This window comes from Carcharodon carcharias, chromosome 6, assembly GCF_017639515.1.
Source record: "Carcharodon carcharias isolate sCarCar2 chromosome 6, sCarCar2.pri, whole genome shotgun sequence".
In the NCBI taxonomy this organism is placed as follows: Eukaryota; Metazoa; Chordata; class Chondrichthyes; order Lamniformes; family Lamnidae; genus Carcharodon; species Carcharodon carcharias.
Genome location: NC_054472.1, coordinates 58,890,631 through 58,962,719, shown reverse-complemented (window position 1 = coordinate 58,962,719; position 72,089 = coordinate 58,890,631). Strand labels below are relative to the sequence as shown.

Below are 72,089 nucleotides of genomic sequence, written 5' to 3'. Positions count from 1 at the left end.
GACCCTGGCCAGCGCTGCATGTTACTGTGTACTCACCATCGAGTTCCCCTCAAAATGCAGGCCGCCAATTGCACGCCTTTTATTTGCTGTTGTGAAACATGTCAGTGTACTTTCCTACTGACGTGGATGGACAATCCAGTCGGGGGTGACGATTCTGGTGGGCTAGCCTGATAATGATATGCTGATGTATTACAATGAGGTTCCCAATGTCTGATGGTGGAAAATGCAGGCCACCATTGGTGGGCTGACAGACGTTCGTGAACTGGTGTCACGCCGTTGTGAAGCCGATTGCACCATATTGTCCACTCATGCTACCGATCATGGTGGGCAGGGAAAATTCTGCCCTATGTATTGATTATTGAAAAGTGAACACAGTAACAAAGGCAGATTCATACCCTATCCATGATTGGAGAACTGTATCAAGAAAGTGGGACAGCCAACGTTTATTACAAAAATTGACTTGCTGCGAACACTTGGAAAGGCCCCCTTATCGAAACTGGCAAAAGAGATATCAGTTTTTGTGACACCAGATGGTCTATATCAATGCAAATTAATGCCCTTTGGTATGAAAAATGCACCAGCAACATTTCAGAGACTAACGAGCAAAGTGATTGAGGGACTGACTAATTGTGCTGTTTATATTGAAGTCAAACATGGGAAGAACATTTATAACATCGAAAGGAACTGTTTGATTGACTGCAAGAAGCCAATTTGGTTGTAAATTTTGCTAAAACTGATTTTGCGAAAGCGTAAGTTATATATTTAGGCCACACTGTTGGACATGGACAAGTGGTCCCATAAGATGCAAAGGTAAAAGCTATAGTAGAATACCCAGTGCCTACAACAAAAAGGGAAGTCTTGAGATTTCTATGCATGAGTGGATTTTATTGGAAATTCATGCCAAATTTCAGCAGCGTAGTTGCTCCACTGACAGGGTTGTTAAAAAAGCACAGAAAATTCCAATGGACACAGAAGTGTCAGAATGCATTCAACAGCTTGAAGGCTGTATAAACTACTACACCTGTTCTTTCAGCACCTGATTATACAAAGCAGTTTAAGTTGGCTATTGATGCCAGTGATGTGGGTGTTGGTGCTGTGTTGCTACAAGAAGATGAACTGGGAATTGAGAAGCTGGTAGGATATTTCTCACAGAAACTGGATGTACATCAGAAGAAATATTCAACTAAAGAGAAAGGGACTTTAAGTTTGGTGTTAGCTTTGCAGCATTTTGAAGTCTATGTAGCAAACAATTCTTCAGAGGCGTTTACATATACTAGCCACAATCCTTTGAAGTTTCTGGAGAAGTTTCAAAACAAAAACACCAGACTATTTTGGTGGAGTTTATTATTGCAATCATTCAATTTACAAATTATACATGTAGTTGGACAAGAAAATTTAATTGCAGATGCGCTGCCAAGAGTTTAAAAATCAGAAGAACTTGGATATTTGCAAATGGAGAATGGACAGGAATGAACTCTATTGTTACAACAGACTTGCATATATTTTCATATAGTGTAATGGCTTTGTTTGTATAGCTATATGTAGTAAGGAATACAAAATGGGTTGAGAAAATGAAGCCATCTTTTTGAAATGATGATGGTTCATTTTTTTCAAGGATGGAGGTGTGAGAATGAACTTTTTAAAAATATTTTTGTGTTATCCTGTGAATAAGGCTGTGTGTCTGTGTCTGTGTCTGTGTGAGTAAATTATGTGATTAAGCTGCGGAAAAATTACTAGAGACAGGTTGTCTAAGAGGTTTAAGACATGAAAAGATAGAGGCATTAGGTATGCATTTGTAATGAGATGTTATGGTGGGTTTTAGGTACAAGTAAATAGGTTGGATCTAACTTTTGCATTTTAGATAAATTGAGAATTCATTTAAATATCAAAGGAAAGTGACAAGAAACATTTTTGCATTTTATAGGGATTCCATGGGTAAACAGGAGAGGGTATATTACATTTTATTGACCCAAAAGAAGAGACAAAATAGAAACATGAAAGATTTAATATTTGCAAGGCTTTGAGTTTCAAAGAGGTGTGAGAATAATGGAACCTAAGGTGAAAGAGGGGAAAAAAGGTATTTTAGAGTTACTGTGGAGAACCTAGGTATTGGCTGTTGGCTTTGTGAAGAAGATCTCCTTGAAACAGCTCTAAGTTGGGAGAAGATGCAGTTTTAATCAGCCTAACCAATCAAGCCAGAGAAGCCTTAGGCTGCAAAAAGCAGTCTTGTTCTGAAGTCTTGGATTTCTACAGCACAGTGGAAGAGAGTTTAAGAGGTCATGTGGCATGCCTTTATTAAAGCTTAGCAGCTTGCTTGAGTAATATTACTGGATTTTTATAGTTAAATATCTATAAGGGAGTGTTGCCTAAGAAGTATTATTTGTGCATCTGACCAAGTGGGGAGTCTTTTGGGGGATGTTTTGTGAGACTAATTTTAACTGTGTAACTGTAATCTTGTGTGCTTAAATTTTCTTTTCTTCTTGCTAATAAAACTTTTAATTTTTAAAATCCCAAAAGTGTCACTGGACTTCTTGCTGCGGAGATCAGTATGTTTTCTTCTCATTTTCAGAACACGAAGAAAAGGGTATGGCCTGTAAGTCAGGTTTCCCTCTGGGATTTGGTTTGCGAAGCAATTAACATCTGCTGTGGCTCATAACAGGAGTATGAACAGAAGTTTGTTGTTTTTATAAGAGATTAACCACAAAGAGATTTAAAGCTTTGATGTTTTCATTATTTTTTTACACTATCAATTCTGTGTAGTTGGAACTGAATTAGTTTTTTCAAAGTTTATTATTTTCATCTCCACACAGCTCATGAAGTCTGCCCATTGTGGATACTGGGGTGAGTTAGCATTGAGTTGGCATGGGGTATGAGGGGCAATGAGGGGTGTGTGGAGGGCATGAATTGACATTAAGTTGGCATGGCGTATAAGGGGCCATGGGAGGTGGGGAGGGGGCATGATTTGGCGTTGAGTTATGAGGGGCCACTGGGGGAGGGGGGGATGTTGTTGGGAATGTGAGAGGTAAGGGCTAGTGAACCAGCCTGACTTCGCAGTCACTCGCTCCATGTCCACCTAGCACCTGCTTCTGGACCCCACTTCATCCCACACCCACCCCACCCTTCCCCCCCACCCACTCCATAGAGCAAAAATCTTGTAATTTGGGGCATATTTTACTGAGGCAGGTCTGGCGAGCCTGGAAATTCCGCAAGCTTCTTCTCTTCCAATTTCCTCTAGATTTTTCTTCCCTTATCTTCCATCTGAAAGCAATGATTCAAGCTAATGTACTGTTGAACAAACACTTGCAGCCTTTTCCAACTGGCTCTGTTTGCCTGTGAATCTTGTCCATGGGTATCAACTAGGGGCCATCACAGCCATCACGTGCTGAATCTGACATTTGGACAAGCACTCTGTGACAGGGACCACTCAAAAGGGATCAGTATGAGGACACTTGACCACATTTTTTTCCTTTTCCATCCTGGGTTAGCAATGCAAATTGTAACATTCTTTACTTGTCCACAATTGACATATTGGCATGCACCAAGGTTCAAGCATGGGATCTTCTAGTTTGAAAGGTTTAGCAACAATCCATACAGTAGAAACCAACCAGACTCATGAAGGAGGGCTTAGAATTTAGTGCAAGAATGTAATAGTTTCAATTCATTTTCTTCAATCAGATTTCCACTTTTTTTTCTTTTGCTGCATAATATCCAACAGCTAACAGGACCCTTGCAAACTGCAGACAGAGTCTGGTACACAGAAGACTGTTGCTAAGGACTGGGTCTGTGTGACTGTCAGCAGGGGAACTCCAAAGCAGATAATGATTTCCTTTCCTCAGCAGTTGAAGTCATAAACAAACTGAAAAATAGAGTCTATTTGTTACCCATCCATTAAACATGGTCCTGTTAATATAATTACAAGCAAAAGTGGAAAACGTTTAAATCAGTATTTGAAAATTCTTTGGGGAAATCAAGAACTTCCACAAAGGTCATGATGCAGAGTGTCACGAGGCCAGGAAATTTATTAGAGAAATGAAGCAAGATTAATGAAATAAGGGGAACAATTATATAACATGCGAACAGATGAATTAAGAGCAGGAGTAGACCATTCAGCCCCTTGAGTCTGCTCTGCCATTTGATAAGCTCATGGTTGATCTGATTGTGGCCTCAACTCCACTTTCCTGTCTACTCCCTATACCCTTTGACTGCCTTGTCAGTGAAAAATTTATCCAATTCAGCCTTAAAAATATTCAATGACCCTACCTACACTGCTCACTGGGGAAGAGAATTCTACATATCAACAACCTTTTCAGTGAAAAGAAATTCTCCTCATCGCCTTCTGAAATGGGAAACCTCTTATTTTCAAATGGTGTCCTCTAGTTCTAGTCTCTCCTGTTAGAGGAAACATCCTCTCAGCCTCTACCCCATCAAGTGCCCTCAATAAGATCACCTCTCATTCTTCTAAACTCCAATGGATACAGTCCCAACTTGTCCACCCTTTCCTCATAAGATAATCTCCTCATCCCAGGAATCAGTCAAGTGAACCTTCTCTGAACTGTTTCTAATGCAATTATATCCTTTCTTACGTAAGAAGAACAAAACTGTACACAATGGTCTCAACAACACCCCGTACAACTGTAGCAAAACTTTCTTACTTTTATATTCCTTTCCCCTAGCTATAAATGACAACATTCCATGTGCCTTCCTAATCACTTGCTGTTCCTGGATACTAACTTTATGTGATTCATGTACCAGGACACCCAGATCCCTCTGTACCACAGGGTTCTGCAATCCCTCTCCATTTAAATGATATACTGTTCTTCTATTCTTCTGGCCAAAGTGGTCAAGTTCATATTTTCCCACATTATTCTCCATCTACCAAATTTTTGCCCACTCACTTAACTTATTTATATCCCTTTGCAGACATCTTATGCCCTCTTCACACCTTACCATCCTACCTATCTTTGTGTCATCAGTAAATTTAGCAGCCATACATTTGGTCGCTTCATCCAAGTCATTGATATAGATTGTAAATAGCTGTGACCCATCATTGATCCATGTGGCACCCCACTAGTTGCCAGATGGAGACAAGATGGATTATGTTTATTGACTCATATCCATGGACATTTTATAGGCCTACAAACATAACCCATGCCTACTCTCAGCAGATGTGGGATAACTGGACAGAAAAAGATCAAGCTCAATGGAATGCCTGAGGCATCCCAGGAATATCTCCAGGCATGTCCCACAATGCTGGGGACAGATGTGTGCCAACCACCCTGGATCAAACTTTTCAGGGTAAATTAGATAAGACGGATACCTCTCACACCCAGATTCTAAACCACATTAAGACACTCCCATCACAACTCTGCCTGAATTCTGCATATCCCTGGGAGCCAGAATTTCTAATTTATAGAGCTGGATTTTCAATCTAGATCGGGAACTGTCAGAAAAATCATTCCACAAACTCATTCTACAGATTACCTTGACCAATTTGATTAGTCCAGTCTATATGAAGATTAAAGTCACCTGTTACAGACAGGAGGTGGTTTAATTTAAACAGTTCTGATTTCTCCTCTCACCACGTGTCCATAAGCAGAAAGATATTTTAATTTGCTTTCCCCTTTATAAGCAGTGGTGGTTTTGGTGTGATCCAATTACTTTTTTATTTGCTCGTGGGATGTGGGCATCACTGGCTAAGCCAGCATTTATTGCCCATCCCTAATGGCCCTTGAGAACTGAGTGCCTTTCAAAGGGCATTTAAAAGTCAGCCACATTGCTGTGGGTCCAGAGTCACCTGTAGGCCCAAGCAGGTAAGGATGGCAGATTTCCTTCCCTAAAAGACATTAGTGAACCAGATGGGTTTTTATGACAATCAGCATTGATTTCATGGTCACCATCCAGATTTTTATTGAATTCAAATTTCACCATCTGCCATGGTGGGATTCGAACCCAGGTCCCCAGAGCATTACCCTGGATTACTAGTCTAATGACAATACCACTTTGCCTTTTCTGTGAGGCTGCTTGTAGATGTGGTAAAATGGCAGATTGAGCTTTGCAGTTCCACAAGACAATATTACTGGTTCCACAAGCTAGGTCCACGTCACATGACTCCCACCTCTCCACTCTGGCTTTGACAGAGGGCTCATATCTCTTTGTCTGGGTCCCCAAGATTGCTAAATGTTCCAACCGTTAAAATTTGAAAGGAAGGTTGCTGGATCCTTTGTCCTGGCAGATGTATAGGCTCGGGTTGGCTATCCTGGCTTATGAAATGCAAATGACCTTTGTATAGTTCTCTTTGAATTTTGTCTCTGCAGCCCACAGGGGTTGTCAGTATCTCTTCAGAGATAATGAGGTGCAACCTTCTGTGATACTGCCATGGGTAGCTCCTTTTGTTGAGGGTCACAGACAGGCATAGCTTCAACAATTTTGAAAAGGTATTTGTCTAGTTTTTAAATTTTAGAAATTAGCCATGAGGATATCTATATGTATATATTTTATAAACTTATATATAGTGAGAGGTCTTAGTTCCCTGACATACCCAAAATGATTTCATTGCTTTTGTTACAAGCTCCAATTATTTGTTTAATGCTCTATCCTATTGTTAGGTGCCCATAAACTACTCTCACTAGTGTTCTCTGACTCTTGTTATTCCTAATCTCCACCCATACTGAATCTTCTTCCTGATCTTCTGAGCCAAGATTTTTTCTCACCACTATCCTTATGTCATCATTTGCCATCAGGGCTACTCCTCCTGGTCGGTTGATGCCTTGATAGCTACATGGGTACAATAAATAATCCCCCACCTGAGGCAATCCATCGATGGCGGCTAACCCCAATGCCCTCTATGCCTGTATTGTCCCATCTGTCTCAAAATGCATATATTCTCTCACCTTCAGAAATAGGGCATTGTGACCTGCTTGATGGCATGATGAACTGTCATCTGTGAGATGCCACCCAAATCTGCAGCTGATCCCTGGAATGATCTAGATGCATAAAAATTCAGGATGATGGTGATCTTGATGGCTTCAGGTAAGGGACTGGCATAGGGGCCACAAAGCATCAGGTTATTGTGGATCAGAGCACAAATATCTGAGACCAACAGTCTGTCATTTGCAGGTAACTGACTCTTGATTACACTTAAAGTCTTGGGTAGCACCTTCTTCCCCTTGCTGCTCTTTGTTGTGCTCTTCTGGCCTCCTCCTAGTCAGTAGGATTCATCTGCTGAAGCTCCTCCTCACAATCTTTTCAATGCTCCTTTCTCAACTCCCTCAACTGGTGCTTGTTCATTCACCAGGGCCTCCCCTACCTATCTCTGATGCCCAAGTGATGCCAGAAGCCTCACATCCCTCACAAGAGTTTGATCATTCAATGCTCACAAACGCAAGCCTCTCAGCATCAACGATGGCAACTCAGTGCCACTGCTCAGCAACCGAGTATTAATCTCCATTTATTAAATATGTTGACCATTGCAGCCATTGGCACTCATGACTTCCTGCAATGGTTCACAACTGCTGCTCCCTGACATGTCCCAGACATTCAATTTTTCCCGTGCACCCTGATTGAAAATTTAAAATTAGCTGCTCCAAAGCATTTTATCCAGCTTAGTGGCCTCTTTCAGCCCTCTCCTTGAAAATTATGGGCAGAATCTTCGGCTCAGCGAGCGGGGATGGGGCCTGCTTGCCGAGGCGTAAAATAACACGCGGTGACATCAGGCGTGCGTCCTGACGTCATTGCGCATCATTCAGATTTTCAGTTCAACGGGCGCGCAGCCGACTTGAATGTGTGCCCGCCGAACTGTCAAAGGCCTATTAAGGTCATTTAAATATCAATTGAAACAATTAACTGAGCTGCCCATCCAACCTTAAGGTTGGCGGGCAGGCAAAGAACCCAGGAGGCCTTCGCATTTATCATGAAACCTCACCCACAGGTGGGATGAGGTTTCATGAAGGTTTTTAAAGTCTTGTAAAAATTTTTAATAAAATTAATAGACATGTCCCAGCTCATGTAACAGTTTCACATGAGGGGACATGTCTTAAATTTTTTTCCTTTATTAAATTTTTTTGGACTTAAACTAATCTCCCTGGGGTAGCTCCATGTCTCAGGGATATTTCTGAACTCTTTCATGTGCATTCGCAAAAGAGCACAGGCCTCGACTCTACCTCCTCCCTCCATCCGCACAGGGAGTGCTCAGTGCTTCCGGGTGCGCATCACACTGGCCGGGCCTTAATTGGCCCACTCACATAAAATGGCAGTGCCTAGCCGATCACGGACAGCGATTGGCTGTGCGCACGCCCGCGCCCACTCCTGCCCAACACCCCCCCCCCCCCCACAACAGGGTGAAAATTCTCCCCCGTGTCACATTCTTGAGGCGTCGGGATCCAGTGGTATTTTCCTTGAACGCTATTTTCAAATCATGCCTGCTCCCGAACTCATCCCCATGGGCAATTGTGTTGAAAAGTTCTGACCCATAGCTAAGCTTTACCTTAAATTTACAGTGGTGAATAAAAATGAAAATATTATTTTCTATGGTATGTATCATAGCTGTTCCACAAGTTACAATTTTTAAAGAAATATATAAAACCACAATAATTGCAAATCAGAATTTTTGCAAAACTATTATAGGTGTCACATCAAGAAAAAAAGTGCTTGGTATTTACAGGGATATCATTGCAAAATTCTTCATCTTTACTATTTCTTTGAAGAAAAATTTGTCCTCAATTATTGTGATATTGTAGTCATTATTTTAACTGGGCAAACAAAAAAATAACAATTAAAATAATTTGCCAGGCTAAACGAATGCTGGACGGATCCCAAATACAGATTACTCTCTATTTTTGATACACTACCTCAATGAATAACATCTCTCTAATGCTTCGCTTTACAGGCTTACAGTCATCTTATAAGGTTCTTCTAAATTATTGATATTCATCAATTGCAGAAAAGATCAAGCAAACAAACCAGTATTTATCTAATCTAGGTGTTACTATCATACAGCAAAATGATTTAAATACTTCAGCCTAGGTCACTGTCATGTATTCCACCCTTCCTGATATTGTCACAATATATTCTTCAGATATATGTTATTGAAGACTCCACCATAAATCTAATTTTCTTATAATTGGCATATAAGTGACTGAATAACCAGAGACAAGAAAACTTCAATTCCTTGGTAACATTGATGCATTTCCCTCCCCACCTCGAATCCATAAACGTTTTATTTTGCCCTTTTCTGTCGTAACACAACATTTGTGGTCTATCACCCTTGCACAATGCAGCTCTTCTAATTCAAAAGCATCGTATGCACTCTAAATTTCATGGGCTGAATTTTCCCCCCCTGTAGGGGGCGAAGTTGAAGGGCACACGCGCACGCACAGGCACATTTCCGATCAGTGCCCCCGATTGGGAGTGTGGTGCCATTTTACTTGGGCGGGCCTTAATTGGCCCTATGCGCTTCCTGTGCAGGCAGGAGGGGGGGGAATGTCAAAATCGAGAGTGTGCTCTTTCACGCATGCACACGAAAGAGCACACTCATCTCCCTGAGGCTAAGTGCAGCCTCAGGGAGACAATGTTAATTGAGTTGGAATATGTCCATAATTTTTACAAAAACTTTACTGAAATTTTTAAAAACCTACATGAAACCTTATCCTGCCCGTGAGTGAGGTTTCATGCTTTTTCAAATTTGCGCCGGGGCTCCTGGCCTGCCCGCCAACCTTAAGGTTGGACGGGCAGGTCCTTTAATTACTTAACTGACTCTGTCAATGGCCTCAATTGGCCGTTGACAGGTCGGCGGGCGCACAGCTGATTTCGCTGTGCCCCCGCCTATCTGAAAATTTAAATGGGGCGTGGTGATGTCAGGAATTCTGCCCAACCTCACCGTGCGTCATTTTACGTGTTGGCAAGCGGGCCCTGCCCCCGCTTGCTGACGTGTAAAATCCTGCCCCATGAATCAGGATTTTGGTTGAATGATTAGCTAAACTTGCTTCATTGAAAAAAAAACACCCTTTTAACTGCAACCCTCCAAAATATCAAAATATTTGGTTGCGTTGGAACATTCAGATTGCATTAATTGCACCTTGTCTAGTTGTATGCAGCTCTCTAGCTGAGGTCTAATTGGCATTTTATACAGTTCTAGCTTAACCTCTCTTACTCTTATATTACAGGCCTTGGTCAAAAAAGGGAAGTGTTCCATATGCCACCTGACCACCTTATCAACCTGTGCTGCAACCTCTAGGTATCTTGTGGACATTTATTGTCTATTCTCTTGCCTTGTTTGGCCTCCCCAAATGCATTACCTTACACTTCTCTGAATTAAATTTAAGTTGTGTTAATTGCACACCTAGGGAAGAATCTTACCTCCTTTGAAAATATTCTTCCATCAGGAACAAATGCTGGTTCTGTCTCCAATGGACTGCGAGACCCACCCTGTCTGATTTTTCTGGAGGCGACCAATTAAGAGGCCACCTCCAGGACCCCTATCCAATTAAGGATGGCAGGCAGATTCCTAAGGCTGCAGGCCCAATCAGAGGCCTCAAAACGCAAGCGTCCTCAGAAGTATACAGACAATATCAAACCTCATGAGGACTGAAGCTGGAAACTCCTCAGGGTGAAGGGGAAATGCTTCTGGAGGAATCATTTAGGCCATGGCTGCAACTTTTCCTACCCGCGGCCCAGCAATTGGGGCATGGAACTTCCTTCACGAAAGGATGCCTTCATGGAGCTGTTGGGCTCATCACCCAGTGGGAAGCTGGTCCAACCCCCCTCACTAGCCTACTAATTGATAAACTTTTGGCTACCCGCCATTGCCAGGTGGGTAGCAACTGCTGATGGTGACCCATCTCCAGCAACATAGCCTGCAGGTGGGAGTATGAGGCCTCAACCTGACCTTCATTTCCATTTTGCTCTGGTCTCATCTTCAAGCACCCATCCACCAGACAGGGAAGGTTCAGCCCATAATTACCATTTTAATTTCACTGCTGCTTTTTCTATCTCCTTTGGACTTTCTCCACCATTGAGCTCTTGGTATCTGACAATAAGCTTTCTTCTCTTTGCTTTATCCTACTCTGTATGCTCTTTGACATTGGGGGGAGAGCAGGGGTAGATTTGTGAGTCTCACCTTTTCCTCTGTGGGAATATATTTGTTCTGAACCCTCTTTATGTCCTCTACGAATTCCTCCCATTGCTCTGATACTGATCTAACTTTAAGTACAGGTTTCCAGTTCACTTTTCCTGGAACCTATATCAGCTTAGTAAAATTATCCTTTCCCTAATTTAACATTTTTATCTTGGTCTATCTTTATCCTTTTGCATGACTATGCTAAAGCTAACTGAATTATGATTACTACTACCAAAATGTTCTCCCACTGATACCCTTTCCACTTGGCCAGATTCATTGCTTACAATTAAATTCAAACTGTCCTTTCTCTTGCTGGATTTGCTGTTTATTGACTCCTGAATGCATTTTAAGAATTCTGTGTCCTCTTTTATAATGAATTTATTCCTGTTAATATTTGGGTAGTTTAAATCTCCTACTAATACAGATCTTCAGTTTCTGCACTTATCAACAACGTGCCTACGTATTTGCAGGAGTGGAGTGTCAAATTTTGAGGCGCTGGAGTTCTAAAACGAGTTATTCCATATCATTTCTAAATCTACTGTTATGTTGTTTTCCTATGTATTAATCATTTGAGTCCCCATAAGTCAGTAAAACTCTGCTTTTCAAGTGCAAAATATTAGTGCCAGTAGGCGCTAGGCATTTTATTTCAAACCATGTGGTTTTTAAATTCATTTTTACGGGCGTCACTGGCTAGGCCAGCATTTATTACCCATACCTAATTGCCCTTGAGGAGGTGGTGGTGCACTTTCGTCTTGAACCACTGCAGTCCATGTGGTGTGGGTACACCCACAGTGCTGTTAGGGAGGGAGTTCCAGGATTTTGACCCAGTGACAGTGAAGGAATGGCAATACATTTCCAATTCAGAATAGTGAGTAGCTTTGGAGGGGAGCTTCCAGGTAGTGGTGTTCCCAAGTCTCTGCTGCCCTTGTCCTTCTAGATAGTAATAGTTGTGGGTTTGGAAGGTGCTGCCTAAGGAGCCTTGGTGAGTTTCTGCAGTGCATCTTGTGGATGGTACACACTGCTGCCACTGTTTGTTGGTGGTAGAGGGAGTGAATGTTTGTGAAAGCCAATCAAACGGGCTGCTTTGTCCTGAACGGTGTCAAGCTTCTTGAGTGTTGTTGGAGCTGCACTCATCCAGGCAAGCGGACAGTATTCCATCACACTCCTGACTTGTACCATGTAGGTGGTGGACAGGCTTTGGGGAGTCAGGGGGTGAGTTATTCACTGCAGGATTCATAGCCTTGACTTGCTCTTATAGCCACAGTATTTATATGGTTAGTCTAGTTCAGTTTCTGGTCAATGGTAACCCCCAGGATGTTGATAGTGGGGCATTCAGCGATGGTAATGCCATTGAATGTCAAGGGGCGATGGTGAGATTCTCTCTTGTTCGAGATGGTCATTGCCTGGCACTTGTGTGACATGAATGTTACTTGCCAATTGTCAGCCCAAGCCTGGATATTGTCCAGGTCTTGCTGCATTTGGAAATGAACTGCTTCAGAATCTGAGGAGTCGCAAATGGTGCTAAACATTGTACAATCATCAGCAAATATCCCCACTTCTGACATTATGATGGTTAGGCCTGAGGAACTCCTGCAATGATGTCCTGGAACTGAGATGATTGACCTCCAACAACCATGAAACATCTTCCTTTGTATTAGGTATGACTCCAAACAGTGGAGAGTTTTCCCCTGATTACCACTGACTCTAGTTTTGCTAGGGCTCCTTGATATCACACTCGGTCAAATGCTGCCTTGATGTCAAAGGCAGTCACTCTCACTCAGCTCTTGAGTTCAGCTCTTTGGTCCATGTTTGAACCAAGGCTGCAATGAGGCCAAAAGCTGATTGACCCTGGTGGAACCCAAACTGAGTGTCAGTGAGCAGGTTATTGCACTATTGATGACATGTCCCATCACTTTACAGATGATGGAGAGTAGACTGATAGGACGGTAATTGGCCAGATTGGATTTGTCCTGCTTTTTGTGTACAGGACACACCTAGACAATTTTCCACATTGCTGGGTATATACCAATATTGTAGCTGTACTGGAACAGCTTGGCCAGGGGCGCAGCAAGTTCTGGAGCACAAGTCTTCAGTACTATTGTCGGAATATTTTCAGGCCCATGGCCTTTGCAGAATCCAGTGCCTTCAGCTGTTTCTTGATATCATGTGGAATGAATCGAATTGGCTGAAGACTGACATCTGTGATGCTGGGGACCCATGGAGTCTTTAGCATATCTAGAATTTCATTATTCAATAGTCTAATTATTTAATTCAAGCCTATTAAAAATATGAATTACAGAAATCTTACTTATCAAAATGATGCTTACCCAGAAACCTTTGATTATACCCTTGACAACTGGTTAGTGGCAGTGAAAAGATGCAAGGAGGTCAGCATATAGAGTGAAAGCCAAAGGAGAGAGGGATCCTCATATTAAAGTGGTCTTAGATAAAATGGCAGTGACATATTTGTTTGTAGAGCCTCTTCCACTGCAAAGTGGCTTAGCTCCCAAGTCATAACATCAGGGAACAGGTCCACACCATGGGGGCTCAGTTCTTGAGTATGCTGGGCCAATTACTTCTAACATCTGGGTCCAAAACCAAGAAGATCTGAGGATCAATATCAAGCCTGTTATTCAATTTCAGCCAGGTGGAGAAGAGAGGAGTCACAACTGGCTTCACAGCCCTGGTCTCAGAGGGAGGAATTGGCCACCCTTTACGGTCTTTGGCAACTTGAATGTCCCGGGTGGATTAAGTTGGAGCAATCTGAAGCCTGGGATGTAAGAATCCATCCGCAGCACTCAGCCACTTCGGATTTGGGATTAAACCTGACAACATCACTCTGAGAGGCCACAAGAGTTTGGAATGGGGAAGGGTCCTACAATTACAATACTAAGGCAACCTTCTGTAATTGGGGTTGAACAGGAGTGCGTTGTTAAAGATGCTGTGTCCGTGGTGGAGTGGGTGCTTGATTCCGACATTAGCTTCCAAAAACTTCTGCTCTCCAATGCAGATTTATCCCAAGCAAAACCCCCCCAAAAGCAAAAATTATTTAGGAAATGTCCTCCCATTCCTTAATTCAGAAATTCTCCAAGTGTCCGGAGAAGCCTGAACTAGTGTCACAGGGAAATGGTCATTTATTTCTTCTGTTTGACTTGCCTGGGGTCATGGTATAACTCCTGAATAGGATAGCTGGCTGAAATTGAATATAAGATGGAAACAAAGACAGGAATCTAAGTAATCATTCTGAAAATGTTCAGTATTAAAGAGGACAGTTATAGAACTTGGGTTTCATCACAGAAGACCAACTCGAGAGAGCTTCAGTTGAAAGAAAGAGGAACTTTGCCATTGACAGCAAGGACAGTAACACAGAACCAACAGAATTGCTTTAAACATATATATGAAATTACTTACTGAATGTGTTAAAAGATGCCAAATCTCCCAAGCACCTTGATTCCCAAATGCCAACCACCAACACCTCGAATTACCCATCCTTTAAACTGTTCGTGTTTGACTGCAGGCATTGAGTCGATTGATTGAGCTGAAGTTATACGGGATACAGGCATAACTTCAGCCTCTGGCTGTGCATGCTCTCTGCCCAGTATGGAACAGATAACGAAGAGTTATATCTTGACATTTTACCCAAGCATCTTTCAATCACCTCAGGGAACTGTGCAAATTGGTTGCACATCCCATGGCATGTGGGCATCACTGGCTAGGCCAGCATTCATTATCCATCTCTAATTGTTCAGAGGACAGTTAAGAGTCAGCCACATTGTTGTGGGTCTGGATCACATGTAGGCTAGGCCTGACCAGGTAAGGACAGCAGGTTTCCTTCCCTAAAGGGAATTAGTAAACCAGATGGGTTGTCACAACAATCAACAATGGTTTTATGGTCACCAGGTTTTTTATTGAATTCAAATTCCACCATCTGCCATGGCGGAATGCAAACCCGGGTCCCCGGAGCACTACTCTGGGCCTCTGGATTTTTAGTCTAGCGACAATACAACTCACACCATTATCTACCCCTCTTCTCAATAGAAATCGGGGAACTTTGATGAACGGTGCATACAGGAAGAACACGGTGCTGCAGTCATTGCCGTGGTCAAGGTTCCTGATTTTGTAGTTCTCATAAGAAGAATCACAGAATGTGATGTCCAAAACAATAGGAACATGCCCAGAATCCTTGTACTAGTAACTGAGTTAATGGGAGGAAAGATCTTGTAACAGTCTCTATCATGAGGGACTAAGTATTTGACAAACTAATGAGACTAAAGGCAGACAAGTTGCCAGAGCCTGATGGCTTGCATCCAAGGGTTTTAAAGGAAATGGCAGCAGGGATAGTGGAGGCATTAGTTGAAACATTCCAGAACTCACTGGATTCAGGGAGGGTTGCAGTGGATTGGAAAACTGTTAATGTGACGCCTCTGTTCAAGAAGGGAGGGAGACAAAAAGCAGGAAACTATAGGCCAGTCAGCCTAATATCTGCAGTTGGGAAATTGCTTAACACAATCAAACAAAGTCAGCATGGTTTTGTGAAAGGGAAATCATGTTTGACAAATTTGCTAGAGTTCTTTGAAGATATAAGAAGCAGAGTTGATAAAGGGGAACCAGTAGATGTAGTGTATTTGGATTTCCAGAAAGCATTTGATAAGGTGCTACATTAAAGGTTATTGCACAAGATAGGAGCTCATGATATTGGGGGTAATGTATTGGCATGGATTGAGGATTGGTTAACACACAGAAAACAGAATCAGGATTAATGGGTCTTTTTCAGGTTGGAAAGGGGTAACTAGTGGAGTGCCACAAGGATCAGTCGTAGAGCCTCAATTATTTACTATCTATATTAATGACAAGGAGGAGGGAGCAGAGTGTAATGTATCCAAATTTGCTGATGATACAAAAATAGGTGGGAGGGCATGTTGCAATGAGGACATAAGGAATCTGCAAGGGGATATAGTTAGGTTGAGGGAGTGGGCAAAAACCTGGCAGATGGAGTTTAATGTAGGAAAGTGTGAGGTCATGCACTTTGGTAGGAAGAATCACAATGCAAACTATTATTTAAATGGAGAGAGACTCCAAAAAAGTGCAGCTCAGAGGGATCTGGGTGTTATTGTGCATGAAACACAAAAAGTTAGCATTTGGTGCAAGTAACCAAGAAGGCAAATAGAATTTTGGCCAGTATTGCTCGGGGGCTGGAATTTAAAAATAGGGAAGTCTTGTTACAACTGTACAGGGTGTTGGTGAGGCTGCACCTGGAATACTGCATACAGTTTTGGTCCCCATATTTAAGAAAGGATATATTGGCATTGGAGACAGTTCAAAAGAGATTCACTAGGCCGATTCCTGGGAAAAAGGGGTTAACATATCAAAAATGGCTAAACAGGTTAGGCCTTTATTCATTAGAGTTTAGAAGAATGAAAGGTGATCTTCTTGAAACATACAAGATTCTGAGGGGGCTTGACAGGGTAGATGTTGAGAAGATGTTTCCACGAGTGGGGGAATCTTGAATTAGGGGACATCGTTACAGAATAAGGGGACACTCATTTAAAATTGAGATGCGAAGCAATTTCTTCTCTCAGAGGTAGTGAATGCCTGGAATTCTCTAGCCGGGAGAGTTCTGGAGGCTAGATCACTGAAAGTATTTAAAGAGGAGGTAGATAGATTTTTGAAATATCGGGGAATTGAGGGCTATGAGGAACTGGCACGAAAGAGCAGTTGAGGCCTGGGGCAGATCATCCATGATATTATCGAATGGCGGGGCAGGCTTGAGGGGCCGAATGGCCTACTCCTGCTCCTATTTCTTATGGTCCAAGTTTGATGAAACTAACCCAGGGAATAGTCAGGGTTAAAGTGACTTAAATAGTAGGCACTGGTGCTCCAGTGTGCTCCGGCAACAGTACACCCCTGTAAATTTGCACCTCGTCTTCTCTAGGTTTTTGAGGTTGGAGGAGAGAGTTCATGGTCCGAAGTTGTTGAACTCAGAAGGCTGTACAGTACCTAATCGGAAGATGAGGTGCTATTCCTCCTGTTTGCATTGAGCTTCACTGGAACATTGCAGCAGGCCAAGGACAGACATGTGGGCATGAGAGCAGGATGGGGTGTTGAAACAGCAAGTGACAGGAAGGTCTGGGTCATGCTTGCAGACAGACCAAAGGTGTTCTGCAAAGCAGTCACCCAGTCTGCGTTTGGTCTCTCCCATATGGAGGAGACCGCATAGGGAGCAGCGAATGCAGTAGGCCAAATTGAGCGAAGTGCAAGTGAAGCACTGCTTCACTTGAAAGGAGTATTTTGGCCCTTGGACAGTGAGGAATGGGGAAGTAAAGGGGCAGGTGTTGCACCTTCTGCGATTGCATGGGAAGGTGCCGTGGGAGGGGGCTGAGGTATTGGGGGTGATGGAGGAGTGGACCAGGGTGTCCCTGAGGGAACGTTCCTTATGGAATGCCGACAGGGGTGGGTTGGGGGTGAAGGGAAGATGTGTCTGGTGGTGGCATCATGCTGGAGTTGGTGGAAATGGCAGAGGATGATCCTTTGAATGCTGGTGGGGTGAAAAGTGAGGGCAAGGGGGACCCTATCATGGTTCTGGGGGGTGGAGGGAGAAGAAAGTGTGAGGGCAGAGGCGTGGGAGATGGGACGTACATGGTTAAGGGCCCTGTCAACCACTGTGGGTGGGAAACCTTGGTTAAGGTAAAAGGAAGAAATGTCAGAACCACTGTTTTGTAATGCGGCATCATCGGAACAGATGTGACGTAGACGAAGGAACTGAGAGAATCGAATGGAGTCCATACAGGAAACAAGGTGTGAGGAAATGTAGTCGAGGTAGCCATAGGCTTGTAATGAATATTGGTGCACAGTCTATCAACTGAAATTGGGACAGAGAGGTGAAGGAAGGGAAGGGAAGTGTCAGAGATGGACCATGTGAAAGTGATGGAGGGATGGAAATTAGAAGCAAAATTGATAAATTTTTCCAGGTCCAGAAGAGAGCACGAAGCAGCACCGAAAACAGTCTTCGATGAACCAAGAAAAGAGTTGTGGGAGGGGGCCCGAGTAGGACTGGAACAAGGAATGTTCCACATACCCATAAAGAGACAGGCATAACTGGGGCCCGTGCGGGAACCCATAGCCACACTTTTTACTTGGAGGAAGTGAGGTGTTTAAGTAGAAATTGTTCAGTGAGAGAACAAGTTCAGCCAGACGGAGGAGAGTGGTGGTAGATGGGGATTGTTCGGGCCTCTGTTCAAGGAAGAAGTGGAGAGCCCTCATCATCTTGGTGGGGAATGGAAGTGTAGGGGGATTGGACACCCATGGTGAAGAGGAGGCGGTTAGAGTCAGGGAACTGGAAATTGTTATAATGTAGGGCATCAGAGGAATCACAGATGTAGGTGGGAAGGGACTGAACAAGGAGATAGAGAACGGAGTCAAGATAGGAAGAAATGAGTTCTGTGGGACAGGAACAGGCTGACATGATCGGTCTGCCGGGACAGTCCTGTTTGTGAATTTTGGGAAGGAGGTAGAGGCGGGCTGTCCAAGGTTGGGAGACTATGAGGTTGGAAGCTGTAGAGGTAAGATCGCCAAAGGAGATGAGGTCAGTAACAGTCCTGGAAACAATGGCTTGATGTTCGGTGGGGGGTCATGGTCCAGGGGGAGGTAAGAGGAAGTGTCTGAGAGTTGGCACTCAGCCTCTGCGAGGTAGAGGTCAGTATGCCAGACAACAACAGCACCACCCTTGTCAGCAGGTTTGATAACGAAGTCAGGGTTGGGCCTGAGAGAACAGAGTGAGGCAAGTTCAGAAGGAGACAGGTTAGAGTGGGGTAGAGGAGCAGAGAAATTGAGACAGCTGATTTCTCACCGACAGTTCTCAATGAAAAGATCAAGAACAGTTAAGAGGCCAGAGGGAGGGGTCCAGGTGGAGGGAGAATATTGGAGGTGGGTGAAAGGATCCGTTGAACGGGGAGAAGACTCCTGCCCAAAGAAGTGAGCATGGAGATGAAGACGGTGGAAGAAGAGTTCAGTATCGTGCCAAGCCCGGAATTCATTGAGGTGAGGACATAAGGGTTGAAACTGAGTTCTTTGCTGAGCACTGAACGTTTAGCACCAGAGAGGGCAAGGTCAGGGGGTTTGGTGAATACACGGCAGGGGCTGGGATTAGAAGACAGGATGGGGTCAGAAGGAAGGAAGGGGTGGAGGGTCCTGGATGGGCGTGGGAATCAATGAGTTGTTGGAGCTTGCGTTCCTTAGTACCTGAAAGAAAGAGACAAAGTTTCTTGTTAAGGTGTCAGATGAAATGAAGGAGAAAATGAAACTGGGGGTAAGGACAGCTTTGAGATAGCATGAGTTGGTGCTGTTGAGGGAAAGGTCGAGTGTGTTCATATGTTGGCACATGGCACTGAGTGCGGACCTCAGGATGCACTGAGAAAAGCAGTCTGAGGAGTGTTGTATGTCCTGGAGATACCTGAAATCCCGAATGGATTTGAAACATGAGGGATAGAACTTCAGTTGGAATCCACGTGGGGTAAATTGGAGATGGAGACAGTCACTGAGGAAGGAAATATGACTGTGGAAGCCAGTTTTAGTAAACACCTAGTCAAACACCAGGAGGGAAATGGAAAGCAATGAAGGTAAATGGCCTCATTTGATACTCCTCACAGCTGTGATTGTTTCTTTAACCAATATTGTGCCCTCTCCTTTGTTTTCCCCCTGTAACCTGTCTAAAATCTGCCACCTGGATTCCATCCCTCTTTCTACCTATTTCATTGATATGAATAAAGGCCATAATCTACCCTAGTTTGTATAGCTAAAGGCGAGGCGGACGCGCTTTATTTGCTAAGCACCACTTAGCTGTCGCCTTTCACTCACGCAGCTCTCGCGAGACTGCTGCGGAGGCGCATGCTCAGGCGCCCCCCGCCACCCACAACCCCGTCTGTGCGCAGGCGCGGTCTGGTGCTCTGCACGCAGGCGTGGTTTCAGGCGGTCCCGTCTGTGCGCGTGCGCAGGCGCAGTCCGGGGCTTTATGCGCAGGCACGAGCTCAGGCAGTCTGTCTGTGCGCAGGTGCGGGCTGCAGCTTTGGCCGTTTCACACTTGCGTGTGTGTCAATGAGTTGCTGTCCGAGCTCCTTCCTGTGGATTGGGAAACTGGCATGAGGTCGGGTTGTGAGTATTGAAACGAATAACGTTTCAACATCGAGACGGTATTTTGATCTAAGCATCAAGCAGATTTGTGCTGCGGCCGGCCTCTGGGTTTGTTTATCATGGCTGAAGGAATGACATTTAGACAGATGTCAACATTATTTATTTTTTCAGAAGTTCCACGATTTGCGAGTATTATGAAGTAAATGAGTTCGTGTGGCATTTGTCGGCGAGAGTAATTCTGTTGGTATCAACCAACCAAAGGTTTGGATTTTTTTTTAAAGTGGTACTTGCATTAAACGCGACAGACAGTACTTTTCTTACGCTGTGATGAACTGGTGAAAGAGTTCACTCCGTGCAGCTGAGGTTCTTCTCTGTGTTCTGTGCAAGATTTGTGCAGGAGCTGAACACATATGTTAGGGTTGCAAATCCAGCATTAACCGCCCTGTAATGAAAATTCTTCAAAGCTGCAACTTTTGTAAGTTGTTAAACATAGAGAAACAAGATAATGTCTGTATGTTCCCTTTACTAAAAGGTGAAATGCACCTTTTTTCTCTGCCTCGGGGTGCAGGTAGGTCATACTCCTTTAGTTACTGGCTAAGGAGCAGCATTTGCAATAGCCCAGGGTCAGCTAAACAACCCACATAATCTTGGAGGAATTGTATTGTGCACCAGGAATTGCATATGAAATACTGGCATAGCCTTCTAATAGACCCTATCAGCTCAGATCAGCATTAAACTATGTCACCGATGCCACCATTTTAAGCGTAGGTAGCCTGAAGCAATTGCAGCCATGTGTTTCTGACCCGGTTTCTCAGGCGATGATAAACCTCCTGAGGAATGCTTGTTGTTTGCCTTCCATGCACAGCATATCTGAAGCAAGTATGTGCTTGGCATCTGCTGTCTCTTACCTTTTTCTTTTGAGTGTCTAAAATCCCTTGTGTTTAATTTCCCAGGCAGCACATTAATTATAGCTCATAGAACAATGACTTGCTTTTCAGCATATGTCAGACCACTCTGAATTACCTAGAAGCAGGTACATGAAAATAGTTGAAAGGCAATTAGATTTTTTTAAACATTTAACGATCTTTTATCTGAGAGGAGATACTGCTGTTTGTTTAAATGAAATTAGTCAGAATTAAAACACTAATCAAGATTGTGATTAGTTTTTGGCATCAGTATACTTTCTTGACATAAAAAAACATTTACTTTACGGGGTGGATATGGACAAGTAAAAATTAAAGGAATAAGTGTTTTTTTTAGGAGGCTTCTGAAGAGATAGGGCACATAGTGTTGGAAGAAAATCCCAAAGGGGAGTGACATAAGTTTTTAAAATTCATTTGTGGGATATGGGCGTCCAATTAGTGCCCATCCCTAACACAAAAACAGAATTACCTGGAAAAACTCAGCAGGTCTGGCAGCATTGGCAGAGAAGAAAAGAGTTGACGTTTCGAGTCGTCATGACCCTTCAACAGAACTAGGTGAATCCAAGGAAGGGGTGAAATATAAGCTGGTTTAAGGTGTGTGTACAAGCAAGCAGTGATAGGAGCAGATCATCAAAAGATGTCACAGACAAAAGAACACAGGTGTTGAAGTTGGTGATATTATCTAAACGAATGTGCTAATTAAGAATGGATGGTAGGGCACTCAAGGTATAGCTCTAGTGGGGGTGGGGGGAGCATAAAAGATTTAAAAATAATGGAAATAGGTGGGAAAAGAAAAATCTATATAATTTATTGGAAAAAACAAAAGGAAGGGGGAAGAAACAGAAAGGGGGTGGGGATGGAGGAAGGAGTTCAAGACCTAAAGTTGTTGAACTCAATATTCAGTCTGGAAGGCTGTAAAGTGCCTAGTCGGAAGGTGAGGTGCTGTTCCTGCAGTTTGCGTTGGGCTTCACTGGAACAATGCAGCAAGCCAAGGACAGACATGTGGGCAAGAGAGCAGGGTGGAGTGTTAAAATGGCAAGCGACAGGGAGGTTTGGGTCTCTTGCTCTCTTCTCTACCCCCACCCAGCTACCCCCCCCCCCACCCCACACACACACACACACACACACACACACACACCTTAAACCAGCTTATATTTCATTTTTCACCCCTTCCTTGGATTCACCTAGTTCTGTTGAAGGGTCATGAGGACTCGAAACGTCAACTCTTCTTTTCCGCCGATGCTGCCAGACCTGCTGAGTTTTTCCAGGTAATTCTGTTTTTGTTTTGGATTTCCAGCATCTGCAGTTTTTTGTTTTTATCTCAGTGCCCATCCCTAGTTTCCCTTGAGAAGATGGTGGTGAGCCGCCTTCTTGAGCCACTGCAGTCCCTGTGGTGTAGGTACACCCACAGTGCTGTTAGGGAGCCAGTGACAGTGAAAGGACGGTGATATATTTCCAAATCAGGATGGTGAGTGGCTTGGAAGGGAACTTCCCCATGGTGTTCCCATGTATCTGCTGCCCTCATCCTTCTAAGTGGTAGTGGTCATGGGTTTGGAAGGTGCTGCCTAAGGAGCCTTGGTGAGTTTCTGCAGTGCATCTTGTAGACGGTACACATCGTTGTCACTGTGTGTTGATGGTGGAGGTAATGAATGTTTGTGGATGAGGTACCAATCAAGTGGGCTGCTTTGTCCTGGATGGTGTCAAGCTTCTTCAGTGTTGTTGGAGCTGCACTCATCCAGGCAAGTGGGGAGTATTCCACCACACTCCTGACTGGTGCCTTGTAGATGGTGGACAGGATTTAGGGAGTCAGGAGGTGAGTTATTCGCACAGGGTCCCTAGCCTCTGTCCAGTTAAGTTTCTGGTTAATCGTAACCCCAGGCTGTTGATGGCGGGGGATTCAGCGATGGTAATGCCATCGAAGGTCAAGGGGCGATGGTTAGATTCTCTTTTGTTGAAGATGGTTATTGCCTGGTACTTTTGTGGCATGAAGTTACTTACCACTTGTCCACCCAAGCCTGATATTGTCCAGGTCTTGCTGCATTTGGACATGGACTGCTTCAGTAGCTGAGGAGTCGCGAATGGTGCTGAACATTGTGCAGTCATCAGTGAACATCCCCACTTCAGACCTTATGATAGAAGGCAGGTCATTGATGAAGCACCTGAAGATGGTCGGGCCTAGAACACTGGATAAGCACAGCTGCTCTTTCAAAGAGGCAGTATAGGCCTGATGAGCTGAATGTTTTTTTTTTCAGTGCTGTAAGTTTCTCTGATTCTACAAACAAAATTCTTCACAGTTGGGTATAAGGTGGACTTCAGTGCAGCTTACGCACGCAATCATTTGACAGTAAGATGTGTGCATATGTAATATGTGTGTGTGCACATGCCACAATAGAGTGCCTTACATCCAGCTTTGCTGTAAACACAAAGATTGATAAAATGGGAGCATAAAATTGCAAGGAGACTGATTAATTTCGTGGGCGAAATGGCGCCAAATGAATTTTAATGCATGTAATTCTGAGGTTTTCCATTTTGGACCAAAAAACATGGACACGAGTATTGTTTAAATGATGTAAAGCTGGGAACAATGGAGATCCAAAGACATTTAGAGCTCCATTTACTCATCGCTAGGTTAAAGTAGGTGCAAGGAATAATCAAAAATTTCAGGGGAGGAAGTTTTGCAACTACACAAAGCACTGGTTTGGCCACAACTGAAGTACTGTGTGCACTTCTGGGCACTGCACATCAGAAAGGATAAATTGGCCTTGGAAGGAGTACAGCACAGATTTACCAGAATGTTAGTGGAACTCCCAGGAGTTAGATTATAAGATGAGAATTGCATAAACCATGCCTGTATTTCATAGGAGTTAGAAGGATAAATGATCATTTGATAGTTTTAAGATTGTGATGAAGAGAGACTTTTTCTGCTGGCGGCAGAGTCTGGGGCAAGTGACATAGGCTAGGATTTTTCCCCTCGGCGATTTGGGGGCAGGGACCGCTCGCCGAGGGGAAAATGACGGTCGGGAGGAATCCCCGACATCATCCCCGTCTGTTTAAGTTTTTAGGAAGGCGGGCAGACAGTGAAATCAGCTGTCTGCCCGCCAACTTGTCAATGCCAATTGAGATTATTGACAGGCTAATTGAAGTAATTAAAGACCTGCCTGTCCAACCTTAAGGCTGGCGGGCAGGCCAGGAGCCCCAGCGAGCTTCTGATAATACGTGAAACCTCATTCACCGGCGGGATGATGTTTCATGTCCATTTTGTAAAAAAGTAATAAAGTTTGTGTTTTTTATTAACATGTCCCATCTCGTGTGACATTGTCACATGAGGGGGACATGTTAATTTTTTAATGTTTCTATTTTTACACTTACCTGTCACGAATCTCCCTGAGGCAGGACTTTGCCTCAGGGAGAAGTGCGCTCTTTTGTGTGCATGCACGAAAGAGCGCACTTTGACTGATGGGGAATCCGCCCCCACCCACCCACCCCGGAACAGAAAGCACATAGCAGTTCCTGTCGGGGATGCTGCTGGGCCAGCCTTATCCGGCCCGCCCACTCAAAATGGCGGCGAGCTCCATTTCAGTGGCGGGGGTCAGCTGGCCCCCAGCTGATGGGGTCCGCACGCCATCCGAGGACAAAATTCTGCCCTTAATTTTAAAATCTACAGATAGATTAGACACGTCAGATTGGCAAAGGTTGCCTGGAAGATGAGCTCATAGAGAGTTTTGAGTTTTGCAAGCACAGGCTGATTAGGTATGGTCTGTACTTGCCTGTCACATACAGCGGAAGGAAGATGCTGTTTGATACAATCTGTCAGCCTTTGGGACTTATAGCCTACATACCTAGCATCACCTGTTCCTTAAATTTTTGAGATAGATTCAGGGTAATCTATCTCAAAAATCTGAGCACCAGATGAAGTTAGTTGTTTCAGACTGCTGCTATGTAGTGGCAACATGAGTGATATTCACCACTAACAGGAAGCTGCTGTCAAACCAAAAAGACATTGTGCCTGTCACACACATGAGTAATGTATATGAATTTCAGTGCCAGTGTGATGCTAGGTATGTGGGCCTTACGTCCCAAAGGTTGGCAGATGGTATCAAACAACATCTTCCTTCCACTGTGCGCAATAGCAAGGTACAGATCATATCCAGCCAGCCTCAAAACACAAGTGTCCAACATTAGATGTGATTCTGCAATTAGACAACATTTGCTAAATAATCCTCAGTGTGCTAAAAATTACGCTGACAACCAATTTAAGATGGTCAGTCAGGCTCGCAGTGTGGTGCATTTGCGTGTACTGGAAGCTACATACATTAATACACAGGGCCCTGATATTTGCAGGCAGAAAGAACATGTAGGCACGATGCGCACATTTCAGCTAAACAAAATAAGTGATAGTCATTCACTGGTTCATTCCCCAGGGCAATGCTGTCTGGTTTAAAATTTCAAACAATGCTTTGCAGTTAACCATCAGTCACCATTAACTGGTGCTTTCACTATGGCAACGCCTCTACCAATCAGTATCCACTTGCCAACCAATCAGCATTTTCTTCTACAGTATATAGCTGTTGCTTCCCCTGACATAGGCGTTCTTGCGATTGTCCTGATGAGTGCAAAACGAAAAGCTTCAACAAAATGTATTTTTTGACAATGCTCATCTTATAGCCTTAAAAGGAGTGGATGCTGAAATAGGAGATGCATTGCTGATAATTTTCCAAAATTCCCTAGATTCTGGAAAGGTCCCATCAAATTGGAAAATAGCGAATATAAAACTCCTCTATTCAAGAAAGGAAAGAAACAAAAAGCAGGAATCTACAGGCCAGCTAGCCCAACCTCGGTCATTGGGAAAATGCTGGAATCTATTATTAAGGAGGTTATAGCAGGGTATTTAGAAAATCTTAATACAAACCAGTCAGAGTCAACATGGTTTTGTGAAAGGGAAATTGTGTTTGACTAACTTATTAGAGTTCTTTGTGGAAATAACAAGTAACATGGATAAAGGGGAAGATGTAGATTTGGTGTTCTTGGATTTCCAAAAGGTATTTGAAAGGTGCCACATCAAATATTACTGCACAAAATAAGAGCTCATGGAGTAGGGAGTAATATTAGCCTGGATAGAGGATAGTTTAGCTAACAGGAAGCAGAGAGTAGGGATAAATGGGTCATTTTCATGTTGGCAAACTGTTGCTAGCGGAGTGCCACAGGGATGAGTGCTGGGGCCTCAACTATTTCAATTTCTGTCAAGGACTTGGATGAAGGGACTGAATGTATGGTTGCTAAATTTTCTAATGCTGCAAATATAGACAGGAGAGAGGTTGTGAAGGGGGCTTAAGGAGTCCAAAAAGGGATATAGATAGGTTAAATGAGTAGGGAAAAAATTTGGCAGATGGAGTATAATGTGGGAAAATGTGAAGTTGTCCACTTTGGCCAGAAGAATAGAAAAGCAGCATATTATTTAAATGGAAAGATATTGCAGAGGAATCTGGATGTCCTGGTACATGAATTACAAAAACTTAGTATCTAGGAACAGCAAGTGATTAGGAAGATACATGGAATGTTGTCATTTATTGCTGGGGAATGGAATATAAAAGTACGTAAGTTTTGTTACAGTTGTACATTACATTGGTGAGACCACTTCCGGAGCACTGTGTACAGTTTTGGTCTCCTCGCTTAAGAAATGTTTTGCATCTATTAGAAGCAATTCTGAGAGGATTCACTCCACTGACCCCTGGGATGAAAGGCTTATCTTGTGAGGAAAAGTTGGGCAGGTTGAGTCTGTATCCTTTGGCGTTTAGAAGAATGAGAGGTTATTTTATTGAAATATACCAAGACCTTGAGGACACTTGACATGGTGGATGGCTAGAGGAAGTTTCCTCTTGTGGGAGAGACTAGAACTAAGTGACATAGTTTAAAAATAAGGGGTCTCCCATTGAAGACGAAGATGAGAAGAAATCTTTCCTTCAAAGGGTTGTTGGTCTATGGAATAATTTTTCCCAGACAGCAGTGGAGATGGGGTCATTGAATATTTTTAAGGCTGAGTTAGAGAGATTCTTGAGTAACAGAGTGAAAGGTTATAGGGGATAGATAAGAAATTAGAGTTGAGGTCACAGTCAGATCAGCTATCATCGTATCAAATGGCAGGGCAGGCTTGAGGTGCCAAATGGCCTACTCTAGCTTCTAATCCACATGTTCATAAAATCAGAGCCAGGCCAATCAGGGCAGAAGTTAGAAAACACTTTTTTTTCAAAAAAAGGTGGTAGAAATGTAGAACAGCCTCTCTCAAAAAGCAGTAAATGCTAACTGAATTAATAATTTTAAATCTGAGCAATAGATTTTAGTTAGCCAAGGGTATAAAAGGTTATATAGCCAAAGCTGGTAGATTGAGTTAAGATACAGTTCATATATCTGTATGTGTACCACCACCTTGAAAATAAGAAAACATACTATTAAAATGTTGGGTTTTTTTTAACTCTAGCAAGCTATTGGTCGAGTATCCTTTATCCAAAACCCTCGGGGCAGATTGCATTTTGGATTTCAGATAATTTAGGTTTTCAGATACTGCATATAGACCTAGGCCTAGTTACATAGCAAGGGCCGAAGCCTAGGCTAGCTATAGTCTTAAGTAAGTAAAATGACTGGAAAAGTAAGATAGACCACTGAATAATAAATAGAGGGTACCTGTAATAAGTTCCTACCTGTGGCGCTATCTGCGATCCTGCTTGTGGGAGAGGGTTTGCGAGGTAAACAGCACAGACAAACAATTAGACTTGCCGTGCTAAAGGTCGGGTGCAGTTGGTGAGATTCATGTCGGCTTGGGTCAGAGACTTCCCATGCTAAAGGCCGTATTCAGTCAGTGAGGTTTATGTCAGCTTGGGTCACAGAATTCCCACGCTAAAGGTCAAAGAGGTTCAAAAAAAGTGCGATTTTTGGATATGTTCAGTTTTCACATTTACGAATAAAGGACAACTGACATCTTATGCTATAAGAGCCTTCATTTTTCAGTAAAATCCTGTTTCTTTTATCATCTGAAATAGATAGGTCCTTGCATTGTAAATCTTAATGCAGACAAACATTTATGTCACCAAATACACAAATTTACAGTTCATTGAGTCAGTAAAAGTAGACCTTGATCACGCAGGCAGCAGCTGGAAGGCTGCCATATGTGGTTAACAAACGGGAATGAAATAGCATTTACGTATATGGCTAATAAGCCTCAAGGGATGGTTTTGTGATGCAACTGCATCTGGTATCATTACAAATATTGAGTGAGTCTCTATTAGTTAATGGCATCATCTGAACCTCCTGAGTGTTACAGCTTTGATTCTGACAAAGTGGAATTATATCAAAAAGCTTTTATGCATTATCAATCGCTAAACAAATTAATACAGACATTTTATGCAATGCATGCAAATAGCTTTTTTAATTTCTTTACCATGATGTCATCATTTGAAACGTTCCTGTCTTCTTGTTTGTGCAAAATCCTTGCTGCCAGAATTTCATAACATTGACGTGTCAGAAGAAAGGGAGTCATGGCAACGCCCCCAGTGCCTGGTGCTGGGGTGCCTGGAGCATTTTCTGGACCCCAGGCCCAGGCTGGACGTGAAGTTAATACAGCTTCCCTCTGTCGAATTGGCCAAGAGACGGTGCAAGACATTGTTTCAAGAACAATGGAGATCTTCCAGCTACTGAGGAATATGCAGGTCAGTGACTGTCATTTACCTATGTTGTATCATTGCAGTAAGCGCTGTGAATGGAACAGAATTCTAAAACACAGCAGACAGCCTGGAGTGCCCATGGTAATTTGATTGAGTAATGAACAGTAATACCTTACAGCTTCATGTACCTATGCTGTAGCTGACAGCAAATTACATGAATTCAAGACTAGAAACATTGTAAGTTTTTGCTACAAATGACAATTATTCAAGGTTTGTTTCAAAGGTTCCATTACTGTTGAAGCACAAATTCTATAATAAGATCATCTTTCATATTCATTCTAAATAACACCTAATAAGAGGCTTTGGTATGAGTAAATGGTATAGATTGTATGTTCTGTAATATTTTGATAATCTACACTATACTGATGTGAAAATATTTATCAAAAGTGACATATAACTTAACTTTAAAATTGGATAACAGTGATGACAGCTTTATTTATAGAGCACCTTTAACATAAAATGTCACAGGGTGCTTCACAGGCACATTATGCAACAGAATATGACACCAAGCTACATAAGATATTAGGACAGATGACCAAAAGCTTGACCAAAGAGCATTCTAAAGGAGGAGAGTGGGGTAAAGAGACCTAGAGGTTTAGGAAGGAATTCCAGAGCTTAGGGGCCCAGGCAACTAAAAACATGGCCGCCACTGGTGGATTGATTAATATCTGGGATGTTTAAAGCCAGATTGGAGGAATACAGTGAATTTTTTTAAAAATTCTTACATGGGATGTGAGCGTCCCAGTAAGGCCAGTATTTGTTGCCCACCCCTAATTGTCCTTGAGAAGGTGGTGGTGAGCCACCACCTTGAACTGCTGCAGTCTTGGATGGTGTGGGGCTGGAGAAGATTAGAGATAGGGAGGGGGTGAGGCCATAGAGGGATTTCAAAATAAGGATGAGGATTTTTAAATTGAGGCATTGCTTCACCAGGAGCCAGTATTGGGCAGTGAGCACAGAGGTACTTGGCGAATGGAACTTGGAGCTGTATTTTACACTCCGCTGGTGGGTTTGAAGTCAGGGGGGCTCATAAAATCTAGCGAGTGGCCTTCCTGCTCCTGACCTGTATAAAATTTTGAAGGCATTGAGTGGCCTGCCCGCCCTTGGGCCTGTTGAGGCCTTTGTGGCCAATAAATGATCACTTAAGTGCCTCAGCCTGCCCCTGCCACTATTTTACCTGCCACAGTGGGAAGCCCCCAACTTAGTTTTAGCTGCACACTTTCATGTCAGGCAAGGAGTGGGGTGGAGAGAACCTCCTTAGTGAGCCTCTTGTACCTATCAGAGGCACACCCCAGCGCTGTTTCCCCACTCCTGCCACCTTCATGAACACCCTTTACCCTCCATTCCCCTTGGGGAGTTAATGGGAATCTAGGAAGAGACAAACTTTGAACAAATATTTTGCATCTGTTTTCATGGTAGATGACACTAAAAGCATCCCAACAACAGTAGAAAATCAGGAGGCAAAGGGGAGAAGGGAACTTAAAACTATCACTAGAGAAAAATTGCTGGGCAACTTATTGGAACTAAAAGCTGACAAGTCGCCTCAACTGATGTGCTGCATCCTAGGGTTTAAAAGAAGCGATAGTAGATGCATTGGTTGCAATCTTCCAAAACTCCCTAGATTCTGGAAAGGTTTGGGAAACTGCAAATGTAATGCCCCTATTTAAAAAAGGAGGGGGACAGAATGCAGGAAGCAATAGGCCAGTTAACCTAACATCATTGGAAAAATGCTGTAATCCATTATTAAAGAAGGAATTGGATTAAGGAAGGAAAATAATAGTACAATCAAGCAGAGTCAACATTGTTTTATGATGGGGAAATCCTGTTTGACAAAATTATTAAAATTATTTGAGATGCAATAAGCGAAATAGATAAAGGAGAACATGTAGCTGTATAGCGTATTTGGATTTCCAAAAGCTATTCGATAAAGTGCCACATAAAAGGTAATTGCACTGGATAAGAGCTCATGGTGATTAGGATAATATATTAGCATGGATAGAGGATTGACTAATGAACAGGAAACAAGGAGTCAGGATAAATCGGTCATTTTCAGGTTGGCAAACCATAATTAGAGGAGTGCCACAGGGAACAGTGATGGGGCGTCAACTACTTACAATATATATTATTGACTTGAATGAAGGAACTGAGTGTATCGTAGCCAAATTTGCTGCTGATACAGAAATAGATAGGAAAAGCAAGTTGTGAGGAGGACAGAATCTGCAAAAGGATATAGATAGGTTAAATGAGTGGGCAAAAATTAGGCAGATGCAGTATAATGTAGGAAAATGTGAGATCATCCATTTTGTTATGAAGAATATAAGTGCTGAGTATTATATGGAGAGAGACTGCAGAATGCTGCAGTGCAGAAGAGTCTGGGTGTCCTCGTACATGAAACACAAAAAGCTAGCAAGTAGGTACTGAAAATAATTAGAAAGGCAAATGGAATGTTAGGCTTGCATGGGTTGGAATATAAAAGTAGGGAGGTCTTGCTGTAACTGTATAAGACATTGGTGAGAGCACACCTGGAGCACTGTATAGCATTTGGCCTTCTTTTGTAAGGAGGATTGGAGGCAGTTCAGAGAAGGCTCACCAGGTTGATCCCTGGGATAAATGGTTAAAAACAAAAAACTGCGGATGCTGGAAATCCAAAACAAAAACAGAATTACCTGGAAAAACTCAGCAGGTCCGGCAGCATCGGCGGAGAAGAAAAGAGTTGACGTTTCGAGTCCTCATGACCCTTCGACAGAACTGTTCTGTTGAAGGGTCATGAGGACTCGAAACGTCAACTCTTTTCTTCTCCGCCGATGCTGCCGGACCTGCTGAGTTTTTCCAGGTAATTCTGTTTTTGTTTTGGATTTCCAGCATCCACAGTTTTTTGTTTTTATCTCTGTGTGACTGCCACTGCTCTTCAAGAAATGCCTACCTCCTTGAAGAAGTTCTGTTCGTCTCTGGGATAAATGGGTCTGTCTTATAAGGAAACATTGAGTAACAGGAGTCTATACTCGTTGGAGTTTAGAAGAATGAGAGGTGATCTATTGAAACATATGATTCTGAGGGGTCTTGACAAAGCAGATGCTAAGAGGATGTTTCCCCCCCATGGAAGAATCTTGAACTAAGGGCATAGTTTCAGAATAAGGGGTTGCCTTTTTAAGATGGAGATGAGGAATTTCTTTAGGGTCGTGAATCTTTGGAATCCTCTACGCCAGAGAGCTGTGGAGGCTGGGCCATTGAATATGTTTAAGGCTGAGATGGACAGGTTCTAGAACTATAATGGAATCAAGGGTTATGGGGAACAGGTAGGTTAGTGGAGTTGAGGCCAAGATCTGATCAGCCATGATCTTAGTCAATAGTGGAGCAGGCTCAAGTAGCCAAATGGCCTATTCCTGCTCCTATTTCATATGTTCTTTATAAAAATTTGAATAACTATACTGTGTGTATAGTGCAGGGATATTGTGCTGTGAGACCTGCAGTATTTTATGTCCATTAATTTTAATTATGCGTGAATTAATAAAATCTTTTCTTTATTGCCAACATAAGTACTTTATGCCCAGATTGATTTTACATGAACTCTTTTTTATACAAATGCAGGCACTGGAACACAGGGTTAGAACTCAAAGCCAGGCAGTGAAGGATAGAACTGGAGCCCAGACTTTATCCACTTACAATTTTATTAGTTTTTGTTTACAGAGACACATTACATATCTGCATCTCCAACCCTACAACCACAGTTCTGGCAGCTCCTATATATGTGAGCACAGGGGTGAATCCTCCTGTTAATACCCACTACCTGAATACAATTTAAACACCCAATTAATATACCAATAACACAGGTCTTAAAGAAACGATGAGGTACAGCTGTCTAACTGAAAAATGTTTGCTATAAAAGTTTTCATATGTAGTGTTAGATTTTTGCCACTAGGGTGAGTTGAACTACAGGATATAATCTGCAATTTCTGTTATTTTGAGTATATTTAAATCACAACATTTCCTGTCACGTTTTGCAGAAATGGTTCCATTTACCATTGGTTAGGGTGTAGTAGGTGTATTGTGGATGTTTCTCTTGTGTTCTTTTAATTGCAATTTTTTATTAATTTTTGTAGGCTGAAATCTGTATTGGTTCCACTTGAATAATATTAAGAACTATTGTCAGTAAAACAGCTGGAGCTGGCACAAAAACCTCCAATGCCTGTGGACTTTACAATTAACAATCCAGGGTCTTGCTGCAGTAACATAAACAATCAAGCAACATGGCACTGAAATCGGTATAAGCCACTTTTTTGGCCCCTGAACTTTCTCACATATGTTGAAGAAATTGCTTCTGAAATCCCAAACTTTTCATATCAAAAAAGACCCATGGGCCATGATATTGCTTTGTGGGTGCCTGCATAATCAGTCAGCTGGCTCTTTTGCCCTGGGAGCTGCTTTATTTAAATATCTTATGATGGAGGGAGCCCTTGCTGTTTCTATAACTGGCACTTGACGAGGAAAAAATAAGTATATTTAAGAGCCTTAAAACTATAGCTAACTCTTGTGCATAAATGTATAATCTCTATCATCAATCCTCAGTGGCTGAATTCTTTTCCACTCAATAAAAACTATGAATGCTTTAAGCAGTTTTTATAAAACTTCATGATTTCCTTTGAACACTGGATTCCTTTGAGAGTACACAACCTGGAAACTGCCTATAATTCTTATCATTTGAAAACACATGTCATCTAACAACTTTAAAAACATTAATCTCCATGTGATTGAAAACAGCTTTCCTGGAATCCATACAGCTCTTTTGCAGTAGTAAGTGATCTATTCTTGTTTTATTTGTTGCTCAGTAACAACAATTACCTTCAGGGCCTTTCACTAAGTGCACTATGTGCCTTCCACGTGCCAGTTGGGTCCTTCAGCCAATTATGCTGGAAACCACACACATGATCACTTTTGCATCAATTGAAATGGATTGCAAGTTCCAGAGAATTTCCATCCAATTCTTATGGGCTAGAATAGGTTCTCTTTCACCTCACTGAAATCAACGCTTTCCAGTCTAATGCATAAACTCCTTTTCTCGTTATCTGTTCTCAATGTGATATTTCCACATTTTCAGTTTCAGTGTATTTTGTTGTCTAATTTGGTGTTCATTGAGCTAATGTAATAGTTCTGTACTATAAAGGGAGATTAACCAGCTGCCAGTTCAACTCACTGTTGTAACTAGATTCTATGGGCAGAATTTTCTGCCTGTTGGGCAGGCGGAGTGGGAGCGGACAAACGCAATCAGGTTCACGTTGCCAATTTATGCCGGTGGGCCATTGTAGTCCTGCCGCTGCCTGCCCAGCATGAATCGCGGCTCGCGAGGACAGCGGGAGTGGGTGGGTGGTGGTGGGACTGCAATGACCACTGGGTCCAATGGTGACCTGACGGCCTGTTTTTAAAAAGTTGCTGCGGCCTTTGAAAGGCTGCGAATCATGGTCAGTGGAAGAGCTCCCCAGAGTGTTGCTGGTGAGCAGGCCGGGCAGGGGGTGTGGGGTGGGGGGGGGTGGGGGGGGGCACTGTGCCCCTTGTTTTTCTGATGATTGCCTTGCTGCCCTCCTCGAGGAAGAGGCAGCATGACGCGAGGCCCTTGTACCCTAGGACGGGAGGAGAAGGTCTCCCCACATGACCAAACGTGCCTGGGAGGAGGTGGTGAGCTCCCATGACGTGGTACGGCACACCTGGATCTAGTGTCGCAGGTGCTTCAACGACCTATTGCACTTAGGAAGGGCGAGTACCATGTTGGCATTGGCCACTTAACCCAGCAAGTAGGGTTTTCCACCCGCACTCCTGCCAACTCTGAGTGAAGTGACTGCAGTGAATTATTGACGGCATGTGTCCTTGGTTGGGTGGGCCAGCAGATATTGCCCATGCCAAGGTCACCCTGAGAGGGTGGTGAAGAGATGGGTTCTGCCCCTGCAGCATGTGGTACACTGAGACCCACATTACTGTTTTGGGGGTAACCTGGAGGAGCTGCTCCTAGGCGCAGTGCTGGAACTCCAGGACATGTCATCACCCTGACTTTGACATGCTGGGAGGGGAGCTTCAAGGTGGTGTGGCATTGATCGATCTGCACTCCACATGTTTTCGCCTCCTTACTATGGAAGGTTAGACCACGTGGTGCCTCATGTGATGTAGGCAGCATCTGGCCAATGGTCCGGTGGGTGGGGGTGCCTGGCATCTTTGTGTGAGTGTTCGGCAGCAGCTGGGTGAGGAGGCACTGGAGCCCTGAAATGTCCCACTCTGGTTGGGGTGGGCTGTCTGCGAAGAGTCCAGGTACAAGCAGCACTAATCGATGCTCTTCTCTCCTTTTCAGGAAAATAATGTACATAATGCCGCCGAGTAGGTGAGAACTGGCGGAGGGCCGGCCCAGGTGGCGATTCTCAGCCACTTTGAGCAGGAGGCCCTAGATTTGGAGAGGCGCCATGCGCCCAGGTCCACCAGTGTCGGTGAGTTGAGGTACGTATTCCCAGCAGTGAGGTCACCATTGTTCACCCCACAGCCATGGCAGTGCTGAATGTTCAGTTATTGAAGTTTGTAACATGGCTTGACCATTGCTTATGGAAGAATGAGCGCATAATGATCCAGGGGACAGGGATGCGCATTGACATTGGATCAGTTAACATGGAGACATTGTCCTTGTTCTTCCTTTCAACATCAGCGGAGCAGGGCTGGGGGGAGGTGGAGCAGCAGCAGAGGTCCCCTCTCACACTTGAGGGTCCTGAAACCTCACCAGCGTCACACTTTCTCTGCCAGGCAGGCACCAACGCAGATACCAGCACCTCGGTGGGGAATTGGAACATCGGCTAGTGCCCCGGGGCACAGTGGTGAGGGTACTTCACAGTTGCTGGCAGAGACAGAGTGCCCATAGCACTAGCAGTCAGAGGACTGCAGGGCACCAGGCACGTGCTCAGTCGATACCTGATGATGTGCCTCTGGAGTCGTCCGCGATGCAGCAAATGCAAGAAATGCGGCTGGCTGTGCGAGAGCATCTGGTGGAGATATATGAGGCTATGCTTGGCATGGTGTTTGTGGCAGAGGAGTCTACGTGGACTATTACCGAAGCATTGAGTCTCATGGCGAGCACCATGCGCCCCCCATGGAGACAGTGGCGGAGAGGCTCCTCCATGAGACCAATCAGGGCTTCCTGTGGATGCGCTCGGACCAGCAAGCCCTCACATTGGCAATGACCAGCTGAGGTCAATGCCAATGTAGGAGATGGTCTGAGTACCAAGGTTCCCAGCTCGGTGCCCATCCATCCATCCATGGTGAGCAGGGAGGTCCAAAGCGACCTTACGTCAGCGCAACAGCTGCCTCTCGTCTCTGCGGGCACCTCTCAGGGCGCTCCGGATGAGGGCAGCAGCTCCTCTGCCTCTCTGCCAGTGACCGTTGCACCCATTGAGGCTGCGACAACTGGGGAGATGCCAGCTGTGGAACTGGCAGCTACTCCTCAGGTGGGACCAGCACAGGCTCCAAAGGCTAGAGGACGACCGCCAAGGTCATCGAGGCCAATAGGACAGCAGAGTCAGCAGGCTGTCTCAGTTGTCACTTCCAGTGAGAGGTCAGCACCAAGACGTAGCACCCGAAAATGTAAACATAAAGCACCTTAGGCATGCCACGGGTTTATCACTGGAGCTTTTGTGTTGGCCTGCAATGAGGCCTTAATGAGTTGGTGTGATTTTTAACACCTTTGTCATTTCGTTTTCTTAAGTTTCTTTGGTTGTAATATTAAATTTAGACATGTCACCATGTTCTGAGAGTGCCTCTTTTCTTCTGCTGGTGGATGGTTTCCAAAAATGTTGAGTGTTTTGTGGGACATTCAGCTTTATTAACCAGGCCCTTAGTTAATGTCCCTAACCAGGCAGATTTTGCACTTAGGTATCAAGTAAGGAGCCTGCAGGTTTGTCCTGGAGGTTCATATGTGCTAGCTGAAGGTTCGTTGGATTAAAGCCTCCTGGGCGTCCCTGCCATCCTGGTGTATGACCAGGTCAGCGTCTACCCCTCAGCATTTCCCTGTGCATGCTCATCCTCGGACTCACTACTGGACTCATCGTGTGCAGCTGTTTCTTTTGTCTTCATCGTCCACGGTATCCCCTTTTTCCAGCGCAAGATTGTGGAGGGCGCAGCATCAGTGACACAAGATACGGGGTGGGTACTGGAGTGCACCCCCTGAGCGGTCCAGGCATCGGAAGTGCATCTTGAGAAGACCAATGGCCCTCTGCAGCACAGCCCTTGTGGAGCTGTGGCTCCTATTGTAGCGCTGCTCAGCTTCTGTTCTTGGATTGTGGAGCGGCGTCATGAGCCACCTTTTTGAGGGGATAGCCCTTGTCACCCAGCAGCCATCCATCCAGTCGGGCTGGAGCACTGAAGAGCCTGAGAGCGTCTGGGAGTGTCTGAGGATGTAGGCATCGTGGGAGCTGCCTGGGTACCTTGCACAGACTTGTAGAATCAGTGTCCTGTGATCACACACTATCTGCACGTTCATGGAGTGGAAGCCCTTCCTGTTGACAAAGGCACCAGGCTCACCTGCTGGCTCCTTGATGGCCACGTGTGTGCAGTCTATTGCACCCTGGACGTGGGGGAAGTCATCAATGGCCGCGAAGCCTCTGGCTTGCTGTGCCTGGCTTGCCTGGTCCCAGCAGAAGTGGATGAAGGTCAATGCCCGTCTGAACAGAGCGTCTGTAACCTGCTTGACACAAGTGTGGACAACTGATTGGGAGGCACTGTAAAGATCACCCACTGACCCCTGGAAAGAGCCAGAAGCATAAAAGTTGAGGGCAGCTGTGACCTTTAGAGCCACTGGCATTGGTGTCCACTTGCACAGTTCGCAGAGATCTCAGGCCCTATCATCTGACAGATATAGTTGACTGTCTCTCTTGAGAGATGGAGCCTCCTTCAGCACTACACCTCAGGCATGTTGAGGTAGCAGCTTCGCCGCCTGAATACCCTGGCAGCAGGATAGTGGCGTCTTCTGGGGCCCCTTCCGCCTTGGGCTATTTCTTGGCCCTGCACCCCTTGTGCCTGTCCTCTCAAAGGTGGCTCTCTTGGAAGCTGAATATGCACTCCTGGCCTCCTCCCCCTGCTAACCCTCCCTCCCTCCTCAGTGGAGAGTTCGGCTCCCATTCCCAGACTGAGGGAAGGCTTCCTGAAACATGCAGGCCCAAAAAAGATTCCTCACTGCAGAGTGCTGACCTGAAAGTTCTAAGTCCAGACCAAGCAGCTGGTATGCGTTTTGAAGTATTGAGGATCACACAGGCAAGTATCAATAACTTTGAAAAAACAATATTTGACAGAGCACACGTGACCCCACTGAACCCTCTTATCCCGCCCACAGATGAGGTTTATACAAATGCCCGTTGCGCCCATGCACTGACCCGAAGATTGCATGGGCGCCAAAAATTCACCGTTGATTGGCACTTCAAGGGCCTTAAGTGGCCCATTAATTAATGGTGGGCGTGCACCCGCCCAATGAAATATCGCAGTGACGTCAGGACACTCGCCTGACGTCACCGCACGTCATTTTACGCGTGGGCATGCAGGGCCCACTCCCACACGCCAACGGGAAAACTCTGGCCTATATGTAACTGACTTTTTCTTGCACTGTCAATCTGCTGATTTAGTGCAGCTCTTGACTGCAAAGAAACTTGGAATTTTGTTCACCTGTAATTTAATTTGTTATTATGTAATTTACATTATTTGCTTCATGATGCAAAATTATGGGCAGATTCACCATCCATTAAACCAGAGGATAGGTTAAGTCCCATGCCTGCGTATGGAGTCCAGGCAGAGTACAGGGTAGGTTCAGGCTGTGGAATAGTTCACAAAGCATTTGGGAGCAGGAAGAACATACTCCCCGCAGCTACCTGAAAAAGTGGCACTGCAGATTCATTATTGGTTTGTATGTGTTTTTCAGCCCATGGTTGAGTTTTACTTGGAGCTGGTGTACTTGCTCACCGCCTTTTCCCCTTCCAACATGGCGTGCTTGGCCAGTTTCCCGGGCAGCAGCAGGCACACGGCGGTCTGGATCTCCCGGGAGCTGATGGTGCTGCACTTGTTGTAATGGGCCAGGTGGGAAGCCTCACCTGTGAAGCGTTCGAAAGTATAATTCACGAACGAGTTCATGATACTCATGGCCTTGGAGGAGATGCCAGTGTGGGGGTGAACCTGCTTCATCACTTTGTAGATGTAGATGGAGTGGCTCTCCTTCCTCGACCTTCACCGCTTCTTGCTGCCAGTTTCTTTAATGCTTTCTTGGCTCTCTTCTTGGGAGCTGGTTTCTTCTCATTGACCATCTTCAGTTTCAGTTTGTAGTTTTTTCATTACTTTGTGGATTTCTACTTGGAGCTGGTGTACTTGGCCACTGCCTTTGTCCCCTCCGACATGGCATGCTTGGCCAGTTCCCCGGGCAGCAACTGGCACACGGCGGTCTGGATCTCCTGGGAGCTGATGGTCTGCCGCTTGTTGTAGTGGGCCAGGCACAAAGCCTTGCCCATGAAGCGCTCGAAAATGTCATTGACGAATGAGTTCATGATGCTGATGGCCTGGGAGGTGATGCTGGTGTTCGGGTGAACCTGCGTCATCGTTTTGTAGATGGAGGTGGCATAACTCTCCTTTCTGGCTCTCTTCCTCTTCTTGGGTGTCGTCTTTTTGATGACTTTCTTGGCACCCGTGGGAGCTCCTGCTTTCTTCTCATCAACTGTGGTCAAGTTCAACTTCAGAAACGGAACAAACAGTTTCAGTTTGTAGCCTGTGTCATCTCTTAATTGATTGGTTGACCTCTCACCTCTCATTTTCATGATTGATTGTCTTATCAATCACAGAGATTGGAGCAGTAAAGCCTGAGAAAATTGACTGACTAATTGTGTAACATACACGCTGTAGATACAAAACTTTTGATCATACACATATTGATGAATGATATTAGCTAAATCAGCATCTGCTTAAGAAAAGACAAGTAAACTAAGTATGTTGTCTTTAAAATGAATTAATAGGGCAATTAAAATGGAATTAAATGAAGAGAACTAATAAATGCAAAGTGATCAGAGAAACTGTAGAGCGGTATAAAAATATGCTAAAACAGATTAAAAGGGCTAATAGACTGTCAAAAAAAATAGGATTTTACTGACTGTCCTTTGCTATTAACTATTATAACCATAAAATTACAGAGGAGAAAGCCAGAATTCTGCAGGATAAAAATGGTAGTGAAATTATAGGTGAAGAGAAAACAATTTAAATGCTTAATGAAGTAGCCATTTTGACCAATCCTTGAAATTATGGCAAGGGAGCCAATGGTTGGATCTATCCACCTCCACCTCTGCCCCACCTCCCCCCCCCCCCCCCCCCCCCCCCCCCCCCCCCAAAGATGAGGGCAAATATTGATGAGTTCTCAACTACTCTGGGAAATTTCTCCCCTTATGTCCTGAAAGGCCCATTTTCCAGGACTTTGCTACGTGTGCCATCTTCAGCCCTTGGAATCTCAAAGGCTGTAGGATCAGCTTATGGCAGTGGCTAATGCCACTGAATCAGAGAAGATAGCTATTGCGAGACTTGAATTTGTAGCAACTTTATTAAACAACCTGTCTATACTTGCACAATATGCTATATTGAGCATGTTAATTTTTGCTTTAATCCATTGTTGTATCTGTCCCAAAATGTTTTTAATGATTTTTGAAACTATCTTTTTATCTCTTTCTGTTTATTCTTCGATCCACCTCGTGTTTGCTCACTTTTTTAAAGACAGTTAAGACACTCGGCCTTTTCACAATGATGTGTGCAATTTCAGTAACTCGAAGACAGGAAGACGAAGATGCAATCAACCTGGACAGATGATCTTGACAGACTTGTCAACTACAGGAGGGATCACAACCAGGGCTGTTGCTGATTCATGTATCCCCTGCTAAAAAGTATACAAGTAACGGTCAGAAATGGGCACTTTAGCTGATTTCCAGGTTAGGGAAGGAACAAGGGAGAGGACAGCTACCCTAGCTGAGATCAATTATTTTGTTTACACCATTGACTAATAGGGCAGTGTTACATCATTAGCATATTATGCACTTTTTAAAAATAATTGAGAGCAAATGGAGCAGGCACAAATAAGCATCCATAGAGAGCAGAGTCTGAAAAATAGGAACGTTAAGTGCTGGGCTGTAGTCAGATGGTGTGGTCTGACCAATGACTTGTTTCATCAATATAAGCTAGGCCTGTATAAGTTGGGGTGCCATCTGTGAGTGGTTGCATAGATTATTAATCTACAAGAAGTGACATTATGATAAGTTGCATCAGCTTTGAGAGTAGCTGCACCATGTTCCCAACTCATTCAGACTAACATTGGCAGACATCACTGAACAGTTACCTATATGGATTATTGCCAAGAAAACATTGGCATGGAACATTGCCACAGACTTAATGACATCAATCAGGACTAGGAACTTAGTGTCAAAAACTATCAGTTGGCAATTGGAATGGAAATAAATCTGCGAGCATTGATTAACAGAATTTTAGCAATAAATGTCATGTAAATCACATCCAGTTCCTCAGGAAGCAAACTGCCAGTCTTGCTGTGTGTACTTCACCAAGAAAAAGTCTTTGTCCCACCAAAGTATTACTGTACTACTGAAATTTCCAGTGTTGGTTAGCACTGAGTACTTCTTAGGTTATGCTGCCATCTGGATAGTACAAACTTAATGCAAAAAGAAATGTAACTATCATACTGTTGTACTTTTGGAAATTTTGCCTATTTGACCTAGAAGGAATTTGAGTTAATTTATATGATGTTCCTGTTAAATGAAATTTAGTCCACAAGAGATAAGCTCCTAGCAATTTTCTGTGATTTTGATTTGATGAATTGGCTTGTGATAACAAGGGGACTAACAGAAATATGTTTCATGCAGGTCAGATTAGTTTGTCACACACAGGTTTGTCCAACAATACCCAGAGTTATTTATATCTCTACTCTTAGATTGGTTTTTATACAGAGGTACTGGCAAGGGGCATTAGTAGTTAGAAAAAGTGGCACTGTAACACCTTCACCAAGGATGGGTGGCTTGCAATGTAAGAAAAGGGTTCAGATTAGTTAGTACAATCCTTTGCACAGATAGGATGAGACAGAAGTTAACCTTTGGCTCTTGCTCACTCTAGTGTGCTCTCTCTCATAGTATTTATTTTTTCTTCCTCTCTTTTTCATTGTCAGTCATTGACTGGAATGAAATTGAATGAAATGGGCCTATATCAAAAATAAAGTATGTATTATTTATATTGAACAGAAAAATATACATAACTCACTGAACCCACTATTCTGCTCAGTTACATATTTCATGTAAACCAACAGAATGATTTATTTTACAATTGGCTCCATTTCACCAGTGCTCATCCATCCTCCTTCCAGAATGTAGGAGAAATATGCATAGTACCACAGATCCCAGTACAATCATATAGCATTTTATTATTAGAGCCTTTGAATCATGCTATTGTATATGCAAGTATTGTGCAGTAAAGACATGCTGCTGATTATAGGGGACACAGTGTCAGCTCACAAAATTGATCAGTGATGCTGAGTATGTATGTATCTGGAGCAGATCCGTAATTTGTAATACCCACCCTCCCTGAGCCCTTAACAAAGGAGGGTAAGCAGGGGCATTAGTCAAGAAAGTGCTTGTAGCTGGTCTGAATACTCCCAGTTCTGCACTGAGATAAGAAACTAATATCTTGAGAGCTTGTGTTCCATAGGGTCCCTCCTATTTTGTAACAAGGATGCAAACAAGAGTCTTACACATCCTTTAAATATCTGGTTATTAAACACATAGGTTCTGCAAGGAAATTGTTTTATCTTTTTATGCTGGGGGTGGGTGGAAGGAGACTTGAGATCAAATTTGAATTTTCCTTCAGAAGGAACTGACTTGGTGCAAGTTCCATAAAATTAGAATTCTGATCACCATAGAGTAAGCATATAAATTAGTATTGATGCTGACCATTGTGTTGGACAGTATCATGTAAAGTTTGTTTGGTAATGCACTCGCAAAGGAACATTTAACTTTAGAACTGTACTGTAACTATTTTTCCAGCTCAATAAGGAAAGAAGCAGTGCTGGATCTTGTTCTGGGGCAAATGGAGCATTTTTAGTGGGAGAGCATTTGAAAAACACTGATCAAAATATCATTAGGCTTGGAATATATATTGAAAAAGTCAAGGAACAATCAAAGGTGAAAATCCTCAACTGGAAGCGGGCTAATTTCACACTGTTGAAAAGGTATCTGTCTCAAGTGGAATGGAAACAAAGTTATCAAGTAAAACAGCAGATAAACAATGGGAGGCCTTCAATGCGATGATAATTCAGGTATAGACTAGACACGTTCCTATGAGGGCAATGGAAAAGGCATCCAAAATTAGAGACTCTTGGATGCCTAAAGAAATTGAGATTAAAATAAAACAGAAAATGGAGGCAAATGATAAATGTTGGGATCCTAGTACAATAGACAATCAAGTAGAATATATGAAGTGCAAAGAAGAACTGAAAAAGGAAATAAGATCATGCGTGAGGGAAGATTAGTGGGTAAACATAAAAAGGAACATGTGTTTTATAAACATAAAAACAAATGGTTAATCAAACAATGGGGCTAGTTAGGGTCTTGAAAGGAAATTTGTGAAGGCAGAGGGCACGGCTGAGATACTGTAATTTGCATCTGTCCTCATTAAAGAAGTGGATGCTGCAAATGTCACTGTATAAGAAGAAGGTGTAAAGAAATTAGATAAGGTACAAATAGATAAAGATGATGTGTTTAAATACTGCAACTAGCAGGGCTTAAAATAGAAAAGCCACCAGATCCAGGTGGGTTACATCCTAGGTTGCCAAGGGAACTAAAGTAGTTTTGCAGGCCGGAGGGAAGTTTACAGTGGTGTTTCAGCGGGATCAGCATCAGGACCACTGCTATTATTGATGTACATCAATGGCCTGAACTTCGGCAAAGGGGTCATAATTTTAATAATCCTTGCAGATGATTCAATGCTTCCGAATATTCTAAACAATGAGGATAGTAATAGACTCAGGACATAAAACAGACTGGTGAAATAGGCAGATACATAGCTGCTAGAAATTAATGCAGAGAAGTGTAAAGTGATATATTTTAAAAGGAAAAAAAGAGAGGCAAAATAAACTAAATTGTAATGTTTTGAAAGTGGGTGCAGGAAGAGAGAGACATGGGTTGGGCTAGTTTCACATACTCGTCTTTGAAGGTGGCATGAAAAGTTGCATTGGCTGTTTTTAGAGGAAAGAATGCATATGGGACCTGTGGCTTTATGAATAGAGGTATAGAGTACAGAAGCAAGGAAGTTATGGTGAATCATTATAAATCATTGGGTAGGCCCCAGCTGGAAACACATGTCAGAAATGTTGAAAAGTATATTTACCCGAATGGTGTCAAGGATAAGCTATGTGGAAAGACTAGAGAAGCTGATGTGGGTCATCATCAAACAGAAAAGGTTAAGGGAGGGTTTGATGAGTTGCTTAAAATTTAGGGGTCTTGTTAGAGAAGATGGGAGGAAAACTTTTTCCATTACAAGGAGGGTCCACAACCAGAGGGGAGATATTTAAAATAATTGGCAAAAAAAAAGAAGAGAAATGCGGTTGATTGGTATGTTTGTTTCTGATCTTCAACTACTGTACCTTTTTTACCAGTGTGTGTGAGAAGGCATTTTGTATAATGGCAAAGGGAATCGTACTGTAAAACTGTTCACCCTTTCCCTCAAGCCAGGCATGTAATTGCCAGGGTTTTTGGAAGTGGGAAAGGATCTTGCTGACAAGTCAGTATGGCAAAAATATTTCTTTAGAAGGATCACCATTTTAGTCTCTGACGACCTGTTTCTTATCTCCATCTCATTGTTTGTTCCTGTTCATCTCTATCCTCCATCTGGATCTCCATGATTCCCTTTTCTCCCTCGTTGAATTCAGACAGTTTTTGCTTTTGAAGTAACGAGTTAAATCTAGCATGTTTAACCTGTCAGGAAAAGATGTAATTTTGTGACCACACTTGGATCATAAGCTTTCCTGCTTCCTATAGCTCAGCTAAGTAAAACATCCTGCTCTTTCTGTAGAAAAGTGCTTTTGTTGCTCTGTTGACTTAGCAAACCTTGTGACTAAAGCGCATTGTGCTTAAACTGAACCTACAGCCTGGTATCAGTGGCAAACCTAAGAGAAATCTTAGTCAGCAAATAACTTTTATAGCATCCGATCACTTTTGTAATAATGACAATTTAATTTATCAACTCCTAAGTGGTATTTTGGTTATTTCAAGAATTTGTTAATGGATTGCTATAGCTACTGCGGGGTGATAAATTGAAATTTATATCTTAAAAGGTAAATAACTGTGCTATCTGTTTTTCAGTTGCCAAATGGTGTATCATATCACACTGCCACGCACCAGGATAGGCAAGGGAAGCTGCAAGAACACCTTCGCCAGTTGTCTGTGCTTTTCAGGAAGTTGCGACTAGTATATGACAAATGTAATGAAAATTGTGCTGGCTTAGATCCTGTCCTGATGGAGGTAAGAAACATCTGGCATTGGTTTGTGCTGTGTTTAAAGGACAACTGACAGAGGCACAACAACGTTTTAAGAGTTTGGCACATCCTGGGTAACTCTAGGCTTTGGAGAGGGGCACATAAATCATGTCAAAAATGTATGAATGGGAGGGGAAGCAACTGCTCATATTCTCTTTCCTTGTCCGCACACCCTGTAGTTGTATCTGTAGTAACTGATCTAATGTAAATGTCAATTGTTTATTCATAAACCTCTGCCTTTTGCATTGAGCCGTGTATTGTGATGAATTCCAGCTTCTAATTTTGCACAAAGGGTGCCATTACTGTCCTACTTTTATAGCCAACACCTTCTGGGCAGTAGTCCACACAATGTTATCCTGATTTAAATGTCGAATGAATTACAAATTTGGACATTTTTGACCAGTTACCCTAATGTCCATGATGGTGAATGCTGGAACGCATTTTACAGAGGTTAGCCACAGACCTCTGAAGTGAGGAAAGGCCCTAAACAGTAGTCCATTTCGATTTAAAAGCAGTAGATTATGCCTTGCAAATCTGCCAGACTTCTTTGAGCTGAATAAAACTATTAGATGAAGACTACCCAACAAAAATAATTTACTTAAAATCATTCTCCCATGAGTCTTTTAGAGCTTTTATAATTAATACTAAGGTTTGAAACCTGATTTGTCAGTAGGAAATAAAAATGATAGATGGAGGAGCTCTTCAGGACTGTGAATGGTAGACTTCTATGGGAATCTATTGGTCACTGCTGTTCGCTCTGTCCATAAATAAATTTGGAGAAGCTACTTCACCAAATGATTTGGCCAAGTAACCAATATAAGGAGGATATTCAAAAAAAAACATGAACCAATTTATTGAAAACATTAAGGAATAACAAAAAGGTTTTAATGTAATTACAGCATAGTTACTGGTGATATAGGTTTTGCAAATAAAGAACAACTTGCATTTATATTGTGCCTTTCATAGCTTCAAGCCATCCCAAAGCACTTTACAGCCAATTAAATACTTTTGAAATGCTGCCATTGTAATGCAGAAAAATGCAGCAGCAAACTTGTGTACAGCAATATCCCACAAACGGCAATGAGGTACGACCAGATAATTTGTTTTAACGATGTTGGTTGCAGAATGTGTTGCTGAGGACACTGGGAGAACTTCCCTGATATTCTTCGAATGGTGCCACGGGATCTTTTAGTCATCTGACTATATATCTCCTTATGCAAGTCAGTCTTGTATTTTGTTTTATATAGCTCCTGTGATGTGCCTTGTTAAGTTTTGTAACATTAAAAGTGCTATATAAATAAGTTGTTTTTATTCAAAAATTTATAGACAAGCTCCTTTTAATGGATTCAAATTTAAAATTTTTTGTTAAAATTCCCATTTTCCAAACCTTGCACCAATGGAAATTTCATTTCTTTCCATTTTTCTTTGTTGCAGAGGAAGTAGCTTTTAAACATTAGGATCTATAAACTAACAACTTTTACATATATACAGTACAGCAACCTGAGTTACCAGTAAATCCTATACCGTGTAATCAATTGTCATACACTCATGAACGTTTATAAAGGTATGATAACTTTGTTTTGGAAATATAATAGGATGTTTATTTTCTAATAAGCTCATTTAACATATAATTAATGAAATTGTATTGTTTGCCTCTCCCATTAGCACTCTTCATATTTTGTGTGTTTTTTTACACTTGTTGAGGCAAACACGTATATTTTAAAAAGAAACCTTATCCTCCCAAGTTTCATCCAATGTCTGTTTTGACAATACATTAAAATAGGTAAACAGCGACATAAAACCTGCCTTTTTAAAGACCAAGAAATGCTTCCCTGAATGAGCAGCAGTGGGGATTTGCTGGTTGGCTGAGGCTAGGCACTGAAATATTTTGTCTCATTCCACTGGCTTTGGAATAGTAGCTAAGTACTTGAGGATCAAACCATATTCCTTTATCCATGGTAGTGCAAGAAAATTGAAAATATTATTCCTATTGGTTTGGTTGAGGAGATTATTTACCAGGATTGATCTGCAGTTAGTGCAGTGTTATCTAGAACAGGCAGACAGGCCCTCCAATTAATTCGACAGTTGAAAGATGATGCTTCCTTAACAGTACTGAAATGATAGGGTACATGTTAGGAATCCTCCAGATGGCGCTTGATCATACAACTCAAGAGAAACTGCTCACAGAGAAGAAGATGCGACTTGCCTCTTGCGGGGTGGAAAAAAGGTGTGTGATTTCATTAAAGTGTTGTTTTATGTCCATAGCAACTGATTCCTTATGTGGAAGATGATAGTACAAAACACGAAGATCGTAGCTTGGTGAATCAACTCCGCTTAGCAAATGAAGAGAGGCGGGAAATTGTAGAAGTAAATAAGGTACAGCAACATTTTTTTTCTTTTCTTGACAGTTTTATTCAAATATACTTGTGTGGTTTTATCTGTTTTAAGCTATGGCTTAATGTTCATGAAAGCATTTATGAGCAAGTGCAATGGAACATGATTTTTGGTGAAATTTTGTGCTCATGGTAGACAATAGAAAGCTTCTTCACTGTAGGCACCCAGTGGCTTCATTGTGCAATCTTAGGCCAGTAATTGAGCTCAACAAAATACCTTAACAACAATCTTGGAAAAACAACCTGCTGCACCAGTGTGGAATTTCCATTTCTTACATGAGCTGTGCTATAATCTTCAATTGAGAGTGTAGCCAGCACAGAGAGAGAGATTTCATCCCATTTGCCTGGTCTAGATTCCAGAAGTCAAAAGAAAGCGAATTCACCCCAAGGTGCCATATCTGCTCCCTTCTAATTGATGCTGTTAAAGTTTATTACTGTGCTTAAAGTGGAAGATAGGTCCAGGGAGATTGCCCTTGGTTCAAAGTACTCCCTGTTTTGCAGAAAGAATGAAGTTCTTTTGATGTGTTTTGTATTCTGCTCACTGAGACCTTCAAATTGGGTTTCCTACCATTCCAGCTGTTCCAGTGACATCTGTAATAGTGGGGTGGGGGGAGGCATGCCTATACATTATGGAGCAACATGACTGACCAATTCAAGTGCCTTCATGCAGATAATGAAATAAATAAACTTTCATTTGTTTTTGAAGGAGTATTCAGATTAAAAATTATTCTGATTTGACTCTTTAACAATTGAGAAGTTCCAAATCTGATGCAAGAACATTAACTTTAAAGTGAGAAAAGCCATTCATCACTTCACTCAGTTCCACCCAGAATTCTTATTAGTTTTTTTTTAATTCTGTCATGCCTTCAGCCCTCTCCACCTACAGTACTGTTGATCCTATTTTAGGGAACAGTTAAGTTCCTGCAGCTACATCCCTGAGGGGGAAAAACTAAAGCCCCCTTTCAAAAATGTTAGCTAACCCCAAAACAAACCATTGTCTCGTCTGGTACCCTGTGGCAGGGCAGAGAGGGGTACTTTTCTCTAATCTCAACTGTGCTTGAGGCTTGTGGATTTTGAAATATGCACTCCAGTCTCAAGCTCCTTATCTAATTTATACAGCTTGTTTATTTTGACCTTATCTATATCTTTCATGTTAAAAAAAAATTGCAAACAGTATTCTGTTTTTCCTCGGCCTTTTCTCCAAGAAAAGGTTTAGTAGTTCTGGCTTTCTTCATACATTCAGGCTTATGGGGAATAAATTATCTGGACAGTCAGTCAACATCTCCTGGCTAAAACTGACACAAACCATTTTTCTTTCCAAGATTTCAGTATCGCCATCATCTGCCATAATGAAGCTGATACCTTGGTAGGTGATTAAAATTTGTGATTAATTGAGAGCCCACAAGTTTGAATTTGCATGCATTGACCACAATAACCTGAAGATGAATGCAATGCCTATAATAATACAGAACATAAGATTTCATCCTTTTATTAAAAAGCTAATTAAACTTGATGTTCAAAAATGATAGTAATTAAGAGGGGCAGATATGGTATTTACTGAAATATATGGATCGTGACATCAGTTTGCCTTTTTTTAAAAAAATGGAAATATAGTTGAGCATAAGTTGAAGCTCATTTATTATATGAAAGTGATCTTTGGTTAAAAAGAAGTGTCCAAACTGTTCAGCAGCTATTAAGATGTTTTAAGTGCATGTGAAGTTTAAGCATCTGTTCATGTCACTGAGCAGTTGTAATCCATCATTCTCTGTTAATGGCATTCCAGGAATTGCAAAGCATTGACCAAACATTTCCAAAATGTTAAATTGTGCTGAAGCAGTTAATACATTTTTCTGTTCTAAATCCAGATCCATCAGTTTACTGATAACACTTGTAAATCCGCCTGTAGTGCTTTTATTTTAAATAGTGTATACCATAGATCTAAACCAAACTATCAAGGAATAGGGGTGTGCACGGAGGTTTTCTCCTTATGAAATTGTTTGCCTTTCTGTTCCTTGCTGCTGGAAAATGTTAGTGGTGGATGTGAAGTTTCACTGTTGCATGTTTATAACTTGTGTTTTGTCTGAAATATCAAAGATTAGCCCATGCCCTTTCAGCAAAGTTTAAAAGCTTTCAAAATGTATACAATCAAAATGTTGAGATTTTCAAACTATATTTTGACTTGTTGAAACTTTTAGTAGCTGCTGCACCTTTACTAAAGCTGCAGGATTATCCATGGAACTTTCAACTGAGTAATTTGTTTTTCCTTTCAAAATGCTCAGCTCCTTCTCTCTTGAAAGTAGTGACTTGTATACAGAAAAGGTTCTGTGGGTGCCTTCTGGTTCCTTGTTCGTGCCATTCCTTCTGTATGAACCTAGATATTTCTGTCAACCTATTTGAATATCATTTGCTGAGCTTGATTTTTGTCCTCACACTTTTTGGTTTTCAAATGTAATCAGGACCGTAGCCCTAACTAATTATATTCTTTTTTCATTCTCCCTCTAATAACTCATAACCAAGGGCTACCAAAACCAGTTGAAACATCTTTACTGCTAATAATGAAATTTAATTAAACAGTAATAATTGATCCTTGCAGATCATGATATATAGAGTGGAAGCTGGAGCATTTTTTTAAAAAGTAGACCAATTAATTGATGGGTGCTTGAAAATTTCTCTAAAATGGGCACCAGACAGCCTGCTCTGATACCTCCCTATCTAGTCCAAGGTCAGCAGAACAATATTAATAGAATTTTATATATTCTTTTGCTTCACACTGATCTTGAAAGATAAAGAAAAAGATATTTGTATTAGTGGGAGAACTAAAACCCAAATCTCAGATTAAAGCATCAATTTAAATAGAGACAATGAAAGATATTTGTATGGTGTTCCATAAACTTTGTTGCTCAGACTTCTTGGAATCTGCAAGATCCCAGATATTGGTCAATTGGAATGTTGGCCTCATCTCTTCTTCTAACTGTAATGCAGTTCCAAACCACAAAAGATGGAAGTTTAAACAACATTCCTGTCCACAGATTTTTGATTTTTTTTAGAGATTTAAGGTTCCTTAGAATTCCAGACCTTGATAAGAATATTCATACAGAGACCTGGAGAGTGTTTATTGCAGCCTTTAAGTTTTGTACCTGACATGAGCACCTTTCATCATTAAAGCATGAAACTGGAGCACTCCACTAATAAATAGTTTTAGCTCTAAAGAGGAACATTATGATAACAGCACAATGGTTGACAATGTTATCATTGTAAGATGGATGACCGGATTCAAATTTACCTGAAGAAATACTTTTCGCTTCTACAGGCGTCATGACATTTTGACTAATGCGAACTATTATAAGGTGCATCATCTTTTCTATTTCTGAAGTGTTTTTTAACATTTGTAAGAAGATAATTGAATTTAAAGGAAGCCTACTTTAGCTGAATTGGGTGACACAAGCTCTCAGAAGCACACTCTCTTGTGCTTATAAGTATTAACTTGCTCCTGATTTATGTCAGAGTGCCTGTTCTAATCATAACCTTCATTGTCTGTGTCAAAATGCTTAGTTTAATCAGCTTCAGTGAATTCCTGATCTTGGATATAGGAGGTATCAAGCCCAAAGTTTTACACTTGCCCACAGGGAGATACAATCAGAGGACAGGTCATCCCAGGGTACTTTTACACCACTCTGACAGCTAGCTAAAGAAAGCAGTGTGAAAGTCAGGACACTTAATTTGGGAATTAAGAAAAAATATATGAATGGAAAGGGAAACGAAAATCGTTGTAAACCTTTTGTGCAATATGTAGAGAGCCTGCTAGGAATCGAGGACAATTAAATAAGTGACCAAAGTATGCTAGTGGGGAAGGTAGCAGTTGGGGGACCCATCCAAAAGGCTGGACTCTGCACTAGAGTTTAAACCTCATTTAATATATAAATTGCCATGTGTAGTTCCAATCAGAATTAATTGAATATAAACAGTAATTGATATTTAAATCTAAAATTCTGATAAACTAAGTAATGAGAACTTGTCATCTAAAGTTGATGGTTTAGTGCAATTCCACATATTCCTTTTGCCTTGACCAAATTCAATCTGTCGCTCTCTGAAAAGTGATAAGGGATGGAAAACCTGCTGATGTTTTTTCATTTTATTTAGTTTCCTTTCTGCCTAGCCTGGAGGCGCTGAGGACAGTTGTGATCCTGATCAATGGCCTGGCTGAGAACAGCTAATTCAGCTTAAATGGAGCATTGAAACAGAGAATTTGGCACCACATGAAATAATGAAGCATTGGAAGAGCCCCAAGTGTGGTTTTCTTGTTTTTTCAAAAAACCTATTATTTACTAATTATGGTGCAATTTCTCACCAACTTTTTGAAACCGAGAAAAGTGACACTCCAATGTGCACATTACTGTATGCAAATCTTGTAGGTGTCTTAACCACAAATCTCATTATAGCTAATCACAGACACATACCAAATGTCATGATTTTCATAACTGAGGTGTACAATATGTTAATATTTTTCCTGTACTTGCACTTGCATCAGTGTGCTTTTTTTTATTATTCTTGCGTAGGATGTGAACACTGCCGGCAAGGACAGCATTTGTTGCCCATCCCTAATTGCCCTTGAGAAAGTGGTGGTGAACACATTTTTTCTTGAATCGTTGCAGTCTATCAGCTGTAGGAACACCCAGAGTGCTGTGAGGGAGGGAGTTCTAGGTTTTTGGCCCAGCGACTATGTTGTGCCGCAGTCCTATGGCTTGTCAGCTTTATATTTCAACCAAAGCTAATTACAGTGGAAATAGACCTATCATTGCTCACAACGAGTCACATGGCAATGAAAGCCTGAATAATTGCATATTTCATAACAGCAGTAAAATGTTCATAATGAAGACCCCGTTAGCTGGAGATGGCCTCAGTTAATTAAATGGATAAATATATATGTATGTGTAAGGGTATTAATTAAGTTATGAAATTGTGGTTTATAATGGCATTGTTCCAGAGAGAGAGAGGAAGAATTTAAGTTGTGATCATTCATTAGTTTAAATAATCCATCTAGGACACCAAGTTAATGTTTTGTCAGATTTTTCTTTCTCTCCCCTTGAAGCAGTAACTCATGCCAATGTAGAGTTTCAAAAGTACCAAAAATCCTTTGCCTTGCTCAAGCAGTTATTTGTTTCATGAGACCGGATAATGAGTATCAACACGCAACACCATGTTCACACTTGTGATCACTAGCCAAAAGTTAAGTTGGAGCCCTGCAGGCTTTTTTCTCCCTTTCATCCCCCCAGACTGGCACAACCTGACCAGCCAGGCACACCAAGGCTGTTCGTTGTGTCCCGTTCTCTTGTCGTGTCTCAAGGGTTGAACCTTGAGTACCACACCATAAGCAAATTTGCCCAAACCCTCCTCGCTCAAAATGAGTAAGCACAGTCCCATCTACATGTTATGTTCTCCCTTTTTTGAGAAGAGGTTTTGCTTCTCAGTACCTGAGCCTCGGAATAGGTAGGTGTGCCATACAACCTGGAAGATCTCCAATACAATCCTTAATCTGTACTAAGGTAACTAACCATGACTAGCATTAGGTGTAATCCAATTGGCCTCAGAAACCTGGGATAAATAAAAAGACCTGACTAGCAACTCTTGGCCAGCAAACTTTGGTTGAGAACAGGATCACGCTTGACTATGATGATCCTTCATATGATTAACCTGCCAGCATTCACTGTCAAGATTCACATTTCAATTGTTACCGCTTTCGAGAGGGTAACAAATGGGATGGGAAAGCTAACATATAATGAAACATGTCATTTTATTATACATTATATATATCATGTATTTGAGAAAGAAACCTGTAAGCCCATAATTGCTTGGGTCCCTATTCAGGCAGTTCTGCTGGGGTCATGTATGATGGTGCCCTCCAGCATCAATCTTGGAGGAATTTGCAGGGTCGGTAGGAGGGTACCTCGTAGCTTGGAGCAGGCAGGCATATGCAACATTTTGTGTATATTTCAGACACCTGCGGTGCCAGCATCAAATCTTTTCTGCCTAGGTGGGGGTGGGGGGAGAGCCAATCCATCAGGCCGCTTATTTAACCTCAATCATACTGATGGGACCAGTATTCATTCTGGACGCTGGTATGCCACACCTCACAGTACAAGTCAGCCATTATTGTAGTACAAATCAGCCATTATTGTAATACCAGGCCTCCTTCCAGGTGCTGGGGTAGGAATTCCCGACTTAACCAGTCCTCACGTGCAGCTTGTTGTTTACCTTGTAATGGTCAGACAGAACTTTTGTCCCACACACAGCCCTAAGGAAATTCCTAGAAACAGCAGATACCCTAGCGTAACTGAGGCTCCCAACAGGTGCAGCTGAGATGTATGGAACCCTGAAGAGTTTCTGTAAAGTAGACTCAGTCCTTCAAGTGTAAAGAGATCCAACTTTTGGATTTATTTAAAAATGTAATTGTATCCAAGTTTGACCCTAATTCCATCAAATTCTTTTCAGCACTTTCTGGTATTTTTTGCACAATTTTTAAAATTCATTTATGGGATGTGGGTGTCACTGGCTAGGCCAGCATTTATTGCCCATCCCTAATTGCCCTTGAGAAGGTGGTGGTCAGCTGCCTTCTTGAACAGCTGCAGTCCACATGGTGTAGGTACAGCCACAGTGCTGTTAGGGAGGGAGTTCCAGGATTTTGATCCAGTGACAGTGGAAGGAACGACGATATATTTCCAAGTCAGAATAGTGGGTGGCTTGGAGGGGAACTTGCAGGTGGTGATGTTCCCATGTATCTGCTGCCCTTGTCCTTCTAGATGGTAGCAGTTGTGGGTTTTGAAGCTGGTGCCTAAGGAGTCTTGGTGAATTTCTGCAGTGCGTCTTGTAGAAAGTATACACTGCTGCCACTGAGTGTTGGTGGTGAAGGGAGTGAATGTTTGTGGAAGGGGTGCCAATCAAGCAGGCTGCATTGTCCTGGATGGTGTCAAGCATCTTGAGTGTTGTTGAAGCTGCACTCGTCCAGACAAGTGAAGAGTACTCCATCACACTCCTGACTTGTGCCTTGTAGATGGTGGACAGGCTGTGGGGAGTCAGGAGAGAGTTACTCGCCTCAGGATTCCTAAACTCTGACCTGCTCTTATAGTCACAGTATTTATATGGTTAGTCCCATTGTGTTTCTGGTCAATGGTAACCCCTAGGATGTTGATAGTGGTGGATTCAGTGATGTTAATACCAATGAATGTCATGGGGTGGTGGTTAGATTTGCCCTTGTTGGAGATGGCCATTGCCTGGCACTTGTGTGGTGTGAATGTTACTTGTCACTTGTCAGCCCAAGCCTGGATATTTTCCAGGCCTTGCTGCATTTGAATGTGGACAGCTTCAGAGTACAACCAAATTATTTACCCTACATGCATTGGTGAATCTCAGATGCTCTGAGAATCATTGTGCATCCCACTACAGCTCTGGCACATTATTGCCACCTTACCACTGAAAGTACTGGAATCAAATATGTACCATGCATACTCTTTGAATATCTCCACAGAAATAAAGAGAGAGGGGAAAACAATTGTGGGTAATGGTTGCAGTTATGCTTTTTGGAGAATTTTATTTAGTGGTCTCTTGAATAGGGCATTTGAAAACTATTTTGAATAAATCAATGCTTGTTATGAAGATGTTGCAGATGTAGGAGACCTCTATGTTATCAAATATTTTAGTCTTTAACATTCTTATTGGACATTTCATCCCCCCCCCCCCCGCCTCCTCTGACACCCTGCGCAAAAAAAGTACTAAAAGGACATCTATTGTACTCTCCACAGAAAAAGCTGCCTTCAATCCAGTGCAAACACCAAACATGTAAATGGAAAATTTCCCAGGAGGGTTATTGTGTTTCAAATTATTCCCCATTGATTATTTCCCAGGGTGTGCTGTGCAGCAAATGAGATTACTTAATCTGTGTGCGGAAAATGAGGCTTTCCAATGAAAGTCTGACAAAAGTAATATGAAAAACATGATCCCAGTTGTTGAGGGGTGATATTTTCCTGAATGTTTTGAATTTTCTTTCTTCACAGAACCTTAAACAGAAAAACCAGCAGCTGAAGCAAATAATGGATCAACTGCGGAACTTGATTTGGGACATTAATGCAATGCTAGCAATGAGAAACTGAGTCCAACTATTCAATCTGGTAGTATTTTGACTGAATGTATGCCATTGATGGCAATAATCAGAGTCAGCACTTGCTAGCCAAGGTTGATAGCTGATGTGCAGTTTTAAGTCTGTGAACAAAAAAAGTGCCCTGATCTGCACAGAAAATCTTATCCAGAGCTGAAGGTCACTTTGTGATACAGTATATTAATTTTAGAAACATATTTAATCTATTTGTGTAGCAAACACCAGGTTATCCATGTTGACAAAGTACGGGGTAGAAACACTAATCTTGCAGGGGATTGGGTACAATTCTTAAAGGGGAATTGTGACTGCATGTGATAGCTCTTATCTCTGACCCGTACTCCCAACCTGCATAGCTGACAGCTGGGGCACAGGGTTAGTGTGTTTACCTCTTTTTTTTGTCTAAAACAGATTTATGTTTGCTTTTCCTTGAGAATTCATGTTACATTTGTAGCTGAGTCTTTTGTTTCTTAGTGTCCCGATTATATTTTAAAACCTGCAATGTCCACTGCTGCTGTCTTTGAAACTGGACTTGCTCCACAACTTTTCAAGCTTAAAATGAATTTAAAGTAATTCAAGCCTAATCCAAGAAGATTTCCAATGCATCACTCTAGTTGTAGAGCAATCCGGATCTGTAAAACACTCAACCCATTCCCTTTACATAGAAGTTCTGATTTATTGTATTGTTCCAGTTCATTCCTTTTATATAGAAATTTTAATCTTTTAAAAGACTTTTGGAAAATTAGTTGTGATTATTGCCTTTAAATTGCAAATCTTTATTTTGGTAATTGTATATTTTACATTGATTTGTTCCAGGGTACTGTAAAAAAATATTTTGGATAATTTAAGGTCAGTTTTATGAAGTAATACGTAGAAGGTATTTTTGTTTTTGGAAAAGTGTGAGCAGCTATGAACAACAATTTCACGCACCCACAGAAAGTAATTGAATCCTGGGACTAATTACTATACAGGGTACAAGGCAATAAGCCTAATATACAGGGTTTAGCTGGCATAATAAACTGCAAGAACAAGCCTCAAGTAGTTGATGATTTATCAGTCCAAACCTGGATGTTGACTAGCTCTTCCATGTGGGCACAGATGGCTTCGTTATCTATGAGGAACTGTGGATGGAACCGAACATTGCAGTCATCTCCATTCCTGACCTTAGGCGGATGGAACAGCTGAAGATGGCTAACTGTAGGAGACTACCCTAAGGAATTCTTTCAGGGATGTCCTAGGGCGGGATGATTGACCTCCAACAACTAGAACCATGTTCCTCTGTCTGGATATGACTACGGTCAGTGGAGAGCTTCCCACTAACTTCAGTTTTAATAGGATTCCATGATGGCACACTGGGTCAAATACCACCTTGATGCCAAGGGCAGCCACACTCACTCACCTAACCTCTGGAATCCCGTTGTTAATGTTTGGACCAAAGTTGTAATGAGATCTGGAGGTGAGTGGTCCCAAAGAAGCCCAAACTTAGAATTGATGGGCATTTGTTGGTGAGTAAGTGCTGCTCAATAGCACTCAACAACACCTTTCATACTTTGCTCTGGTTGCAAGTAGACTGATGGGGTAGTGATTGGTTATATTGGATTTGTCCTGCTTTTTATGGACATGACATACCTGGGCGATGTCAGGCCATCTGGGCAATTTTTCTCTTTGTCAATGTTTTGGCAGCAATGGAGCAGCTTAACCAAAGGGGCTGGCTAGTTTTGGAGCACAAGTACTAAGTACTATAGCCAGGATATTGTCAGAACCCATAGTCTTAGTTGTATCCAGTGCGCTCAGCCATCTCAGGATAAAATGTGGAATGAATTGAATTGGCTCCAAGATGGTGAAAGTGTCAGGAGGAAGTCAAGATAGATCATCCACTCAGCACTTCTGGCTATGGATGGTTGCAAACACGTCAGCTTGTCTTTTGCACTCTCAAGTTGGGTTCTGCCATCATGGAGAACTGGGCTGTCTATGGAGTTTCCTCCTCCTATAGTTGTTTAAAGGCCCACCATCATTCACTGCTGGATGTGGCAATACTGTAGACCTTTGATTTAATCCATTGACTATAGGATCGCTTAACTCTGTCGAAAGCATGCTACTCCTGCTGTCTGGTGTGCATGTAGCTCTCGTTTGTACCTTTGGCAGCTTGGCACCTGGCGCTGTCTTGTAATGCTTTTCTATACTTCTCATTGGACTAGGGTTGGTCTCCTGGCTTAATGATAATGGTGGACTGAGAGAAATGCCAGGCCATGTAGTTACATGTTATGGTGGAGTTCAGTTCTGCTACTTAGGACCCACAGCACCACCTGAATGCCCAGTTAGAGCTGTTAGATCTATTCTGAATCATATCACATTTTAGCACTGTGGTAGTGTGACAACTAAGATGGAGGGTCTCCTCTATGTGAAGAGTGGACTTTGTTTCCACAAAGACTGCATGTCACTCCTACCAGACGGATGCATCTGCGATAGATAGATCGGTGAGGACGAGGTTAAGTGAATTTTTCCTATGTGTTGACTCATCACCTGCCATGAGCCTGGTGTCGCAGCCATGTCCTGCAGAACTTAACCAGCTCAGTCAGTAGTGATGCTGCTGAGCCGTTTCCAGTGATGGATATTGAAGTCCTCCAGAGTATATTCTGTGTCTTTGCTACTCTTAGTTCTTTTTCTAAACAGTGTTTAACGTGGGAGTACTGATTCATCAGCTGATGCCATGAGACTTCATTGGTTTTAGATCAATGTTCACTTGACCACTCCATTCTGACTGCTTACATGTGCCTCTGGGACAGGGTCTGTTTACAGTGTGCCAGTAGGGCAGGACATATCCAGGGAAGGTGATGGAGAAATCTGGGACTTTTACTGAAAGGTATGTTTCTGACAGTAATTCAGGCTTTTGCTTGACTAGTCTGTGGGACAGCTCTCCCACTTTTGTCACAAGATCCTCAATGTTAGTATTAGTTAACTGAGCCGATCAGAGCAATAGAATCCCTGGTTCAATTGATGGTTTGTGCTTAAATGGGTAAACTCAGCCAGAGCAGTGTCAAGTTCTGCCTTACTACCCACTCAGTTAAGGTAAATCTGGCCAGGACCCATAGCTGATTGTTATCCAGTGGCCCCTGCTCTTGTGTGCATGCATCTGCTAATAATGTATGTTTCAGTGATGCTCCTTTTCTTTGATTTCCCCCCTTACCACCACCATCTCAGAGGATTTCACCTGCCCAACTTATTGAAGTTTACGTTTGGAGAAGATTAATTGTGGGGAGTAGAGGCCTGTGGCAACATTTTATTGAAGAAAGCAAATTACCTGAAACATCAATAATGTAAAATCCAGCCATTTAAGTTCATCACACAGCTTCATCAAAAGAACTGCTGTTTGTAATTTTCATACTCATTCATCAATACCTTTTTCGAGGGGAGGCACTGCACAAAAACATTTCCAGCTGAAATTTTATAATATTACAGAGAATTTCAAACCCTTGTGTTGATGAGTATGAATTGTCCTGATAAAATGAGTACGTGCCCTACGTTTAACACTTTGCTTAACCTACATGGGTTGAAAGATCAAAACAGGACATTGCAAAAAATAATGAACAGTTCAAAGAAAGTGTTGACTTCACTGATGATCTTCAATTTCTTTTAAGAATACTTGATCATTTTTTGAAAAATTAGTTATCATATAGGTTTGGATTTGAGATTCCAGGGGTGAAAGCACAATGTGATAATCCACCTTGTCACACACAGTATGGTTTGAAGTACCTTTACATAATATACATGATTCTCATTGCATTGGTCAACTTATAATTGGGTTGACAAAAATAACATTGCTTTAAGCTCCTTGTAAAGTTCTCATAAGCTCAGTAATATATTTTGTCAATCAGCCTTAAAGGACATTGGTAACCTAACGTTAAGTTTTTTTTATGTTTTCATTGGTTTAAAAACACAACTGTGGAGTTGAGTATAGTGTCACACTGCAATGTCCTTTTGTAAACATACATGTGCATGTGTAAAGTCTGCTAATTAATCCAGTTTTTTTGTATTTTCTTGTCAAACTTCACTTCAAAATATGTTCATTGAGCCTCTTGTATAACTACTGGATAATACTGTATATGCTGAAAGTGCATTTGTTTGATCTTCTAATTTCAGTTGGAGATGAGTATTAAAACCTGGAGCACAAAGTTTATCTTGGATGCATAAACATCTAAATTTATATATGTAGCCAAAACATTCTAAACTTGGGAAATTTCTCACGGCTTTTTTATTCTGAGAAGGATTTGGGATGTCAGCTGATCAAAACTTTAAAAACAGTAAATGAAGTATCAATGTTTCTTTAACTTTATTGCTGGCTTTGTTTTAAGCAAACTGCACAAAAATGTTTTATTGCTTAAAATATATTTCTGGGTGAAATCTTTTTTTAACATCCAAATAAAAAAATTGAAATAAATAGCCTTGTATTTATCGTGAATGAACTTTATCAAGAAAAGGTGACAAGGTTGGATTGGCCTCAGGTATGAGAATTTGCTGAAGGAGGTGATTGAAGGAAAATTACAGGAATGTAGACCAAGAACAAGAAATAAAATGATGTTGAGTAACTTGAATTGTAAGTGGAAGCAGTTGAAGAGGAAAGCATAACACAGCATTGTGTGGAGAACTGAGTTAGGGACCTACCATTAGGCTGATCACTACTATTACTATGCTGTATTTAATGTTACTGCAGGATTTGGCACATAACTGTGTTTGTATGAGTTTGTTGCCCAGTACATTTGGAGCTTCAACATATTTTGCATTAAAGTCTGAAAGAAAGGATTTTGAGTGGTTGGGATGTATGAAGTGTCATGGTGGGGAGGAGAGGACGACGACATAATCTGGGCATGACACAAAGAAGTCTAGGCACTGGTGATTTTTGTTTGGCTCATATGCAATTGATTTTGTAACGTAGATTTATTTTCTTTATGAAAGTGATGGTTTAACTATGAGTATAATTCTAGATATTTCAGTACCAATCCTAGATACACCAGTCTGCAGCTGTGAGCTTGCTTACACACTAATCTTGCCAACTATCTCATGCTAATTATTGAATGATTAATGTGACTAATCACAGGTACAATGATGTCATTTTACAGAGAGCCACCAATTGGATTTTTTTTAAATCTAAAAGCTACAAAGCTAAAAGCTTAATTGATATTTTAACATTAAAAAAAATTAATGGAGCATGCTCCAGATATGGATTTAATTTAATGTTGCATGACTTCATCTTAATTGGAGGAAGATGCAGTTTATTTCACTGTTGTCATAATTCCAATGATGTACAACAGCCCTACTAAACTAATCTTGATCTTGGTAATAATGTTCATCTCAATCATTGTTACTACATTATTACATCTTATGATGTTGTTCTTTGCACTGCCAGAAGCATGATTTGTCTCTATGTCCATGATTTGTCACATTAATAACAAAAATGCTGTATTAAGTTTTCACCATAATGGAAATACGACAAACCATGAATACAAAGTTCAGAATACTGAGTGGCAGAGTAACATAATTGATGTACGTTGGTGATATTAATAAAATTGTGTCATTGGCCTAGATTTTATGGCCAGCGGAGAACGGTGCTTGCTGTTCATTGCACTTACACTTGCTCATAGACACTTGGTACTAGAGCTTGTGATTAGAAATTTAGAACAGCACAGTGCCCCCTACAGAGAGCTAATGTCCTGGATGTGGTTCACCATCTCTATCACTGTCGCCACCACCACCATTATCTTAGAATGTGATGGCTTGATCTACAATACTTCTGGTGGCAGCATAACTCTCATTGTATGAGCATTATCCATGTGGTTGGGTGGTGGAGGGGGGTCATGAACCACGGGTGGAGCAGCTAGCGCTTGTCATCAGGCAGCTACACTCTGGTTCTTTGTGGTGACTTGATGATGGTGGAAATGGCTGATTGCTCAGAATGAAAGTACTGTGACTACTGCAAGGATAGCATACATTTACCGAATTGATGCTCTATGCATGGCAGCACTTCAACTGTACCTTAAGGAAATGGTAACCCTTGCAGTGTGGCCCACCTTGTTGGAACGTGGCACCAGCAGAGCCACCTACATGCAGCCAATGGCTCACTGCACAACTGGGAATCCTGCTTTCTTGGCAAAGCCGTCTATCATCTCTTCCTGCTTCTCACAGCTTAGAAATGACAATGGGTTCCCCTCTCCTTGCATATGGGGCCTCAGTGACCCTATTGTAGTGATGCATGGTGAACAGAGAAATGTTGGTGATGTTGCCAACTCAAAGCTGGAAGGATCCTGGTGTGCAGAAAGTGAGAACAATGGTAACCTTGACGGCCACTGCAGTTCCACCCTCACTCTGTTCTATGGAGGAGGTCCTACAGTGACCTTCAAACTCCACTCAAATCCTTGGAAAAGCCCAGCACCATTCTATTCTGAGTCCAGCAACTTGTGCAAGCTCCTCCAACAACATGGAATACAGTGCTTCCACTAAATCAGCAGCAGCAAAAGATAGTCAAAAGCACCTCACCTGAAAGTCTTGTGCTGATGCTTTTAAATAGCACGAGTGGCAGGGCCAGGGTGGGGTAGCATCACTTATGCAGTTGAATGCATGTTCAACTGCATGTATTTAAGAAAAGGCATCAATAGGACTTACATGGTCAAAAGTGGAAGATTAGGCATCCAATCAGAATTTGATGCTGGTAAACTGCACACCCTGAATGTTTCTGGTGCATGTCCCTGCTCTTGCCCTTCCAAATATGGCTTTCCTTGCAAGTCACACCAGATATGAAAGTGGAAACGCCTTCATTTTTAGACACTGAAACTAATGGTGCTCCAAGACCTTTTTTTCGCAGAGTCCAAATCAGGAATTGCCAGTTAGAATATTTAATTAAATGTAAAAGCATGTGCAGAAAGAGAAATAAAGTGAGGGGAAACAATTGGATTAAAAGAGATAAAAGAGAAAAAAAAAGTTTAAAAGAAGTTATTTAATTGCTTTAATTTTTTTAAACTCTCCAAGAATAATTAAAATTTAAAGGAATGTAACTCCATAAATGCAACTGTTAATTTTCAGTGGCAGAGATGTTGTTTAGCAGTAATTAAGGATCATCGTATTGCTAAAAATGTACTTACACTGAAATGGACAAGCCGTTACTTTTCCTGACATGTTTTCTTGGGATCTTTTACAAAATTACCACAATTTCAATGCAGAATCTCTGTGAGATACCATTATAGTGCAGTTTCTGGAGAGCGGGGCAACTTGGACAGAAGCTTACAGATTTTCACATTTTACTGCACATGTACAGGCTCCAGAAGTCGCTATACAGTTTACTCTTTAATAATGGTACATGATAACTATAATAGTTGCACCATTATTTTTGCTGCAATATCTGGCCAATTTTCATTTGCAGCATTACAACAGTGATTATCCTTCAAAAAGTACTTTATGGGCTGTAAAATCCATGCCATAATCATGATAGATGCTTCATAAATGCATGGTTTGTTTTTTGCTTTTTAACAAAAAGTATTCTTAATCCTATCTATCTGTAAAGCAGCATGTTGAACCTAGTTGCATTATCACAGTATTCCTGTTTTTTAATGCTGCAATTGTCCATGTCTTTCTTCACTGCCTTCAACTATCTCCTGTTGTTCCCTTTTTTCTTTTCTTACCCTGAAGTCTAGTGATTTGTGCTAAGATTTATTTTAATATGTAACAGTAACCTCTGATTCTTCATCAAAGAGTCCAATCTTTGTGTGCACACCTAGACATGAATGTGTCAATAAACTATTCAATTTGAGGGACAGCACAGCCCTTTCATCCCCTTACATGTGTTCTTTCTGCCAGGCATTACTAGATCTCAAACAGTCACATGAACCTCAGGTAATTTACCCCTCAGTCCAGCCCTATATAACTGAGAAAATTAACTCAGTGTCATACATACAGGAGATTGAACCTTGATTGCATCAGTTGTGGGGAAGTTACTGCGATCTATTGTTCAGAGACAGTGAGTGAGCATTCAAAAAAGTAAGAGTTGATCATTGAGAGACAATAGGGATGTGTGAAGTGTAGGTCTCACAACTATTCTGGTAGAATGTTTGAGGAATTTACTGGCATGGTGAATAAGGGGGTGCCTATGGATGCTGTTTATATGGACTTCCAGAAGGCATTTGATAAAGGTTTAATGCCAGCGATTATTAGCAAAAAATAAATCGGAGATAACCTTGTGACATGGGTCAGCAATTGGTTGGGAGACAGGAGACAGAGGAAGTAGGGACAAAGGGAATGTTCTCTGATTGGTGGGAGTTACAATGTTGTTCCTCAGCGATTAGAACTGGGCCCTTGGCTTTTCACTATATATTATTGACTTGGATGAAGGAATAGAGAGTTGAATATTCAAGGTTGCAGGTGACAGGTTAGAAGGCACAGTAAGTTGTGTGGACAGGAGCAGAAAGTTACAAAGGGACGTAGACTAAGTTAATGGGCAACCCTATGGCAGATGGAGTTCAATTTGGGAAGGTCTGAGTTATTCACTTTGGAATTGAGAAAGGTAAATCAGAGTATATCATATATAAAGGGTTAAATTATGAACACGTGTAAATGTTGTTTAGGTGAGTTTAAGAGCTTGATGAATGATTCAAAGGTGTTTAAAATGACTAAAGGATTCCGTGAAACTATTTTCTTTGGCGAATGAATTCAGAACAGGGGGCCAAAATCTTAAAAGTAAAGCTTAGCACTTTAGAGTGACACCAGGAAAGACTTTTTCACCTGAAGGTTTTTGGAAATCTGGAACTCTCTCCTGCAAAAGGCAGTGGATGCAGGTCCATTGAGATTTTCAAGACTGGGATTGATAGGTCCCTATTAGGTAAGAATACCAAGGGATATGGAGAAACCACAAACAAATGAAGATGAAGTACAGGTCAGTCATGACCTAATTAAACAGTAGCTTAACCCTGTTCCTATCTATGAGCCAAGGGCCAGATTTTCATGTCTCCATCTGGTTCAGAATGAAGGTGGGTGGGATTTAAAGATGGTGGTGGGACCCAATTCTGAAACCATTCCCAACATGTGGGGTATTTAAGGATGCAGGAACCCCGTGTGCAGCAATCCTACCTTTGCCTAATCGATTGCGGGGCTTGGGCATTTTAACCCCCTTGTTATTTCCATGGGATCGTACCCATTTTGTTAGGTGCCTCAGAGGAGTCGTGAACCATGGGGGAAGCCTAGTATGGCGTGGCCAATTTTTTAATAGATGAGTTCAAAAGTGTTAACAGCATCACATGTCATAAGTAATGGTTTATGATAAGTTAAATGTATTTTAATACAGTAATTAATGGTAGGGCTTTGTTTAAAAAGGTAAGTGACCATTAACTTGACCAGAATTGTAAAAATGTTAAAATGCATTGGTGTACTTTATCCAGTAAATAAAGTGCCCTTCTACATTCAACAGTATTGAAATTCACCTTTTAACATGTCAGTTGGACCCTGTGATCTAATCTTCTATTTGATCAACAGCTTAGCCATCTTTTGAGCCTTTGAAGATGTGGAACAGACAGCTCCACTACTTCAAAGGTTTTAATGTATTCGACTCTGGAGACTTTGTTGACAGAGTTGTGTAATGGAATCCCATTCTGAATGATTGACTGAGCTCCAAACTCCAATAATGGATTCAGCTCAGTAGGATTTTTTGATATAACGTTCAAGGGGATTGTGAGCTTTGTTTTGATTGAAAGTTTTATGAGCAGTTTGAGTTTTCTTTCAAGTTTTTTGAATGGCTGTTTGTTTATTTTGACACTTTTATGAGTATTTAAAAGGATTAAATTTTCTTTTTAAGTAGCACTTGAATAGCTGCATGTTTCATTGACTTTTTTTAACCAGCATTTAATAGGAATAGGGTTTTTTGAAGAGGTTTTTGAATGGCTGTTTGTTTGTTTTGTCAATTTCATGAGCATCTCAAAGACTTCCCAATATTATTATAGGGCTTGTGAGTTCTATCTATAGTGGATACTTAGTGAGTGGGCATACAGGGTTTGGAGGCAGCATGGGTGAAATCTATGGTACCTAACACTCATGTATGTAACTGGGCTGATGTCCTAGTGAGCAGAAGCGGGCTTTCTTACCTGCTTGCCTTGGCATCTGTCCCCTCCATTCCCACCTTGGGCCTGCATCCAGAGGAGGCAGCCTTAGCTACAGCCCGTCCCTGCCACCCCACTGTGAAAATAGCATGGACAGGCACTACGGGGCAGGAGGGGTGGAATCATGTGATTCCTGGGCAGGAGGTGGGATCGTGACATAAGGAAGTGGCCCAGCTCACAATTCCCACATCAAAGATGAAAACCTGGGCCTGAGGGTCAGATTGAATGTTCTGCTCAATTATTTTTGATAGGATGATGCAATAAAAAGATTTACTTTTACTGAATATATTGTTATCAATTTTCTCCTATCTGCTCACTGAGATATGTTCCACATGTACTAGCTCGTGTATGAGGTGAGTCAGTAAAAGTCCCGTTGGGTATTCAGTACAAGGTATCATGGCCAAATACCCACCTCTTGTCAAATACCTACCTATGTCTTGTTAATGACCAGGAGTCATTCCACCCCTCTCCAGTCAACCAGCTCTCTGGCGTAGACACCAGGGCAATAACTGTCGCCACCCCAGCTGAGATCAGCTAATTCAGCATAGACTTGACATTGACCTGAAACCTTCTGTCTCAGTACCCCATTTGGCAGTGTATGTACCCAAGGAACTGTCTGGCCACTTTACTGAAAAAAAACATTTTTATTACAAACTTGTGGTTTTTCTTGGGAACTAATCTATCATTTTAAAACTAAAAGACATGAAAACTTATATTTGTCATAGTTCCATGAAAATAGGGTCAAATTGCAAAATAAAGGAATCCAATAGAAGGTAGTAAATGTTTTCATGTAATGTCGCTGTAATCACTGGAAGCACCGAGTCAATGTCTTTGTATTTGAAATGAATATTTAACCTGATTTTAATGGCATTAAATTAATGTGAGGTAAACTGAATGAAGGTTAGCTGTGGGATACAATGCATTATTCAAATCAGAACTTACTTGCAGCTTTGTGCCCTGTGATTTATCAGGTTTTGTTTTTTCTATTCACCCAGAAGAGGTTTCCTGAGCATTGCTATTTTTTTTTTCGGCTTCACTGGTATGGTAGTGGTAATTAATATTTCAGAAGCAGAATTCAAAATTCTGGGTCAAAAGTTCCTGTTTTTGTTCTTTTTAATCCTAAATGTGTTTTATTTCCTGTTTTACCCACTTGAGGTAGTAATACAATACAAACATACATAAAAGGTCAAGAAAAGACCAGCTAGTCCTTTCAACTTGTAGCATTTTGACATGGTGTACCTTCTACACACCATCAGATCCACACCATCACAGAATCCCTAGGGAAAGTCAAGAAAAGAGAAACATTTTTTTATGCCTTTCACCAGATGCTGGCCTATGGGGGCAATAATTCATATTTAAACAATATTGTGCAATTGATTCCGTTTTTATTTGATGGACAGTTAATTTTTACATTTTTTCAAAACTAGAAAGGGCAAAGTTTCTTCTTTTCTGTACCTCAGTAATCCCAGAATTTCTGAGGTTTCCCCAAAGTAAGTGGGCCCAGGCTTGGTATGATAATAATCCAAGAGTTTGGCCCTCAACCCCCATGGACTGACAGGTCTGCAGGCGCACTGGAGTCAAGCTGAGTAGAATGTCTACTAGTTACTAAAAATAAGTTACTTATGAATTAGGGGCAGGAGTAGGCCACTCCAGTCTGCTCTGGCATTCAATAAGATCATTTCTGATCTGAGTGTAACCTCAACCCCACATTCCCACCTACCCCCAATAACTTTTCACCCCATTGCTTATCAAGAATTAAATTTAAATTCCACCAGCTGTAGTGGGATTTGAACCCATGTCCCCAAAGCATCAGCCTGAACTACCAGGCTAGTGACATTACCACTATGCTACCACCTCCCTCCTTGGTTTGAAAAAACTCAGGGTTTTCTAGCTGCTGATCTCCAACAACAGCCAGAAGGCCCTAATTTCGATCATCAAGAACACAGCCTGCAGATGTTAAGGTTGCCAATTTTGGATGGGCACATTCCTGGAGACTTCATCACATGACCTCCCACCTCCAGCCAAGCAAAACCCTTCATCCTCGTTTAGCAGTATTTTTGAAAGCTTAGTACATGAAAGTGTTCAAAGAAAATGAAAAATAAGACAAGCATTCTTTTAAAACCCCTTGATTTTTCTCAAGTGTTTGCTCGCAGCAATGTCCGGAAAATTAATGGTTCATTCCTGAAGACTCCATCCCAAGCTTGGGGCAGCTGTGGACCAATGTCCCTCGGTGTAAAACTCAAGGCCTATCCATGGGGTGGGACTGTGTCTGCAGCTTCCCTGGACAATGCAAATGGTCTGGATGAGGAAACATATGGGCAGCTGCTTCCTCTGAGGTACACCTCAGGTAACTGCATATATCAGATGCCCAGCGGATATCCATTGAGGAAAATTTATCCTAAGAGATTCTGGTAACTCTGTTCCTAGATATGAAAAAAGATTGCTATTTACATTAGCATCAGTTGGGAAATTTCATGCAGAAACATTTTAAGAACTTAGAGAAAATACAGCCAGTATCAGCCATAGGAAATAGGAGCAGTAGGCCATTCGGTCCCTCAGGCCTGTTCTGCCATTCAACTAGATCATGGCTGATCTCCTACTTCAACATAATTTTCCTGCATATCCCCATAATCAGTGTGATACTCCTTAAAGAAAGGCAAAATGCATATAAATGTATATAAAAGTTAATTGCAAAGGATCATATTTTTTGGAACAGCATGTTTAATTAATTTAACTACCTGGGGATGACATAGATTATGCAGAATTTACAGCACAGAAACAGGCCACTCAGTCCACTGGACCATGCCAGAATTTATACTTATCCACACGAATCTCCTTCCACCTTACTTCATCTTACCCCACAGCATATTCTATCCCTTTCTCCATCATGTGCTTATCTAGTTGCCCCTTAAATGTGTCTGTAATATTCAACTCAACCACTCCATGTGAAAGGAAGTTCCATATTCAACCACTCCCCGAGTAAAGAAATTTCTCCTGAAGCTCTTGAGATGCCAAACCAAGGCCCCATCTGCTCTCTCAGTTGGATGTAAATTATCCTATGGCACCATTTTGAATAAGAGTTATCCCCAGTGTGCTGAGCAATATTTATCCCTCAGTGGACATCACAAAAAAACTGATTACCTGGTCACTACCACATTGCTGTTTGTGGGAGCTTGCTGTGCACAAATTGGTCTTCATATTTCTGACATTGCAACAGTAACTACGCTTCAACAGTAATTCATTGGCTGTAAAGCACTTTGGGATGTCCTGAGATCAGGAAAAATACAATATAAATGCAGGTATTTCCTTTTTCTTGAATTCCCTATTGCATTTATTAGTGACTATTTTATATTTATGGCCCTTAGTTCTTATCTTTAAGGCAAGAATAGAAACTTTTGAAGATATAGGGAGTGTGGACTCAACCATGAGAGTGATCCCAGGGGCAAGGGCTAAAATATTGCATGATAGGAAAGTTGGAAAAGACCTAGCAATGTAACAATGTTATTGCCTATTCTTGGCCTGCATGATTCTCTGCCTATAGGTTGGCATAGCTGGAAAATTGTGTGCACTTATCTTTGTTCAAAGCTCCTTGAAGAGAATGCTAAGTCATAAAATTTTAACGCAGTGTCTCTGCCATAGAGCAGTTTAGCTCTATCTTACCATTGCGCTGGAAGACCTCTCCATGTCATTTGGCCCAACGAACACACCAAAAGAAAGCTGTGAGCACAGAGCTGGGCAAGAGTTGGCTGAATCTAATTAACAGAGTGGCTTGCTAAACAGTGACAAAGGGAATTTTGTGATGCAAGTGGGAATTCTCTGCTAACCAGTGGCTGAGTAGAACGGAGAGAGTGTTGTTATCAAACTGAAGCCTAATTTGGCTTTTCAACTTTTTTTTAAAAAACTGCAAGCCAGTGGTAGTTAACAGTCACTCTCAATAAAATACTAGAGCCATTTCTGTTAGAGCACAATTAGGTGAATCTGTTAAATGAAGTAACAACGCAAATTTGGTGAGAGGGAGAATTGGTCACAGGGAGTAAGGAGGTGCTAAGTAATTCAAACATCTAATTAATCATTCACCTAAACAAGTAAATATATAAAAGTCAAAATAATTAATTAGATGTCAGGTGGGAACGCCACAACTTTCATGGGTCCACATGGAAAGGAGGCACTTCCAGTTTCTGAGCTTGAGGAGCAACTGGAGTCAGTGCAGGAGGCTGAGAATTCCTCACAGCACATATTCTAGCAGGTGGCCACACCCTGACATCTAGTAGAGAGGGTGAAATTTTGTCATTAATGAGACAAGGTGCAGTAGCAGGTGGTTTCTGCAACTCCCACCCTGCTGGCTGCTGGCGGGAACTCCCACTCGATTCCACACTTGGAGGGTCATTAATTATTCACAGGTGCCTATCAGTCTGAATAACCAGGCGGGTCGGGAGCTGATTCATCCACCCACCAGCTGGCAGGTTTAACGGTCCGTGTGCCATATTTAAACGCCAGTCCATCACATAATCTCACTCTCTCCAGCCCACCAGTGGTGTCTTGCAGCCAGAAGAAGAAGGCCGAGAACCTCCGTAAGAAGGCAACATCCCGCTTCGCCCACCAGGGCCTCTAGGCCTTGATCAGAGGGATGTGGGCGCAGAGGCAAGTGCTCTATCCCAGGGATGGCTGCAGGAAGCGCAGCAGTCCCATCTCTCCGGCCTGGGAGACCATCGCAGATCAGGTCAGCGTGGCTGGCACCCATGCCCAAAATGCCATCTAGTGGAGGAAGAAGATGAATTACCTCATCTGCTCCATCAGGGTAAGTCATCCTTCAACTCCCTCAAATATCAAACTCTCATCATGGCATCATGTACTCAAACGGCTACTGTCTTCAGGGGTCTCACACAACCATTAGCAGGGGACACATATCAACACTCATTCTCTCACCGAGACTTTCACATCACTATCCCATCTATCATGTTGCTCACACTCCATCCTCAGGTCCTTTCGGGGAGAGCTCACCACTCACAGGGGACATGCATCTCACCCAACCTCTGCTCCATCCCTTCTCATCACTTGCCTTTCTTCCTTCTTCATACAGGCCAAGCTGGTGCACAACAGGCACAAGAGAGCACAGACTGGGGGAGAGATGGCCGACATCATCACCCTCAGTGAGCTTGAGAAGGCTGCAGCCGAGCTGGCTGGAGAGGACAGGGATCGCTCCTGTGGGGAAGGGGAGATCAACCTCTCCCATCAACCCGGTATGGATCACAGCTCCATCACTTCATCAAATCCTGACGTTCACAGTGAGTCACGTGCAGTCTTATCTAGCTCATGCTCAGTAACTGAAACTCTATTTTCAAGGCACCGGCAGATCGAGGCCCCCAAGTCAGTCCAGCACCAATGCGAGTCCCCAGACAACATCCAAAGAGGAAGCTCCAGACGAAGCATCACGGCGCTCACACGCACCCTCCACCAGCTCAGAGACACACACGTCAGTGGGGCACAACTGTAGATTAGGCTGAGGCTCGCTTTCTGGGGAACACCTCACTGACACGTCCCTGCAGCAGTCGGAGGCAAGGACAGCCCAGCTCTCTGGCACTCGGAAGTCCGAGTCAGATGATGAGCCTCTGGAAGCAGCTGCCAGCTCAATGCTGGAGATGCAACGACAGGCGGCAGAACATCAGGCAAAGATTCAACAGTCACTCAGCAGACTGGAGCGAACGATGGAGGAGTCGGTCCACATCCTGTCTGATGTCGTGGTTCCGACATGCGAGCGCCTCAAGGTCACTATGGGAATACTGGCAACCACCATGGAGATTTTTGTTCAGCAGGTCTTGCCAGATTTGCGCTTGGCCCTGCACTCAATGGCCACACACTCTGGTGGGCACCATCAGGATGTAGGCGACATGGGGACAGAGCACCTTGACCCCCCTCCCCCAGTACACCATCTCCTTCAGGAGTCAGGGCGGGGCCCTCGGACATCCACAGGGAGGA

The 72,089-nt window shown here is 42.2% G+C and overlaps 1 protein-coding gene across 8 annotated transcripts; it reads left to right on the top strand.

Annotated features, from left to right (window-relative positions):
* Window positions 1–20,138: 20,138 nt before the first annotated feature.
* med30 (mediator complex subunit 30) lies at window positions 20,139–60,417 on the top strand. 8 transcript variants are annotated; one of them, XR_005943300.1, is made up of 7 exons: window positions 20,141–20,500; window positions 28,655–28,862; window positions 45,269–45,427; window positions 47,707–47,817; window positions 49,157–49,200; window positions 55,883–55,996; window positions 57,079–60,417. XR_005943300.1 is itself a non-coding variant. In XM_041189531.1 (6 exons), the coding sequence occupies exons 3-6, from the start codon at window positions 28,692–28,694 to the stop codon at window positions 55,976–55,978; spliced, it is 537 nt and encodes a 178-aa protein (XP_041045465.1). In that variant the 5' UTR covers window positions 20,139–20,252; window positions 20,411–20,500; window positions 28,655–28,691; the 3' UTR covers window positions 55,979–60,417. The 8 variants fall into 8 exon arrangements, 7 of the variants coding, with proteins under 7 accessions (XP_041045465.1, XP_041045464.1, XP_041045467.1 ...); XM_041189531.1 differs by lacking the exon at window positions 49,157–49,200 and having other exon boundaries at window positions 20,139–20,252; window positions 20,411–20,500; window positions 55,883–60,417; XM_041189530.1 differs by lacking the exon at window positions 49,157–49,200 and having other exon boundaries at window positions 20,139–20,260; window positions 20,411–20,500; window positions 55,883–60,417.
* The last annotated feature ends 11,672 nt before the right edge of the window (window positions 60,418–72,089 follow it).

What these genes read in the sequence shown, in the direction of transcription:
- med30 (XM_041189533.1), top strand. Translation starts at nt 28,692, where the DNA reads ATGGCAACGCCCCCAGTGCCTGGTGCTGGGGTGCCTGGAGCATTTTCT. An exon ending in TAGATCCTGTCCTGATGGAG is followed by an intron (nt 45,428 to 47,706) that starts GTAAGAAACATC and finishes TTATGTCCATAG; the next exon opens with CAACTGATTCCTTATGTGGA. An exon ending in AAATTGTAGAAGTAAATAAG is followed by an intron (nt 47,818 to 55,882) that starts GTACAGCAACAT and finishes CTTTCTTCACAG; the next exon opens with AACCTTAAACAGAAAAACCA.